Here is a 67,957-nt window from a genome sequence, read left to right on the forward strand (position 1 = left end):
ACGGTATATCGACATTTTCAGATAATCGCATTCCGTGGATTTCTCTTGAAGAGCACAGTATAAGGAGTGAGTATAAAAGCGCTCCCGGAGTAAAATAAACGTTTGCTAGTTTGAGCCTTCCCTGTATGTCGCAACAAGTAATGAGAAATCTGGCAATAAGAGAAGACGAGAATAAGGCGCAAAATAGCTACTTCGTAAGGGGCCATCCTTGAACCATGTACCAAAGTTGATCGGAAGATCTTCCAAAGATCACACTATCATAGATCATCAGATCCTCACTGATAAATCTTGGAAATATCACAAAAAGTGTCCCAATGAAGGGGACGTGATTTATGAAAAATCCCCGCTAAGTGGATGCCTGTTTCAACTAGTTCTACTTCGAACGACAAATGCAAAAACTACCCAAACAGCTGATTGAACTAGCTCACTGGCAGGGTTATCTTGGGAAATTTCCAATATCTTTGAGCCGAACCTGTTCAGTTTCTAGGTATGGAATTGTTGTTAGCTACATATAAGCAGGTTTTGCAAAGTTAAAAAAATGGGAGTAACGATTCAACTCTACTCTTCTGGGTCTAATAGTATCGTCATTAACGCCCAACATGCTACGAAATGAAGTTGTTAAAAATTTATTTGTTCGTTGCTTCTGCATTTTACCTCGATAATTGATGCTGCTCCACCTAGAAGGCGATAATACCCGCTAGTCACCACCGATCATTTTTGGCTATTCAGTCCTCCAATTGAGCATCAAAAGATCCTGTTGTATATTTTTCATCTCATTTTATTTAGGCATCGTTACCGGTCATTGGGGCATTGAAGCGTCGCACATATTCAGAATGATCGTCATCGTCACCGGTTGTTGTCCGACTGGTCTGCTGCCTGTCTACTGCACCATTGCACCTCGGCTAGGGTGAAGTTGTGCATTGCATCTCCCGGCACGTTTCGCTCCAGCATTGTTCTGTTCTGACATGCTTGCTGACTAGCTTGCTGGATAGCCTACAATTTGTCTACCTGTATGCATTTATCAACTTATAAAACTGTTTGAAGCTGGCCGGAGTCGAATCAGTTGCGATCGAGGCATTAATCGACACTCAAGTTCCATCGGGATCGGGCAAGTGCGCGTCGTGACCATTGGACGTGCATTTGCACGTGCTTGAAAAAGTGCATAGAGGGTGATCGATGCTGTTGGCTAACGATTGTTGTGAAAGCATCTTAGAAGAAAATGAAAATGAATAGTGTTCGCTTCGGATTAGTGCTACTGTTGTTGGCTGTGATAAGTGCCTCAGGGGATAGGTCGAGAGGGTCAAACGAACGGCCCAATATTGTTGTGATAGTGACGGATGATCTTGTACGTGAGAAAAGGGTTGGAGTTAAGGGTATGCGATATGTCGATACGAAACGGAACAATATAATTATTTTATATGGAATTAATTACCTTACGAAAACTTCAAGTTAAACCCCCCAAATTTGTTAATTTGGATGCCCAGAAGCTACTGTGAAAAATTGAGCGGAATCCATAATCTTAACCCGTATAGGCCTGAGTGAAAGAAGAAAAACTAAAACTCTCATCGCTCAGCGATTACTTATCGGATTTCAATTATTTTTTTTGTCAGTATACTCGTAGACATATCTAGTTTCTGAAAGTGACCATAGAATGTCAAGAATGTTCCTGTGACCGGAGTTATTCCGGTGGGTCACTGGGTCAGGTCGGGTGAAAAAGGTGCTGTGTTTTGTGCCACTGGATGTAGGCAAATGCCAAGTCACAGATATTTTCCGGAATCAGCTATAATCGACCTAACCTATTTATTCATAATGTTAAGTCTCAGATCTTATTTAATTATGCAAATTAAATTTTTTGTTATTATCAATAAATAAAGATAATTTGGCATGTCCCAAAGAATAGTCTAGCTACCGGAAGACTCCGACCACAGGAACATTCCCGAGTTCCTCTGGTCACTTTCAGAAACTTGATATATGTGCTAGTGTACTGACTAAATATTATTTGAATCCATTAAGTATTCCCTGAGCGGTGATGGTTTTAGTATTTTTGCTTCCACTCAGGCCTATACGGGTTAAAAGTGAGGCTAAACGAGCTTGAAGTGTGCATGAAGAAAATCGACCATATACAGTCACCGTCAAAATGGAGTGCCCACTTGAGTGATTACGTAAATTAGCAATAATCGTGTATTAAAAAAGGAAATAGTTTTTATAAAATGAGTCTACGTTATGTTTCCTGTGTTCTCTGTGATATAAACCAAAAAAAGCTCTTATTTTAAAACAAAGTTAAGGTTTTAAAACAAAGTGATAGTTTAGCGGAGTTATTGTTCAAAACATGTAAAGTTGTACTGTTATATGGTAAATGGTAAAGAAGCAAGAGATTCAACTACAAAGTACGGGGAAAAGGACGGGCTTGGGATTGAAACCCATGACCTTCTTCCTATAAAGCAGAAGCGGTAGCCATTAGGCCACCAACCCTGTCTCTGTTGAGAGTTTTCAGTTGGATTTTAAAAACTTAGGTGAATAAATACCAGTTTTTTATTTAATTTTTTGATTGAGTAAGACCTTCAAAAAGGTAAAAGCTAACAACAAATATACTTAGATCTTATTGCATGAATCGAGTTATTAAAAATATTTGTTTAAAATAACACACAGAAAATTACTAATTTTCATTATCGGTACAAGAACATATATTGCGAAAAAAAAAGTATCATAATTAAAGGAAGTTCTGTGAAAAAAGTAAATACAATAAACCATAAAGTTACTTGATATACCTACGAATGTTTGAAGCATTTATTTCTTGATAAAAGGTATATAAAACCACAAAATATATCTTATTAGTTCATCGGATTATTGTACCCCTGTCAATAGGTAGAAAAAATGTAGATCTGTCCTTGTTTTTGATGTCAAACACCTCAAATAACTTGACCCATGCGGAGAAATCTATATTGATTGTATGTCATCCGTTTAAATGGGTTTCAAAATATCTATCTATGGAAAAATCAATGCACATTGGTCCCAAAGCCATATCTAGGAAGACAAAAATGATTGCGCCTAAACCGTATTTTTTTTTAGCTGGACAAACTTTAGATTCCGCTTACTATGATCGATCTTATATCAATACAAGTGTACAGTTATTTCGGTTATTTCAGCTATTTTTTTCGCTTTTTTGCCGTTTACATTTCGGTTTATGGTGAATATAACGCTAACGCTAACGCTCAACGCTTAAAGATGATTTTTTATGAATTTTACAAATTATGGACAATTTTCATTTAATAACATTAATTAACTCATTACGCGTGGTAAAAATGGACAAATTATGGGTGAAATTATGAAAAAAATCCACATGCTCGGCTGGGATTTGAACCCAGGACTCTTGTATGCTAGACGAGCGCTTTACCAACTAAGCTACCGAGCCACTTGGTGACCCAACAACTGAGTTGGTTACAAGTTTAGAATTCAAATCCCTACAGACCACGCGGACCCCTTTCATAACCCATATCCATCCATCTCATGTTAACTACGCACGCGAGAAGAGTCCTGGGTTCAAATCCCAGCCGAGCACGTGGATTTTTTTCATAATTTCACCCATAATTTGTCCATCTTTACCACGCGTAATGAGTCTATTAATTTAATAACCATGCGGATTGGATTACCGAACAGCTCAATATAAGCGTCAATTTATGTTTAATAACATATTATTTTTCAAAATTGTGTTAATTTATTAAAACAAAAAACGTCCCTACAGTTTTTTCACCATTAACAGAGAAAAAATAATCTTTCTAATGGCGACAAAAGATTGAGAATCCGTTTGCGCCCTCCAGAGATATCGGCATTTCAAAAGAACCATTTTTCGAAGAAAATCTCTGACAACTCTGTAACCACTAGAGATAGAACAGTAGTTTCTTCTGCAAACAGTTGCGCAACCAAAAGTTCTAAAAGTGCTCGGAACAAAGCTTTTAAGAGAAATCATCGTATAAAAAGTTATCAAGAAAATACTTATTTTTCAGTAGCATTCTAACTTATTTGTTTAAAAAAACAAAACTCGCGAACCATAAGAGATAGAAATTTGAGTTCTTCGACAAAGTTGCTCTAAATTGGTTGTTCTAAAACATTGTAGAACATTGTGTAGGCCTAAATGCGTCAGCAAAAAAGTTTATGTTCTGATCTTGTAAACCATGCGGGACACCCTAATTTCACATCACTTAAAAAATGTCTGAAAAATATGGAGAAACTTTGCTCAAGACAACATATATCTAAAATTGATGGTTTAGGCGCAATCATTTTTGTCATCCTGATATGGCTTTGGGACCAATGTGCAATGCAACAAAGATATTAATTCACCTAAGTCATTCAAACCCGATGGAAAACTTGTTTTTAATCGGTCACGTGTGGTCGTCTTAAGGTTATTCTAAATAACAAGATTGATTTGACCAGTTTTAATCACTTATATTCTCAGTATTATTGGTTAATTCTTAAATGCCCAAGACGATCCTTGAATTTTTAAATGACCATTATTTGGAGACCAGTATATCCCTTTTTGAAATAAATTTTGAAGTAAATGCGGTTACAATCCTTGGGCGAGATATCCCTCCTGACCCCTCCCCCTTTTCTAAGAAAAACGGAAAAAGCGTGAACACGAAGGGTCCAAAATTGGCCTAAAACGGATGTCTCAACATACAAATGAGCTAGAAGGTTCGTGTCTTCAGCAATGTTATTCAGCAGATCATCTGGCGAAGTAAAATCTGATTGAGAGTTCATTCGCTAGGTGGCACTAGTGACAAATTTTCTTCAATAGTCTGTAGGTACTTCAAGCTCCTAATCAGCTAGAAGGTTGGTGTCTTCAGTAGACTTGATCTGGCGGTGGAGAGAATTGTGGTGATTGGTGATGGGAAATTCGTCTGCTAGGTGGCGTTGGTAAAAAGAAATTTTTGATCTTTCCTACCTCAAGATCCTTATTAGCTAGAAGATTGGTGTCTTTGGGAAAGATATTCAGCAGATTGAGGGAAGGCTGGTGTCCTCGGAAAAGCTATTGAGCAGATCAAGGGTTTCTGGACGGTGAAGAGTCTGATTGGGAATTCATCCGGTAAGTGGCGCTAGTAAAAATCTTCAATCCTCTCTACCTCAGGGTATCAGAAGAATAAGGAGGTGAAAAATATTGGCGCCAATTTATGGCTGATCAGAAATTACTACCAATACGTTATTCAAACAGTTATGAAGTGTGCCATAGCCTAAAGTTTACTACCAAAAAACGCTGATAAGATTTGGAATTGCTGTTCAACCCTGAATTTGCAACAGTATTGTTGCCTAAAACTCTAATTAGCAAGAAGGTTGGAATCTTCGGCAAAGACATTTAGCTCTTTGGTGTGTAGAGTCTGATTGGGAATACACCATCTAGATGGCGCTTGTAAAAATAAATTTTCAATCTTCTCTATCTCAAGACCCCTCTCAGCTAAATGATTGGTGTTTCCGCAAAGCAATTCAACAACTTAAGAGCAGTTGTATTGATTCAGTGTTTTACTATTTATGTGGCACACTTCAGAACTGTTTAAGTAACGTATTGGTAATAATTTCTGATTGGCTATACATTGATGCCATTATTTTTAACTTCTAAATAATCCCCAATCTGCTGATATCTTTGTCAAATTTACCAACCTTCTACCTGATAAGGATCTTGAGGGAAGAATAAATATTTCTTATTAATAGAGCCGCCTAGTGGATGAATTCCTAATTAAACTTTTCACCGCCCGAACAGCTCTGCCGAAGATAATAACCGTTTAGTTGATAAGAATCTTAAGGTACAGACTGTTAAAGATTTTTTTTTTACTAGCGCCGCCTATCCGATAAATTTCCAATCAAACTCTTAACCGATAGATAGCCCTTGATCAAACCTTCTAGCAGATAAGGATCTTGAGGTACAGAGATTGAAGAAAATTTGTCCTTAGCGCCACTTTGCGGAAAAATTCTCGAACATGCTTTATACTGCCTGCTAGCCCTTGATTTGCTGAATAGCTTTGCCGGAGACATCAACCTTCTAGCTGATAAGGATCTTGAGATACAGATGATTGAATAATATTTGTTACTAGCGCCACCTAGCGGATGAATTCTCAATCATATTTGTCATCATCAGATGGCACTTCACAGCAAAAAATAATGTGTAGTATCACGTCATTTTCGACTTAAACCATATGTGTCACAAATATGATGCAATATTACTTTTCATTTGTAACATTTTTAAGTGATGTATACACAAATGTTTATGGAATCAAGGGAATGTAATGTGAAAAAACGTAAAAAAGTCGATGTAATTAAAAAATACGCAAAAAGCTGTCGGCTGGGTTTCATTGATTTTATTGTTTTCTATTTCAAATATTTTTTTTTTTTAATTTGCACTTTTTTACTTATTAAATAACTTATGTTGATCTTTAAGTGACGCAGAGCCTCAAATTGTGAGACAAGATAAAAAGAAAAGGGAGGAACGATAATAGTTAGCGCCGCTATGTTTGGCAGCAGCATGCTTTTAAGCGTAGCCTTCATTATTACCAGCTCTGCTACCTTATTTTACGATCTAAAATAAAATATGAATCTTTGTAATGTGATATCTCATTAGACTGATGCAAATTTTGAAGTTTTTGCTCCCCTATTCTTAAACGGTGGCAATTATGATAAAAATCATTCTCCTAAAATTTGGAGTGATTTGGACGAAATTTGGTTGTGCACACGCCAATTGAAGTTTATATGGAAATTACTATGGAAAAGCAAAACTTTTTGTGTTCAGTCCTCTAACTGCTCGCCATAATAATGTATGGAAAAGTGAACAAACTCTTCTCAATTGAAATATTCCCAGCTACAACTTTGACGAAGACAACATTTTGATAGGACGTAAGGATACTTTGTTATTATTGATAACAAAGTCTTAATCATGCTGAGATGATCATTCAATTACTTTCAGAGCAACACTGCTTTTTGGCTGTAGAACATAGTAGCCTGGATTACTTTGATCTATTCTATCCGCCAGGAGCACCACTGTTGCCTGCCGAGCAGTTGAATAAGCATGCAAAATGCAAACCCACTTTATGATTATGAATAACAATTTATCCTGACGTCCAATCAAACTGCGGTCTTCGGCAAAGTTGTTGCTAGGAAGATTTCACAAGAGAAGAGATTGTTCACTTTTCCGTAAAATATTATGGCGAAAAGTTAGAGGGCTGAACCAAAAAGGTTGGCGTTCTCCATAGTAATCTCCATATAAACTTCAAATGGCGTGTGCACGGTCAAATTTTTACCCAAGAAAAGTGTGTGACGAAAAACTTTGAACAAGTAAGAGTATAATATTGCAAAGTGAGCACCTCATTTTGACACAGCTATTTTTAGATTTTAGATTTGTTTCGTGTTTGTTGCATTTTTTTTGAGTGTATTACAAAGATAATATGTTAAACATGCGTGATTACAAGAAAAAAAAAAGCATTCATTTTTTCTTATCTAATGATTGATGAATCTCCAAGACAAAAATATTCGATCACAGCGCCATTTTTGGACGAAAATGAAATTAAAACGGTTCTGATTACATTTCCGACCAAAAATGGCGCTGTAGTCGATAATTTTCTATTTATTTTGAATTCTCCAATCAATAGTAAAGAAACTACAACAAACCAAAATTTTTGTATTAGTCATCCTAAACGAAAAAAGAACACATTTATGCCAAATAAAAAAGTTGGGGTTAATATTCATGAATAACGACTGAACTCACATAATTTGAATGAAATCGGAGCAAATTAATGTAAAATTCCGCAATCCGCGATTATTGAGACAGGCAAAAGTTTGCCTAAACGCAAATACTCATAAGCTTTTAAAAAAAATGATGAAATTGGATGCATTCGGAAGCTTTTTGCGGCAATTTTGATTTATTTTCAGTAACATGCATGACTATGTATATTGGAAACCAGAGTTTTTTCAAGGTCATGTCCAAATCACATTTTTCCTATCGCTTGTATTTTTGTGCGATGTAAGGTTGCAGATGTTTACATTTTTCCTAAAAACTAGATCCATTTGAAAATTGAATGTCGGTTGACACATTAATATTCGTTGAAAATCTTCCGAAATATTGTCATTTCCGTAAAACTGCTTCCGGAAAATATGGTCAATCATGTTTGTATTTCCAAGCATGTATATATTATCTGAAACTACCTATATATGAATTCGGGAAATCTGGAATATCTCCGGTGTCTGATGGCCAATATACATGGCCAAGCATCTAATTTTATTTATTTTACATAAAGTTTTAAGCATTTGAATTTGGGCAAAATTTTGCCTATCTCAATCATTTTACTTATCCCTATGTACTTACAACCTCAAGATCTATTTACCGTAGTTGAACATTGTGTCGGCCTGGACGCTTTACATACAAAATACATTTTCCCCAAACGGATTCCATCATCACAAGTCGTTCCAATTTGTTTATTTTCTCAAACTAATTAAATTTGTGTGGGGAAAGTCCTTCGTAAAGTGCCTACATTTAGATGTTTTCGGCCGTGTTTTTTATATTTAAACCCTCATATTTCCTAAAAAGTTGTATTGTCGAGAATTTAGCAAGCATTATTGAATTCATGTAGCTTAAATTGAGTATGTAGAGTTGTTTTCAAAATAAGCAATTATCACATTGACAAGTAGGGGGAGATCCCCCAGTACCGGACAGCACCCAATACCGGACAAAGTCGAAACATTGAGAAATCATGGTCCAATCAAGATGGTGTATTAGTAGTATAGGAAGCTATTCTGGAGACTAATGTTTGCGTAGAATAACACATCCTTGAAATATGCATTTCTATTTAAAAAAGTACAAGAGATTGAAAATTTTAAAAAAATTGATGTATTGCCTCAATTTTGAGCCTATTTAGTAATTATTTTGAATATGAAAAAATACTTTGGATCACGCAAGTATATTCGAACATAATCCTAATTTGATAGTATGAATGTATTTTGTATTATAATTGGACTAAATATGGACAAATTACAATTTTGTTTAAGCACCTCCTGTACCCCAGTTTCGGACAGCCTGATTTGTTATATGATATCTTTGTAAATATTGCACGAGTGTCTCAAAATACATTCATTTTTCATGGATTCCGTCGATCATGGTATCAAACATGCAATAAAATTAAGAAAAATGAACATTCAGTACAACATCGTTAAATGTGCTATTTTTCATCACATAAGAAAGAGGTTTTTGATGGACATCTTGCAAACTATGATATACTCAAATTGTTCTTGTGAATGTTGCAAATGCATTAAATTGGCAATTATATACAATTTCTAAAGTAAACACATTCAATGATGTTCAAATTTACAAAATTCGATGCATTTCCAGATTGTGTCCGGTATTGGGTGCCACCTTTCAAGATCGATCAATTTGGTACTAAAATACATCATCAAAATACAATGTCAAAATTCATACTTATATTTTCAAATTTATTTTTGTACACTATAAAAATGATAATATTTATCATAAATGGGTAACACGAGCACATAAAATCAATATTTTTCGAATTATGAATTTAGTGGCTTAAGTGTCCGGTACTGGGGGATCTCCCCCTAATTTGTTTCACGCCGAGATTGGATTTCTTGATTTTTTATGATTTTTTTTATGAATAATAGAAAACAGACATGAAAAAAGACTAATTTTTCCCAAAATTACGGTATTCCGTTTCGAATAGCGTTTAACGGAATCATTAGAAATATCGCATACCCTTAGTCGCACTTCAGTGAGAGATCGTTTGATTATGGTGAATTATTGTCCTGTCTCTCGCCCAGGGATGGAACGACGTCAGCTTCCACGGATCATCCCAAATCCCAACGCCAAACATCGATGCTCTGGCATACCAGGGGATCATCCTAAATCGGCATTACACACCCCCGCTATGCACTCCCTCGAGAGCATCACTCATGTCCGGAAAGCATCCGATCAACGTTGGAATGCAGCATCATGTCATAGAATCGAACGAGCCTTGGGGACTGGGACTGGACCAGAAGCTGATGCCGGAGTACTTCCGTGAAGCTGGCTACCGTACACGATTGGTGGGCAAGTGGCATCTTGGATTCTTCCGGAAGGCTTACACGCCTACGCGGCGAGGGTTCGACAGTCACTTCGGATATATCGGACCTTATATCGATTATTGGGATCACAGTTTACAGATGAAAAACGTAAGTATGAAAGGTGTATGACCTATGAGAATTATAATTATACCATGATTAACGGAGTAGACAAAAGAAGTAAGGTAATCAAGCATGGCAATAATAATTCCGACAATTTACCTGTTTGCCGTCAGCTTATCGTAGGTACGCGCGATAGTCAATGTCCTAATTTGCATATTTGCACGCGTATCAGACGGTGCAAATATCGTATAACAATTTGGCGATCATCATTAGCGCTTCTTCTGCTGAATGGTATTCCACTTAATTTTTGCTACACACTAGTTGAGGGCAGTATATCATTTTTAAGCCTTGTAATCAAACTATAAAATGCGATTGTAAAACAAAGCAATGCTGAAATCCTGGGTTCAATTCCCGACACGATATATGATCTTTTCTTTTTGAAAATTCTATTTAGATTCGCTGGGCTTGGAGTGTTTTATAAAATTTTCCTTTCGAGCGGGGCAAAAAGTCTCGGAGTCAAATATTGAAAACATGATTTTTCATTTGACTGTATTTCATTTGAAATGGATTATCAGTTGGTGAGCTTGTTTCATGCTTCTATTTCAAACGAGTTATATAAGAAAACACACATTTTTTGTGACAACAGTTTTAATGGTACGTTTATGCATTTATTAAAAAAAAATGATTTGATGGTTTACATAACAGTATGAAATAAACATAACTATACTTTGGTTTTTGTAATTATAACAAAAATACAACAAAAGTTTACTTTGCCAAGCCATGAATTACTCATGCCATTGCACGAAACACAATCCTATATCGGTTTTGAATCGAAGTCTTTTCTCAAATAACACCCTTTCCGAAACCGGAGCCCAGCAGGCAGAGATAACGAATCACAATCATTAAACAATCAATGCCAATGTCGTCACGCAGATCCCATAAATTCACACAGCTAAATACTAACCCTTCACATTGAAGCAGCTACAGTTAGAACCTCGCCGTCTATTGCCCGAGGGATAAATCACTATACCTTCTCCAATTACTGCATCCGGATTACCGTGGACCGTGAAAATTGTGGGAAGCTAGAACCTAAGCGCCACGCTGTGAACTGAGTGCGGGAGGTGATAAGATAATGAAATTCATACGTTGCGCCGGATCTTGAAGTTGGGACCGAGGTGAACATAGGCGATCGCGCAACGGCAAAAGGTTTTTGCAACCTAGCATGAGCGCTAGATACATAACTTCATCTGACTGATTTATTGGAACCCCTCTCATCGTGGTAACATGTTTTTTTGAAGGTTTTAAACAAAGAGCTTTTGGTTTAAGTTTTGGAACATTAGGATAGTTTTGCCATTTTTGCAAGTATGAAGTATTTTTGCAATCTACGACAGATGACGCGCAGGCATCGTCCTGTGTCATCGGCAAAAAAAGATTTTTGATATACCTGAGGTAGCTTAGGTAAGTCAGATGTGAAAATATTGTATAATATTGGTCCTAAAATGCTGCCTTGTGATATTTTCAATGTCTGTTCGTTATAGTTATACGGCCAATATAATGGAGGAGTTTTTTCAGCAATTTTCCCTTCCATACAAAATTTATGAGAATCAGAAAAACAATCTTATACGAATTATATTATTTTTCTGTTGAGCGGGAAAAATCCGAAAACTGACATTTGAGGGCTCGAAAACAGTGATATTTTTTTGGTTTACCTAACTCAAATCAGAGGAAAATGTCATTTACATTCCTTTGCTTTTGGGCTCCTGAATAATTGTCGACAAATCTCATATTCAATTAACAAATGTTTGCTTGGTTATTATACAGTTTTCTTAGAACCATGTTGTTTTTACCATCTGTTACACACTGTCGTGATGCTTATAAAACACTAGGCGGAGAAGCAAGAATTTAAAGGATTCGTTAAATAAATACATATTTAAAATGTTGTATAATGTGGTAAAATTTAATGATAATTATGGTGTAATTAAAATTTTGTATGGATAAAATTAATACTTTCTATGAAGCTTTGCATCTCAAACTATGAGTACAATTTGTGTTCTGTATGGCTGAAACAGCTTAAAATGGCTAAAAGCGGCCTTAAACAGCTTAGAAATTATTAAAACAGTTTAAAACGGCTGTAAACGTCTAATATAGCTGATAATATATTAAAACAGCTTAAACGGTTAAAATGGCTTAAAACGGCCTAAAACAGCTTAAAACGGAGAAAAAGGGTTTAACACGGCCTAAAACAGCTTAAAACGGCTGAAACGGCTTTAAAACGACTTTGCACAGCTTACAATGGCTTAAAACGTCTAAAACGGCTCAAAACGGCTTAAAACAGCTCAAAACAGCTTAAAACAGTTTAAAACAGCTTAAAACAGCTTAAAACGGCTGAAAACGGCTTGAAACAGCTTAAAACAGCTAAAATTGGCCTAAATAGCTTAGAACGGCTTAAAACAGCTTAAAATGGCTAAAATGGCTTAAAACGTCTTAAAACAGCTTAAAACGGCTAAAATCAGCTTAAAACAGTTTAGAACGGCTTCAAACGTCTAAAATGGCTAAAAACAGCTTTAAAAACGGCTGAAATGGTTTAAAACAGCTTTAAACGGCTCAAAAGGGGTTAAATCGGCTTAAAACAGCTTAAAACGTTTAAAATGGCTCAAAACGTCTTAAACAGTCTTTGTTCGAGTGCTGTGTTACATTGACGGACCCCCCGGTCCAAGAATCCTAATCGAGGAAGAAATGGTACACCCGAGGACGAGAAAATCGAGTGATCGCTCAATCAACCGAAAGATCAGTGTGAAAAGGATCGGCAAATGGCTTAGACGGAGCCAGGAATTATCAATCCCAAATATGTGTATAATTGTTAGCTAGTATAATAAATGTAGTTGTTTTTAAATAAAGTGTTTTGTAATGTGTAATGGACTTGTTAATAAATTGTCAAGTGTTAAATGAGTGTGTTGAACGTACAAACCCCAAAGGAAATCCCAACGAAGTGCCCAAGAAGGTCTGCCGACGGCCTTACTCAACCGCCGATTTGTCCACTTCATCCACTCTAAGGAACGGCTACTTCAAGTCACCAAATACAGTCCACTCTGGAAGGAAGGTAAGGACCAGCTCCCAAACAGTCTTAAAACTACTAAAATGGCTTAAAACGGCCTAAAACTGCTTAAAACGGCAAAAAAACGTATTAAAACAGCTTAAAACGTCTGCAAACGCGTTAAAACAGCTTAAAACGGCTTCAATTTATTGGTGCATTTAACAGGCTGACTCGCGCAACCTTGCTCACCGAGCAAACTAGTTCACGATCATCACGTTTCCCGCTTCCCAACTGAAGGGGTGGTGGCTGGAGCAGCCAAGTTTCACTCCGTAATCAACAGGTGTGCAATCCTGCAAGTTGCACAAAGTGTACGGTAACCTTTTATTCCTACAGGTAATGAACGGGGTGCAATGGTTGCGCTTGTCAGTGTTGGTAATTACGTTTCTGGGCGGGATTTTTAGGGATGTCTGAATGACTGAAGCTGTCGAGATTGATTGTTTTGGATGGCTCGTTCTCGGAGCCGTTATCATGAACTCGCAATTACTTTAATTGGTTTGATTTGTTATCAACGTAAAATTAGACATTTAAAGTTTACGCATCGGGGATTTCTCCAGAGCTTCCCTTTATTCAGCCAACATGTCTCAAGATTAATTAGATAAATACTACTGAAACTTTGTTCCAATCATCTTTTTTTTTTTGCATTTCGAGACCGGAAATTTCCATCCTTCTAAAATCATCTAACAATGACTCAGTATTTTTTAAAGCAGCGGCCATGATTCAGAATACTGTATTTGCAGCCAAGATATCAGTTTGATGATTCGTATCTAGATTTTTTTTTATTAAGTCGTAGACGATTTATTTGAGAAGTACCTAAAGTAATTTCTGACGGAATGCATCTATATCTAATGTTTCTGTAAGAATGTTAAACGGGTTTACGAGAGAAACTCTTGGAATTGTTCTAAAACTTCAAATTGTGGTACAATTATGAACAATTCTAAAAATGTGTATAACCTTCAAGCGTTGTGCCAATTGGACTGCTCCTCGGTAAATGAGACCTCCTACCGCATCTGAGTGTTTTTGTCGAAAAGCAAAACTTAAATAGTTAAATTATAAGAATCATCTCCCGCATTCGTAAGAGCAACGCCAAAACTGGGTGCGCATTATAAATTTCCATAGATTGCTATTTAAAATTATTATTAAAACGTGCCTGAAAGATGGGAACTCTCGAACGGGATATTTAAAACATTTTAATTAAAACCTTTCCAGCTGTTTTCCAGGGTTTGAATCAGAACGGTATCAGGAAGATCAAAACTCCACTATGCAAAACATTAAATCGTGTTTTTTTTTTCATCAAATAAGGAAAGAAGGTTTTTGTATCCCAAACCATATTAGTGATCACAGGTTATGTTCTTCCAATGCCCCAAACTTCTTGAAAAACTTTTACGAGCTTCTTGGGAATTTTTTCCATGCTCTTGATAGAAGCTTTCTCAAAAATCTGAGAAAAAAATTCCCAAGCTTCGGAGGAAAGCTTTCCAAAGTTTTTTGAGAACCTTTCCCAAGCCCAAAAAAAAGCTTTTCCAAGTATGTAGAAAAAGCTTGTTTTGCTCTAGAAATAGTTATTTCAAGCGAATGGAAGAAGAACTCTCGAGCTTCTGTGAAAAGCATACCGAAACTTCTGAAAAAATCTTTCCAAAGCTTGAGAAAGAAGCTTTACCAAACTTCTGGAAGACGCTCTCTAGGCTTCTGGTATCAGCTTGTTCGAGTTTCTTGGAGCAGCATTTAAGGAATTTTATGGGATGCTTTTCCAAGCTTCCAAGAAAAAAGTTTTGCTAAAACCTGGATGAAAATTTTCAAATCTTCTCTGGGAAACAAATAAAATTAACTTCCAGAATTTTATGCAAAATTCATCATCAATTATGCTTTTAGAGAATATCATTCAAGCTTCTGAGAAAAACTTTTCCAATCTTCTTGGAGATGATGACTTGAGCTCTAAGCTTCTGAGAGCAAGTATTTTCTTTCATATTTCTAATATAAGCTTTCCCAAGCTCCTGGAATCTTTCAATCTTCTTAGAGTAGCTTTTGCAAGCATTTGAAAAGAGGTTTTCCAATTTTATCAGAAAAGGACTATTGGCTTCGTGGTCGTACGGTAGTTTCATCAAGCATTCCCGATTCTGTTACTGAAACTTATCGTCAGGAAAGTGTCTCGGTTGTGCAACAGAAGCTGTTAGTTTGTTAATACTTACGTTACATTCTGTTCATTTCAAGGTCTGATGATGTTATACATGTATTTTTATTTTAAGACTAGTGGTCCCGGCAAACTTCGTCTTGCCATCAAGTAGGCTGTTGAAAAACGCCATGGAACGCTCCGTGCAAAATGGAAGTTCCGTTCACTCCTGTTTTTTCAACTTTCCCGTTGAATATCCCTTGCTTTTTATATACACAAACACGTCGGAACACTTGAGGAACATAACTATGGAAGAATCATTCTAATCCATCGAGCCGTTCTCAAGCCATTTCGTGACATACAAACACCACTCCATTTTTATTTATATAGATAGATAGATTTACCCCTATTTTTCTAAAATCGCTAAATCCTGTTATCCAAGCTTTTCGGATAAGGATTCACAAATTTCCAAGATAATCTTTTTACCATTTTTAAAGTGTTAAGTGTAGAGATGGGCGAACCATTCGCGAACGGTTCAAAAGAACTAGTTCTTTGCGGTGAACGAATGAGTCATGGTTCTTTTTTTGAGAACGGTAGTTCACCAGGAACGGTTTACTGAACGAATGAACGAACGCAACAAACGTGGTGTAAAGAACATTTCGTTATGCATTCTTCCATCGTTCTCGCCGACCGAACAGCTTAGAAAAACGAAGCAAATGAAGAACGAAGACGAATCGGAGCGACGATTGAAATGTGCTTGTGTAAGTGATGATTTCTCGTAGCTTCGCTTCCATCATTTTATTCATTCGACGTTTGTCTGGATTAGCTGGATATGGTCAAATACGGACCGACAAGACTTGGCGCGTAAAAGAAAGCTCAATGAACGAACTTGTATTTTCATTTTATAATTCATTTCGCATTGAATCGTTTGCTTGTTTCAAAATAAAATGCATTTTATTAAATTTTATCTAATTCATATTTTCTAAGCAATAATAGATTCATAATTCAGATGACAATTTTGAGGTTCAATTAAAAGCCTTCTATGAGTTGTAATACATTAATCTTAAGGCGAAAATAAAAAGAAACTTTTAAAAGAACGAAAAACCGTTCGAACTAGTTCGTTTCCAAGAACGGAACGAACGGGAACTGTTCATTGAAAAGAACTGTTTTGCCCATCTCTAGTTAAGTGTTTCACAGTGTATAAAGAAAAGTTATTCCAAGTTTGCAAGAAATGCTTTTCTAAGCTTTCGGGAGAAGCTTTACAACTTTTTATGAGAAACTATTCCTAGACTCTGGGAGAAAATTTTCAAAGCTTCTGAGAAAAGCATTTCAAACCTCTGATAGTCTATTGAAAACCTCTAAGAGTTCAAGCATATTAGTGAACCTTTTCTTAACTCTTTGGAGAAGTTTAACAAACTCATTTTAAAAGATTTCCAAAGCTACTGAAAGAAGTTTTCGTAACCTTATATTCCGAAGGATACGTTAAGAAACGGAACCCCAAACAAGCATAGTCCCGCACTGCCTAAAACCGCATATTTGTAACATTCAACAAAATTAGGCATTGTGGAAATGGACTACTAAACAGGCCCAGATTTAGGAGGGGAGGGTGCCGAGGGAGCAAATGCCCCCCCCCCCCCCGTTGAAGGGGGCCCTCGAGAAGTGAAAAAGTGAAACAGTATCCATTGAATTATTTGAAATTTAAAATACAATTCTGATATAGAGATATTATGACATGAGATAATGTTTTTTAAGTGTTTAGCAAATTCAATACGATGTTTGTCTCAATAGGGTCCTAAAGCCCTGTCCCAATTTTAGTGCCAAACGCTTAATTTTAGGCCAAAATCACATGTTTACTTAATTCTTTAAGGTTTTCGTTTTTTTAAGTCAAAAAAATCTTTTTTAGGTTTTTTTTAGATTTTGTCACACCCCTTGGCTTAAACTCAAACTTTGGGTATATTTTGTTTCCGTGTCCCTTCCTAAATGTCAGATAGGAACAACCCCAGTATTAAAACTAAAAACCCCTGTGGTGTTTTTGTCGACTAAGCGAACGTCAAACATGATCAAAAGTGTCAAGGTTCATATTTGGAACCATTTTTGAAATTAAAGTTTAATTATGTCATAATCGTTATTTGAGATGAAAAAATTGCTAAAGTAGTTGCAAGAACATGTTCTTTCGTATTATCAAACAAAAACAAGAATTCATTTCAAATTTTAGGACCCAATTTTCCAGTTCCAATTTAAATCTTTCTATTCGCTTATGAAAATCATCAAGGTTATATCAAAAACTTTTAAACTTTTCGCAAGTTAATAACACCAAACTTTCGCAACTTTTTGTAAAGATACTGCCAAAATTATAGTGCTCTTTGTCCTGGAATGATCTTGTAAAGATACTCGATAATTCACAGATTTTCTTGATTTTACTATCACGACACTGAAGCTACTATTCTATCAAACACATCCGAAATCCTACCGGAATTTCGATATCTCCATATTCTACTGTAGTCTTTTCCATTTGTGCCAGATTTTAATAAATTTGTTTTAATATTTTCATGGTTTTGTTGTAATATAGCAGGTTTTACTAAGAGCTCAGAATTTGTTTTATTTTGATCCAAATCCACATAATTTGTTTGAATATTGCAATTTTCACTAAGAATTTAGAATTTATTATTATTTCGACCCAAATCTACAGAATTTGTATACAATTATATATTTCTTAACTCCTCAATTATTGGCTTAAATGATAAGATTATCGAGTTAATTTTGCTATGGTCTTTACCGGATTTTCGCTCGATGGACTATTTACAGATACTAGAGCCAAGATAGCCGTAGCGGTAAACGCGCGGCTATTCAGCAAGACCAAGCTGAGGGTCGTGAGTTCGAATCCCACCGGTCGAGGATCTTTTCGAGTTGGAAATTTTCTCGACTTCCCAGGGCATAGAGTATCTTCGTACCTGCCACACGATATACACATGCAAAAATGGTCAATTGCCATAGAAAGCTCTCAGTTAATAACTGTGGAAGTGCTCATAAGAACACTAATCTGTGAAGCAGGCTTTGTCCCAGTTGGGACGTAACGCCAGAAAGAAGAATAAGAGCATCATCTGCAAGTTATCGATGTGTACATAGTTCTTCCAAACTGTTGTCAATATCAGAAAGATTAAAATTATAAAGCAAGTAACTAAGACTAAGCCTAGGAGACGGCTCATATTGTTTTCTGGAAGTTGTTAGTTGACCGCGATAGTGGAGCTCATGTGCTCTTCTGAAAGCAATTGCTCCTTGTTCGCAAAGACTAGTTGAATGTCTGATTGAAGCCACGCTAGACAATGCTTTGTTCCTTTTTATCGCTTCAAAAATCAAATTGATTATTTAAAAGCATAATGTTTTATCCTGTTGCGATAGATACATTTTTTAACATTAATGGTAGGAAATTAGAAAATGTTCACAGCATAAAATAAAATACCTAACGATTTGCTTATTGCTTCAATAACGACTGTCGTTCAAGTTCATTAAATGGAAATATTGGTGCAAAATTATAAAAATAACAACATATTCTTTGCTGTTGAGTCTCGATTAATCATACAGTCTTGATTACAGCTGGAACATTTTTAACTTTGGGCTTTATTGAGGACGATTCAGTCAAAACTCAATCTTATGATCCATGACTTGATGGACAAGACTTAAAGTGATGTAAGTATAGTAAAATTAGAGTATTGTAATATTTTTTTGCTTGAGTTTTCCGAGTACCTTATTTTTATAATACTAAGCTTTCCCGGTCATTTTGTACCAAAGGTCACCGTAAAGAGATTTGACCTCCGAAGCCCAAATCCGGAACTGCTACTAAATATATATTTTTTGCCATTATGGGAAGAAACAAAATTTTCTTAAATTAATTAACTCATTAAGCGTGGTAAAGAAAGTGAAATTATGAACAAATCCACGTGCTCGGCTGGGATTCGAACTCAGGACTTTTGCTAGACAAGCGATTTACCAACTAAGCTACCGAGCCACTTGGTGACACAATTACTCAGAAGGTAACAAGTTTCGAATTCAAATCCCCAAAAATCACGAGCCTGAAGAAGGTCCATTCCCAGACCGAAACGTAGGCGAAGATAATAAAGTAATCAACGTAATCTTTTAATGACTGTTAAGCCGAAAACAAGTTACAGTTTAAAATTTTTGTATGGACAAAATACCACGAGTGGGTATGTTGATCCCGCCACGTCTAAAGATCCGTCAAGCCCCAACGTCCCCACTGCTGTGAACGCGAGCGACCAAACATGTCCACACCCAAACCGCACAAAAGGGATTGCTGGCCGTGTACAAGGTCATGGGATGAAGTTACGATCAATGGGAAGAGCGATCGAGGATAAACAAAACAGCAATCGTTAAAACCTCTGGTTCCCAAATCTTTAATCCGCTGAATTTATAAAGTTTACTTAAAATCTATCCCAATTATTATATCTAATGTTAAAATATTGAGCACCTATGCTATCTAAATCTAAACACTATTGAAAAACAGGTGAAGCAATGCTACATGAACTATGAATTAAATTAAAACTTGTTCTTAACTATATTATGCTACCTTGCAGTGAAATCTTACATTCTAGTGGAATTAGGAATCAAACTAAACTAATATTCCTAATTAAACCTTATCAAACGGTGAGAACATGCAATTAATGAGTCTTTACATACTAAATAAGCATATTAAATTAGTAGGTGTGTAGAAGAAAGAAGCAGGTTAACGGAACTCTATTCACCTATCAATCTTAAGAGACCTGCGGTAAGAAAATTGCGCTTATGTTACAACTTAAAGCCTTATAGTTACATTATCAACTAGGTAGCGAGAAACAGGAAACACCCGTAGTGTCTCGATCTTAAACGTTAATTAGTTGGAGATAACGAAACACCAAAAGTAAGTTACTTATATTAGCATAAATTCAAACATTACAACTAACTTTAAACATAAATTCACAGGAAATTTGTAACCGTTTTCCTACCCTCACTGGAATAAAGTTAACAAACTCTACCGGTTCGTTTATCTCCCAACATCTTACAAATTTCTTTTGCGGCATTGTGTGATGTCTGGAAAGGGCTCGAAGACTGGATCTGTCAGGAACGGTTCCGCTGAAATGCGTTCCAATCATCGGAAAGATGGAACGAAGGTGACGTACACATCAGCGGGAACCTCAACTAGAGGATTCGTACCAACCGATAATCTGGCAGCGGGTTTTCACGTTAATAGTCCAGTTGTCGCGGCTAGCGCAACCAGCGCAGCAGCGGTCGCGTCAAGCGAAACAGTGGGCATAACGGACCTTGAGGTAGGCGTGTTACGCAATACAGCTGCAGTAGTCAGTCATTCAACGGTTCCGGGAAATGCAGGAAACCCCCCTCCTAACACTCAGGTAAATGCTGACGTAGCCAATAAACTTTATGCTCAAGGAGCAGTGCCGAAGCAAGCGGCTTCGACTGCCGATCTGAAAAATAGATCATCTCTTTCAAATCTGCGCGGAAAGCTCGTTGTAAGACGAAATCCGGTTCGCCGCGCGCGTGCGTATCGTGGCTATAGTTGTGAGTTGTGTGCAGATAGTGACAATAGCAGAATGGTGCAGTGTGATGGTTGCAACAGATGGTTCCACTTTTCATGTGTGGAAGTTACCGAAGGGATAGCCGAAATAAGTTGGGTCTGCCCAGTGTGTCCAGCAACACAGCGCAAGGAACATCAACGATCCCCATCCGAAGATGTTCAAGCAGTAGTACAAGCTGATCATCCACCCCCAAAAGATTGCGTTGATACAAAATCATGCGGAAAGAAGAGCGGCAAAAGCAGCAAAAGCAGCGAACGTCGTAAGATAGATTTGCGGTTGCAAAAACTTGAAGAACAGAAAAAGTTGGAGCAGAAATTCTTGGAGGAGAAGTTCAAGATCTTGGAAGAGTACGATGACGAAAGTGAGACGTGTTTGGATGACGAAGATCTCGAGAAAATGTCCAACATTTCACAGTGGATCAGAGAGACGGAACGTGACGTAGCAGCTCAAGATTCCGGTGTCGTTGAAGAGGATTTGCAGGAAGAGCATGGAGTGCCATCTGGACTTACTGATCAACCAGTACCGGTCGGCCAACGGCAAGCAAGCCAACATCATCACTCGCAAGGTGGACAGCGAAACACATTTCCAAGTTTCGCTCCCGAACAACGTTCTACACCACAGATGCGACCGGCAGTTCTTCAGACGAATCAAACATCGGAATGCTTCCCTCTACGATCGGCGAGAGAACAGTTTCTCACTCAACCAGTGTCGGCCGGTCCGGCGATCGAACCTGAACGAATTCCTGCGGAGGAGACTATTTGTATCCTCAACCGGAGCCAACTGGCCGCTAGACAAGCGGTATCTAAGGATTTGCCGGAGTTTGCCGGAAACCCTGAAGATTGGCCTCTGTTCTTTTCAATGTATACCTCATCAACGCAGATGTGCGGCTTCTCCAACGAGGAAAACATGCTGCGTCTGCGTAAATGTCTGAAAGGAAAGGCACTAGATGCTGTGAAGTGCCGTCTGCTTCATCCTTCCAATGTGGCCGGAGTTCTTTCAACGTTGAAGATGCTCTACGGCAGGCCGGAGGCGATCGTCCAAGCAGCCATAAGAAAAATTCGTTCGCTTCCCTCTCCGGAGGTAGATCGACTAGAAAGTCTGGTCAATTTCGCACTCACCGTTGAAAATCTTGTGGCAACGATAGAAGTATGCGGGGTCAGAGACTTCGTGTATAATGCTTCACTCAAATTCGAACTGGTCGACCGATTACCACCATCTCTGAAGTTAGACTGGGCGAAATATACCCGAGGAAATCCAGCGCCTAATCTTCTGGACTTCAGTTCCTGGCTATATTCATTGGCCGAGGATGCTAGCGCGGTCATGCAGACGTCAGATACTGCTCCACGGGGTCGTGGCAACAAAAAAGATGCTTTCATCAACATCCACTCCGAGCTCGAGAATGTGCAAGACAAATTTCTAGCGGGTCCTGCAAAAGATACGCGATCTCAATCGCACGGAGCATCCAAGGAATGTTTCGTATGCAAAGATTCCTGTTCGTCTATTGCCAAATGTAAACGGTTTGGCGAGCTGAGTTACGAATCAAAATGGGCCGTCGTACGTGAAGCGAAGTTATGTCGTAAGTGCCTTCGTAAACATAATGGTACATGTAGGCAACAACACCACTGTGGAATAAACGGGTGTACATATTTACACCACCCTCTGCTACACAGCGAGAAGACCGCACCAATCAGAAGCGCATCTGAGACGGCAACGAATTCCAGTTGCAACGTGCATCAAACTCAGACAAACGAAGTTTTATTTCGTATAGTTCCTGTGGTGCTACATGGCCCTGCCAGGATCATTCGAACGTACGCCTTCATCGATGATGGATCTGAGCTTACGCTTATGGAACATTCTTTAGCGCAAGAACTCGGATTGGAAGGAACTCAGATGTCCCTTTGCTTGAAATGGACAGGGGATACACGAAGAATAGAGAACGAATCTCAAAAGGTTGAAGTTGCTATTTCACCCGCAAGAAATACAACGCAGAAGTATCCACTCACAGACGTTCGGACTGTTCAAGAGCTTAAACTCAGGCCGCAAACCCTGATAGCCCCGGAAATGCAAAACCGCTATAGTCATCTATCTGGAATACCCTTCGATTCCTACATCAATGTAAGTCCACGCATCCTAATCGGTCTGGACAACGCGCAGCTAGGATATGCATTTAAAAGTCGAGAAGGCAAACCGTCTGAACCGATCGCGGTCAAAACCCGGCTAGGGTGGATTGTATACGGAAGCTGCTCAGCAAAACATCACCTAGAAAGCCACGTCAACTATCACGCTGTTCAGGTATGCGACTGCAATGAAGTTTCCGATGAAAATCTCCATTTGGCGATGAAGAACTATTTCACGCTGGATAGTATGGGTATATCCAAACCTGAAAAAGTGCTACTTTCCGTAGAGGACGAGCGAGCCATGAAAATCTTAGAAGCTGTAACACATAGAAAAGACGGCCGCTACGAGTCGGGCCTGCTCTGGAAGTACGACGCGGTGCGACTTCCCGATAGTAAAGGGATGGCCTTAAGGAGATGGGAGTGCTTGGAGCGCCGAATGAAAAAGGACGAAGGATTGACGGAGATACTTCGCACGAAAATGCTAGATTACATCCAGAAAGGGTATGTCCGAAAATTGACCGAAGAAGAGCTAAAGATCCGGCAACCACGAGAGTGGTACCTGCCAGTGTTTCCGGTTTGCAATCCCAACAAACCAGGGAAGTTACGATTAGTTTGGGATGCAGCAGCTACCGTTCAAGGAATATCATTGAATTCGGTTTTGTTGAAGGGACCCGACCAGCTGACGTCCCTGCTCACAGTTTTGGTTCAGTTCCGGGAGTTTCGAGTTGCGGTATGCGGAGACATACGGGACATGTTTCACCAAGTTTTGATGAAAGAGGAGGATCAACACTGTTTGCGCTTTTTTTGGAAGGGCGATACGCAATGCAGCGCGCCAGATGTGTATGCCATGACGGTGATGACGTTCGGTGCCTGCTGTTCGCCTACGACAGCCCAATACGTTAAAAACACTAATGCGAAACGGTTCGAGCATGAGTGTCCACAAGCCGTCGATGCCATCGTTAAGAAGCATTACGTCGACGATATGCTTGCTAGCGTCGAGACAGAGGAGGAAGCAGTAAAGCTAGCTCAGGACGTGAAACGAATCCACGCCGCAGGAGGGTTTGAAATGCGCAACTGGCTTTCCAATTCTTCGGTTGTCCGTGCTTCCTTGAAGGAGGAAGCGACTACAGAGAAATACCTCGGAGCCGGAGAAGAAAACATCACCGAGAAAGTATTAGGCCTTTGGTGGAACACGACTAGTGACTGTTTCACTTTTAAGGTATCTGCACGGTATGACCAAGATCTACTTTGCGGACGTCGTCGACCCACTAAGCGCGAGGTGCTTCGTACACTAATGATGATGTTCGACCCGCTCGGCTTCATTTCGCACTTTCTCATGTACCTAAAGGTACTAATGCAAGAAATTTGGAGGACGTCGATTGAATGGGATACCCCCATAGAGGACCCACAGTTTCAGAAGTGGCTAATTTGGTTGAAGGTTCTGCCGAAAGTCATCAATGTTCAGATTCCACGGTGTTATAGAACAACAGTGTCGCTAGAAGGCAGTATTCAGATGCACACGTTTGTTGATGCGAGTGAAAGTGGATTCGCAGCGGTTGTGTACCTTAGGTTTGAGGAAGGAGACTTTGTTGAGACCGCCTTTGTTAGCGCAAAGACTAGGGTTGCCCCGCTAAAATTTCTCTCGATTCCTCGTTCAGAACTGCAAGCTAGCGTTCTTGGTGTTCGGCTAGCGAACAGCATCACTCAGTCTTTATCTGTAAAGGTGTGGAAGCGGTACTTCTGGACTGATTCAAAAGATGTGCTGTGCTGGTTGAATTCTGATCATCGACGATACAGTCAATTTGTGGCATTTCGTGTAAGTGAGATCCTTGAGACGACAGATGCCATCGAATGGCGATGGGTTCCAACCAAACTAAACGTGGCCGACGAAGGAACCAAGTGGACGCACCTACCGGATTTTAGCGCATCTAGCCGTTGGTTTCAAGGACCGGAGTTCCTGCGGAAACCACAAGTGAAGTGGCCTATGGCATCTCGGTATGGGACGACGGAAACGGAGCTACGAGCACATCTGTTAACACACGTTACTACAACGGAATCAATCATAAATCCACAGAACTTCTCCAAATGGTCCAGGATACTACATACTACAGCGTATGTGTTCCGTTTTATATGCAACTCAAAACAAGCCCTGAGAACGAAACAACGAACTGGTGGACCGCTCACGCAGCAGGAATTTACAAGGGCAGAAAACTTCCTATATCGTCTTGCCCAGAGTAACGAATACGCTGATGAAATTGCCATTCTGTATGGTAAACGCTTGAATGAAACGGAAAGACAATCTATTCCCAAAAGCAGCTCCATTGCTTATTTCTGTCCTTTTCTCGATGATTCCGATGTGCTGAGAGTTCGTGGCCGAACTAGCGCATGCCCGGCGATCGACTACGACGCAGCTAATCCTATCATCCTTCCTCGTAATCATCACGTAACCCGTTTGATAATGCTCCATTATCATCACAAATATCACCACCAAAACCACAATACCGTACTCAACGAGATTCGTCAACGGTACAGAATCCCTCGCCTCAAGTCTGCCTTCAACACAATCCGCAAGCAGTGCCAAGAATGCATGAACGCCGGAGCAACCCCACAACCGCCAGCCATGAGCGATCTTCCACCATGTCGTCTAGCTGTTTATTCTCGCCCGTTCACGCATATGGGGGTGGATTACTTCGGCCCAATCTTGGTTACAGCCAATCGAAAAACCGAGAAACGCTGGGTTCTACTAGCTACCTGCCTAACCATCCGCGCCATCCACTTGCAAATTGCACACACTCTTAGCACCGATTCCTGCATTATGGCTCTGCGGAATGTCATCGGTAGGAGGGGTACACCAGCAGTCATCTACAGTGACCAAGGTACGAATTTCCGGGGCGCAAGTAAGGAGCTGAAAACCGCTATGGACGACTTAGATAAGGAGCGGTTGAAGGGCGAGTTCACTACTCGTCACACTACATGGAGTTTCAACCCACCAGCCTCTCCGCACATGGGCGGAGCGTGGGAACGCCTAATCCGCACAGTCAAGCAAAACCTCAATAAGCTGCTGTTGAATCGTACGATGTCATATGAAGTCCTCGAAAACCTACTTATTGAAGTAGAGAACGTGGTCAACTCCCGGCCACTAACCAGTATTCCCTTGGAAGACGATGAATCTCCGGTGCTCACTCCGAACCACTTCCTACTGGGATCATCCAACGGTTTGAAGTCATGGGCACCTCTGGATGATAGCCCAGCCGCCCTCAAAAATTGTTGGCAGCTCTCTCAGAGTTTGGCTAACCAATTTTGGATACAATGGTTACGAGATTACCTGCCATCGATAACACGTCGTACGAAATGGTTTACCCCAACGAAGCCAATTGAAGTTGGTGACATAGTCATCGTCGCGGATCCAAACCTTCCTCGAAACTGCTGGCCCAAGGGGCGTATAATATCTACTAAGCCCGGAGCTGACGGCCAAGTAAGGTGGGCCACAGTCCAGACTACAAGCGGTATCTATGAGCGTCCTGCCTTGAAGCTCGCCGTACTAGACGTGGGCGTCTGTAAGGATACGCCTCAGGATGACCATCGGCGCATCCCGGGGGGGAGTGTTGATCCCGCCACGTCTAAAGATCCGTCAAGCCCCAACGTCCCCACTGCTGTGAACGCGAGCGACCAAACATGTCCACACCCAAACCGCACAAAAGGGATTGCTGGCCGTGTACAAGGTCATGGGATGAAGTTACGATCAATGGGAAGAGCGATCGAGGATAAACAAAACAGCAATCGTTAAAACCTCTGGTTCCCAAATCTTTAATCCGCTGAATTTATAAAGTTTACTTAAAATCTATCCCAATTATTATATCTAATGTTAAAATATTGAGCACCTATGCTATCTAAATCTAAACACTATTGAAAAACAGGTGAAGCAATGCTACATGAACTATGAATTAAATTAAAACTTGTTCTTAACTATATTATGCTACCTTGCAGTGAAATCTTACATTCTAGTGGAATTAGGAATCAAACTAAACTAATATTCCTAATTAAACCTTATCAAACGGTGAGAACATGCAATTAATGAGTCTTTACATACTAAATAAGCATATTAAATTAGTAGGTGTGTAGAAGAAAGAAGCAGGTTAACGGAACTCTATTCACCTATCAATCTTAAGAGACCTGCGGTAAGAAAATTGCGCTTATGTTACAACTTAAAGCCTTATAGTTACATTATCAACTAGGTAGCGAGAAACAGGAAACACCCGTAGTGTCTCGATCTTAAACGTTAATTAGTTGGAGATAACGAAACACCAAAAGTAAGTTACTTATATTAGCATAAATTCAAACATTACAACTAACTTTAAACATAAATTCACAGGAAATTTGTAACCGTTTTCCTACCCTCACTGGAATAAAGTTAACAAACTCTACCGGTTCGTTTATCTCCCAACAGGGTAGGGGGGCCTGGAAATCAAAAAAAAATCAATGACCATGGAAAATTCCTTTAGGAATATTAGAAAAAAAAAATCATGAAAAAATGCTAAAAATTGCTGAAATATTTCTGTTTTAAGTATAAGAAAAATGGTACAGAATAAAAACTATGAAGGAATATTTTACAGCAAAGCCAACATTTTTTGTCGAATAAACAAATAAATTGATGAAGAAATTAGCAATGTATTAGTCTTCGGGTAGTGAAGATCTTCACATAGAATTTTTATGAACACCTAGATTTTTTAGCAGCAAAATGATGAATCAGTTTTTAAAGTTAAACTTGTATTATTATGATTTGTTTTAGTAAGTATGCAGGAATTAAATTCTGTTGCATTTTTTGTGGAATTTTCAGAGGATTGCCATACTGGGGTTTGCTAGCATTCCTTTTGGTCAAGGATTCTTCGTATAGGAAATTTTCTCGGCTTCTCAGAGTATAAAATATCACAAGTAAACACGGTCAATTGTTGAGGAATGCTATCAGTTAATAAATGTAGAAATACTCATAGAATACTCAGCTGAGAAGCAGGCTTTATCATAGAACAAAACGCCAGACCAAAAAAGAAGAAAACTGGGTGACTGAACGTTATAGAAGACCTGACTATTAGTCATGGAAAAGTTGTCTTTGTTCATTTTGCGACATTACACCCCATGAAAAATGTGTTCAAGTACTAGACCACCCTTGGCAACAAGCACAGTGTCCCTCTCCCGAACGTTCTGCATATATTGGGCGTTCAACGACTGATCAAGAGAGCCCCATCAATAGTGCAAACAACTTTATTTCTTTTAATTGCCCTACTAACTCACTCGTTCCAAACGTCCTCGGTTCGCTCCAAGCGTCTAATGACTACCGACTTACCATTTCCCCCCATCCGTTAAAAAACCGTCACCTTGAAGTGAAGAAAAGTAACTACCATGGCACACCACGCAGCTAACCGTTTGATCCACCCAAAACTTCGAGAAAACCCCATACCAGTCATGATCGTGGTTCCGATCGGTACGCTTCAAATCCGCAAGGCACTGCAGCATATAGGCTTTAGTTCAACACGTGCAGTCTACCAAACCGAAGGCGAAGAAAAAGAAACCTCCATTCGTTCGTTCGTCCGTGGGATATCTTAGAGGCGCGAGAAGAGAGTGTCGTATATTGATGAGATCGCGGTTCGCCGAGTGGACGCGCAAAACCGTGAACCTTCTTGTTTTTCGAAAAGTTGGGTGCAGTGAATAGCGTGTCGTGCAGAAGTTGCCTAACCATCGCCATTAAGTTTCTAATTCAGCGAGTGTTGGCACAGTGTTTTGTATGAAAAGATGCATTGCATTACAAAGTTGTTGTTAATCTGGTTGTCGCTGATGATTGGGAAGATTAAAGGTGTCGACAGATCTCCTCCGAATGTGATCGTTATCGTTGCAGATGATCTCGTATGTGTGCTACCAAGTGTCTTGAGATTTAGTTGAAATAATAGCGAGAATTTCTCTACAGGGTTGGAACGATGTAAGCTTCCACAGTTCGAAGCAGATCTTCACGCCCAACATCGATGTTCTGGCGTATCACGGAGTCATCTTGAACCGGCATTATTGTGCGCCCTTCGGGACAGCATCTCAAGTCGCATTGATGACCGGAAGTCATCCGCTAAGTGTCGGTACTCAGAGCGCATCAAACGAGCCAGATCAACCATGGACTCTCGATCCAGAACTTAAACTGATGCCCGAATACTTCCGAGACGCTGGTTATGCCACTCATTTGATCGGAAAGTGGGGTCTCGGATTCTCCCGGAAGGACTACACACCAACCCAGCGAGGATTTGATAGCCACTTCGGGTTTCTTGGGCCGTACATTGACTACTGGGATCACAGTTTAAGGTTGCGTAATGTAAGTTCAAATCGCACTGTTCGATAATCGAAGATGTAACCGGGTGCCGAAGAAGGCGGACGAAAGAGGCGGTAAATGTGTAATGATGGACCTACCCAAACAATATAACACGGTGCTCTCCAGACCGAAAAAGAAAAAAAAATATGCATCGAATCTGTGTCTTCCACTCGATTTCTATTGCTGAACTACCGTTTTCTAGTTGAATTAAAAAATCTCTCGGTTACTTACTTTTGTCTACGAACAATCCTCTGAAACTTTATGGAAAATGACTGCAATATAATGAATCCAGTACAAGCTAAACTTCAGATTTTTTGTAGTTCGTTATACAAATTTAAGCCCTTGTTTTGACTTAAATTTGTATAACAATCTACAAACATTCTGAAGGCGAGACATTTAATTTTACTATGTTTCAATTTTTGTTGTTATTATTTGACATAACCTGTAAATAATGGTAGCTTTGGAATTATTCTAATAACACCTGGCTCTCCTTATGTGAAAGGTTGATAGTGTTCATTTTTTATTACACATTAAATGAGACCCAGGCATTTATATATTATAAAACAATTCAATTTTTCAAATAATAGCCAAATATAGAATTATTTGAATTCCGAGGTACGAAGAAACAAATTCCGAGAGAAGACCTGTCATAATTACATGCAAACATAATAAGGTGTCAACTTCAGTGTTATATAATTCACTTAATTGGAACGTGTAACGGATCTCTACATGATATGACATGTGGATCTCAATGATATGTCATGTAACCCAGCAGGAGTCTGTAACATTACGTGACATATTACACAAAAATACATGATTTCAAACTAAAATTTACATGACATCACGTTCACACAGCATTTATAAAGTTTACATGAAGTGTCATCTTAATTATTTTCCAGATGTTGGTTTTATTTCGTTTCTGAAATAATTTATTTTGTCGTGACATAAACGCTCTGAGGCATCGCTCATGTATATAAATCCACCGTGATTTTTGTTTGTACACATATCTAATGAGCATGTTACGCATAAAAAGCCTAATTACAGTTCAAAGAATACTTATAGACTTTTATTGTATTGTTCAAGTTTCACTAATGTGTTAAATTAACCAACTTTCTTATAACAAAGTACAGCGATTTTATTCCAAGGAACTCAATGTTCACTTCATAGCTAGTTTAATTCAAGCTCTTCAAGCTTCAGAGCTTGAATTAAACTAGCTTGAAGTAAACACTATAGGACGGTTCAGAATTAAAAAAAAATAAGTTTGAATATCTCCCATATCTTTTTAATCATCCTTAACATAAAAAAGAGTTCTGTGAAATTTTCATCTTTTTGGTAGAATTTTAAAGGTGATCTAAAGACGAGACCGGTGAGAGGAAAATTAGTATGGAGGAATTCATGAAAATGATCCAAACAAGTTTTCACTATAATATAAGTATAAACTTATCATTCCATAGAGCAATCGGCATGAAATTTCGGTAGAGAACTACAAATATCATAAAGTTTTAAAATACCAGTTAAAAAGTAAATTACCCGGTGAAATCGCTCAAAATAATAGTAGTTTTTCTTTTGTAATTTTTTGTGCATCAAAAATTTTCTAAAAAATGACTTGTTTGCACAATTATAGCTTGAATGGGAATTGTTGAAACGATGAGTAATGAATAATTTTAAAACTCAAAATACAGCAGATATTTGATTCATTAAACCTACTATTATTAAACGGTGCTGCAAAAAACATTCAAGTTTTGTGATAATGAAACTGAGGGTATTTGTAGTTCAATGCCTAAATTCCATGCCGCTTGTTCATAGGGTAGCAAAGTTACAGCATCCTAAAATTGAGCAATTTGTATGAAAATCGATTTTCACTACTATTATTCTGAACACAACTGTACATCGTCTTTGGGCCACCTCTAAATCTCAACAGAAAAAGCTGAAAAATTCACAGACCACTAACTCTATGGAATGGATTTTTTCTCTACAAACCAAATATAGATCCTACAGACACTTTTTTTTTTGCTTTTTTCATTGATTACAACTGGTATCGTTACCCATAGTGAAAAACTAGAAAGGTAGAGTACACAACCGTAACTTTAAAATGAAAGTTTGCCAAGATATCGACAGATCATGTGACGTTATTATCAGTTTTTGTTAGACCGGCATTTTAAACTACCAAACCACAGAACAAATTACGATTTTACATTGTTGAATCATTGGAGCCCAAAATACACTCCCGTGCGAAAGTTTGGGATCACCCCTCAAAAACATACAAAAGTGTCAATGTCTCTGAGATTACGCGACTTATTGGGATTCTCTATGGCTTATTTGGCTTTGCAGGTAAATTAATTTTGCTTCGTAGGTATTTCAACTACACCATATTTTTAAATTGCGTTTGCTGAAGTTTTACTTTATTTAAGTTGGGATATTTTTTCAAAAATTAAACTCAACAAAATATCAAATTTTCTCAGCATTGGATGGATTAAGATTTTAAATCAGTTCGGTATTAGAACCAAAATCTCATACTCTTTAAAGAGAAAAATCAGAAAATTTTTGCCATTTAAGTCATTGTGCTAGAAAAAAAATCGGTAACTCCTCAGTATAGTGTTCCGTGCGAAAGATTAAGGTGACTAAAACTTACTAAAAAAAACACAAATTATATACGTTTTAATGATTTTGAATAACTTTCAGAATTGCCTGCCAAAAATTTAAATGTGCTCTTCAACGTTTTTGAGATTACGGTTATAATTCTTGATCGATGCAATGGTGAGAAGAATAGTCATGTTTTCATTGTATGTTTTGTAAAATTTTGCAACTTCAAGTGAACATTTAGTAAGCATAAAGTGACCAGATTTGAGAACACTATGTAACAAACGCCATATACGGAGATAATCGACGTTACACTTCAAATTCACATTACAACTCAAACAATGAACTTTTTGGAAAATTTAAATTTAAAGGTAGTTTTTCTTAAATTAAACACAGTCATGAATGCAACAAATAATTCTCAACAAAATGTATCACTTCTTGGCAAAACCGTTTACATTGACGACATACGAGGTTTTTAAAAGTTGGTCTACATTTAACATTTATGATCATGTTAAAACTTAAAAGCAAGGGACAAAAAAAAATCATTGCAACTTCTTATAAATACAAATCATGTCTATGAAGCAACTAACTCATAGTTGATTTAACAACTTAGATAAGAAATAGCAAGCTCAAGGATTCATTATCACACAATTTGAATACCTTATTATGTAAACATGTCACAAAATTTGAATACCTTATGTGACATAAATATTCAATTCAAAGAACTCAGAGAAGGACTCATACATAAATCTCAATGAGTTTCAGACAGAAATTTGAGATGAATTTACGTGGATTGTAAATTATGCACATAAACAAAATCCTTAACAGCATTCTCAGATATTCCTTCAGGATTTTAGAGATGTGTACTGATTGAATCCTAGATCTAATATGGCAGGGTCCTGACCAAGAATATCACACTATCTTCGGATAGGTCCCTACATTATCCTCAGCAGAATTCTCAAACAATTCTATAACAGTGAAATCAGAACATGAGTGAACGCACCAGAACCATTCTCCAAAATTCAGGGGTTGAATTTTCCCGGAATAAAATTTGCAACTAATTGACAACAGAGCGGTTCCACGCCGTTTCGCAAACCCGATTATTTCTGTATTATTTGAATCGCCTGAAAATTTGCATACAGATTCTTTATGACCAAAAATGCCATTATGCACTTTCAGACCGCCATTTTGAACCTCACCTTATTTTTGAGAAGGGCGTATCGGAAAATGCATGGCAAATCTTTAAAAAACTGTAACTCGAAAACGGTTTGTCCGATCGATTTGAGATCTTCTACAAAGTTGTGGGTATTGCTTAGGACTATATGGAGAAAAATATGCACGGTAAAAAAGTTACAGATTATTTTTTATTTCAAAAACAAAATTTTAAAATCGATTTTCTCCAGAAACGCAGTTTTGATTTTTTTTTATTTTTGGATATGTTTTAGGGGACAACTTATATGATTTATCGCACAATGTTTCAAAATGGAAGAATTATGGACAAAAAAGTTATGATTTTTTAAATAAATACAGATTTTGAAAAAAAAATCGAAATAGAGGAAAACAATAATTTTTTATGTGATTATTTGAAAGAACAGAAAAATTGCAATCGAAAAGTACTTAAGTAAATTTTTTCTAGGTTGCATCAATTTCGAGATATACTCATATTTATATAAAATTTTCAAATAAAAAAATAAATATAGACCCTTTTCAAACATATTTCGTGTTTCTCCATTCCAGAAAAAAATTATTTTGATTGAGCGAATCGTAGCTAAATCGTTTATCGTTTGATCAAAACATTTATGCTTAAGTATTGAAAAAAGAGTGCACGGTAAAAAATATAAACGATATTTTCAAATGAAAATTTGAAGCTAATAGTTCTTAAAAACCGCAATTTTTTTTTTTTTTTTTTTTTTTTTTTAATTTCTTTATTAGTATCATTCCAAACATTACATTCATTTCTTATATCTAGGTGTTCTGTGTTATTTGACAACACTATCATCCTAATTTGGTAAAACAAATTTAAGATTTAATTAACATTTTGTTAACAACATATTACATTTCATTTGCCGTAGCAGTTCAGTTTTTTTTTTACAGGTGAGTTGATTTCACCTGCTTATAAGAGAAAAAAAAAATGTTTTTAATATACTTAACCTAACTTAACCTAAACATATAACGCATTAATCGTGGCAATAGAAGATTGTAACGATTTTTGCCTGAAATTATTAATGATTGTATTTGACATTTGTTCCAATGTTTCAACATTGGATATTCTATGTAACTCATTGGTACTATACCAGGGAGGAAGCCTCAGAATCATTTTCAAAATTTTATTTTGAATTCTCTGCAGAGCTTTCTTCCTGGTATTACAACAGCTAGTCCATATTGGTACAGCATACAACATGGCTGGCCTGAAAATTTGTTTGAATATCAACAGCTTGTTCTTAAGACAAAGTTTTGATTTTCTATTAATAAGGGGATAGAGACATTTTACATATTTATAACATTTGGCTTGAATGCCCCCAATGTGATTTTTGAAAGTTAAATTCTTATCTAGCATGAGCCCTAGATACTTAACTTCATCTGACCAATTTATTGGAACCCCTCTCATCGTGACAACATGTCTACATGAAGGTTTCAAATAAAGAGCTTTTGGTTTATGTGGGAATATTATTAGTTGAGTTTTGGAAGCATTAGGAGAAATCTTCCATTTTTGCAAGTATGAAGAAAAAATATCCAAACTTTTTTGCAATCGACTACAGATGACACGCAGGCTTCGTCCTTTGGCGGAGAGGCCTGTGTCATCCGCAAACAAAGATTTTTGACATCCCTGAGGTAGCTCAGGTAAGTCAGATGTGAAAATATTGTATAATATTGGTCCCAAAATGCTGCCTTGGGGAACACCAGCTCTTACAGGAAGTCTTTCAGATTTGGAGTTCTGATAATTAACCTGAAGTGTACGATTTGACAGATAACTTTGAATTATTCTAACAATGTATGTTGGAAAATTAAAGTTTTTCAATTTTACAATCAAACCTTCATGCCAAACACTGTCGAATGCTTTTTCTATGTCTAGAAGAGCAAGACCAGTAGAATAGCCTTCAGATTCGTTGGAACGGATCAAATTTGTTACAAATTTGTTGAGTGGTCGAATGTCCATGGCGGAATCCGAACTGTTCATTGGCAAAAATTGAATTTTCGTTGATGTGGGCCATCATTCTGTTCAAAATAACCTTTTCAAAAAGTTTACTGATGGAGGAAAGCAAACTGATTGGACGATAGCTAGAAGCTTCTGCAGGATTTTTGTCTGGTTTTAAAATTGGAACAACTTTAGCATTTTTCCATTTGTCAGGAAAATATGCTAATTGAAAACATTTGTTAAATATATCAACTAAAAATGATAAGCTACTTTCTGGAAGTTTCTTGATGAGGATGTAGAAAATTCCATCATCGCCAGGAGCTTTCATGTTTTTGAATTTTTTAATAATAGTTCTCACTTCTTCCAAATCAGTCTCCCAGGCATTTTCGAAAACGTTCTCTTGATTGAGAATATTTTCGAACTCCTGAGTAACTTCATTTTCAATTGGACTAGTAAGTCCTAAATTAAAATTGTGCGCACTTTCAAACTGCATAGCAAGTTTTTGAGCTTTTTCGCGATTAGTTAGTAATAATTTGTTTTCCTCTTTCAATGCCGGTATTGGCTTTTGAGGTTTTTTCAAGATTTTCGATAATTTCCAAAAGGGCTTAGAGCCAGGGTCCAATTGAGAAACTTTATTTTCAAAATTTTTGTTTCTTAATTGAGCAAAACGTTTCTTGATTTCTTTCTGCAAATCCTGCCATATAATTTTCATAGCAGGATCGTGAGTGCGTTGAAATTGCCTTCTCCTCACGTTTTTAAGACGGATCAAGAGTTTAAGATCATCGTCTATAATCACGGATTCAAATTTTACTTCACATTTTGGAATTGCAATGCTCCGGGCTTCAACAATGGAATTTGTTAAAGTTTCAAGAGCATTGTCAATATCAAGTTTAGTTTCTAAAGAAATGTTAACATCAAGATTGGAGTCAACATACGTTTTATATATATTCCAGTCGGCTCGTAAATAATTGAAAGTGGAGCTGATAGGATTGAGAATCGCTTCTTGGGATATTTGAAATGTAACAGGGACATGATCAGAATCAAAATCAGCATGAGTAATCAGTTGGCTACAAAGATGACTAGAGTCGGTTAAGACCAAATCAATCGTAGATGGATTTCTAGAAGAGGAAAAACATGTGGGGCTATCAGGGTATTGAATTGAGAAATATCCTGAAGAGCACTCATCAAATAAAATTCTGCCGTTGGAATTACTTTGAGAATTATTCCATGACCGATGTTTGGCATTAAAGTCACCAATGACAAAAAATTTTGACTTATTGCGAGTCAATTTACGCAAGTCAGTTTGGAGCAAATTAACTTGCTGCCCAGAGCATTGAAAAGGCAAATAGGCAGCTATGAAAGTATATTTACCAAACTGTGTTTCAACAGAAACACCTAAAGTTTCAAAAACTTTAGTTTCAAATGATGAAAACAGTTGATGTTTTATACGCCTATGAATGATGATTGCAACTCCCCCACATGCCCCATCAAGTCGATCATTACGATAAACAAAAAAGTTAGGATCTCTTTTGAGTTTAGATCCAGGTTTTAAATACGTTTCGGTAATAACTGCTATATGCACGTTATTAACCGTAAGAAAATTAAACAGCTCGTCCTCATTACCATTCAGAGAACGAGCATTCCAATTTAAAATATTTAAATTATTATTTGGATCCATTAGAAAAACGTAATCCAATATCAATTTGATTTGTAAATTTTACACCTACTTGGACTGCTTCAGTCATAGTGGTGGCTTTGAACATTGCATCAATCATTAGATTCAATTGTTCAGTTAGAAAATTAAAATCAGAGGCAGACATGTCATGTGATTTCCCATTGGAATTTTCGGTAGACGAAGAAGCGGAGTTACCTGTGGCGGTAGGGTTTTTTCCATTTGATTTGAAACTAGTAGAATGGGTACCCATGGATCGAGCAGGGGAGGAGTTCGAATTTCCTGCTACGATATCGGCAAAGGATTTACCGTAGGTAGATACATTCGAAATAGAAAGATTCGAACGGCTACCCGACGGATTAAAATTAGTTTGTGACTGAGCATGATTATGATCTTCCTGATGGGTATGATTCCTAATCAAGCGATCGTTAACTGAAAAATGAGCATTGTTCGATACTCTACCAGGCAAATTCCGGAAACGACCGTTATCGTAACGGATATTATCTTTCATCTGCCTGGCACGAGCCTCAATGACCCTTTTGCGTGAAGGACTTATGGTTAGCCCCGCAATTACAACATATGAATTTGGTGGTATCTTCCTTCACTGGACAGACGTCTTTGGCGTGAGAAGAACCTCCGCAAATCATGCATTTAGCATCCATGCGACAATTTTTTGTACCATGACCCCACTTTTGGCACCGACGGCACTGAGTGGGGTTCTGGTAATTTCCTCCAGGTTTCTGGAAATGTTCCCATGTCACACGGACATCAAACAAAAGTTTTGCTTTTTCTAAAGCTTTAATATTATTTAGTTCTTTTTTGTTAAAGTGAACTAAATAAAATTCTTGAGAAAGCCCTTTCCGAACAATGCCAGATTGGGTTCTCTTTTTCATAATGATTACTTGGACTGGGGAAAATCCAAGTAAATCATTTATTCCATTTTTGATCTCTTCAGGTGATTTATAGTCACTTGAGAGACCTTTCAAGACAACTTTGAACAAACGTTCAGTTTTGTCGTCATAAGTAAAAAATTTGTGCTTCTTCTCTTCAAGATGTTTGAGAAGAAGCTCACGATCTTTAAGAGTTTCCGGCAAAACGCGACAGTCTCCTTTCTTTGCGATTTGGAAGGAAACCTTGATTCCCCTAATGGAGTTCAAGATCTCCTGCCTAAATCCCCCAAATTTGGAACAACTGACCACGATAGGCGGCACTCTTTGCTTCCTCACTTGAATCAAAGAGCCTGGGCTAGAGGCTGCTTCGATTTGGTGTTCGGAAAATTTGTCTAGAGCATCGAACTGATTGCTCATTTCGATACAATTATTCATTTCACCCTTGGAAGAAACTTCGCATTCCGGGGAAGCGTCCTTTCTTCCATTCTTGCCACGTGTAGTGACAGTTTTAAAACCCACTTTTTTGGAAGGAAGTAGTGAATTCAGAGATTCACCCTTCCTTTTGTTTGTTGTTGATACCATGTTTAATTAATAAACGAAAGAAGACGTGACCTTCGAAAGGTTTTTTCCCAAGACGGTGTCCAAGAAGGATTACCACCGCTAGCTTTCGCCAACGGGTCCAACGAAAAATCGAAGGCGCGGGTTCAAACAAGGATCGTAAAGGGATCAATAGTAGAAAAAATAGTACTGAAAAGTACTGTTTTAGTAGCACTGAAAAGTACCGTTTGTAATTTTAGCACTGAAAAGTACTGTTTTTGTAGCACTGAAAAGTACTGTTTTATTGCTTTAGGTAGTTTTTAAGAAAACTTCCAAGAGCAGAGAGAATTCGTGTACGCACAGCACGAAGGTACGATGCGCACTGAAAACCTCAACATTGATGTTTTTAATTTTTGGATATATTTTGCGGTTGTTGTAGGTATTGTTATGGCTATTTGGAAAAAAATATGCACGGTAAAAAAGAATGACAGATTTTTTTAATAAAAAAAAATAAAATCGATTTTCTATGAAAATGCATCTGTGATTTTTATTATTTTTGGACATGTTTTAGGGGACAACTTATGTGATTTATTGCACAATGTTTCATAATGGAAGAATTATGGACAAAAAACTAATAATTTTATAAAACATTACAAATTTTGAAAAAAATCTAAATAGAGGAAAACAATATTTTTTCATGTGTTAATTTGATGGTAAAGAAAATGCATTGGAAGAGTACTTAAGTAAAATTTTTAAAGCTACATTTTTAAATAACACAAAAAACAATTTGATGGAAGGTAAATTTGTGGTAATTTGTGATTTTTCGGAAAACTACACATTTATTCCTCAAGATGAAGTTCAAAGCCATCATTGGAATGCTCAGCAAGCTACTTTGCATCCGTTTGTAATATATTATCGTCAAGATGGCAAAGTCAATCATTTAAGTTTTGTTGTAATTTCAGAAGATATGCGCCACGATTCTGTATCTGTCAACTTATTCATATCTAAAATGATAGATTTTTTGCGATTGGGTCACAAATTAACTGTCAACAAGATATATTTTATGTCTGACGGAGCTACATCACAGTATAAAAATAGGAAGAACTTTTCAATTCTTTGGCAATTTAAAATCAAATATGATATAGAAGTTGAATGGCATTTTTTTGCAACATCACATGGAAAAGGGCCATGCGATGCCATAGGAGGGACACTAAAACGTATGGCTACCAGAGCCAGTCTTGCAAAAGAACGTGAACACCCGATAACATGCTAAGGAATTATATAATTGGGCTCAAAATCGGAAAGAAGAGCAGCGTACACAAATCTTCTTATGTTATTCAACTACTGAGGAATATGATATCATTGCACAAGAACTTAACCAACTATTTTCAAGTGCAAAAACAGTTCAAGGCACACAGGAATATCACTCGTTTATCCCTATCTCTGAAACACAAATTGAAGTTAGACAATTTTCGAGCTGTGACGATAACAAGAAAGTAGTTGATATAATTAAGAAATAAAATTGCAGTATATATTTAAAACCCATAATGTATATATATATATATATATATATATATATATATATATATATATATATATATATATATATATATAAAAAAACAAAAAAAAAACAGGGCTTTACCCATTATCCGGGCTTAGCCTTGGGGACCAAAGGTACACCGTTGTGATAGAATCACATTTTTAATGCCACGTTTAGATTTACCGTGTATATCTCGGAAGTGATGCATCTCAGATAAATTTTACTTGAGTATTTTTCGATAGAAATTTTTCATATTTAAAAATATAGAGTTATTTTTCTGTACTCAAAAAAACGCACCAAAAATATCGTTTTATTTATTTTTTTAAACAATTTATTTTTTATCCAAAAATTTTGCGTTTTGAGGCATTGTGCAAGAAATTACAAACAATATGCTGCAAAGCATAGCCAAAAATTAAAAACATCAATTTTGCGGTTTTTAAGAACAATGAACTTCAAATTTTCATTTGAAAATTTCGTTTATATTTTTTTTACCGTGCATACTTCTTTAAATACTGTAGTATATAGGTTTTGATCAAACAATAAACAATTCAGCTACGATTCACTCAATCAAAATAAACTATTTCTGGAATGGAGAAACACGAATTATGTTTGAAAAGGGCCTATTTTACTCTTTTTATTTGAAAATTTTATATAAATATGAGTATATCTCGAAATTGATGCAACCTAGAAAAAATTTACTTAAGTACTTTTCAATTGCAATTTTTCTGTACTTTCAAATAATCACATAAAAAATTATTTTTTTCCTATATTTCGATATTTTTTCAAAATCTGTAATTTTTTAAAAAACCATAACTTTATTGTCCATAATTCTTCCATTTTGAAACATTGTGCAATAAATCACATAAGTTGTCCCCTAAAACATATCCAAAAATAAAAAAAAATCAAAACTGCGTTTCTGGAGAAAATCGATTTTAAAATTTTGTTTTTGAAATAAAAAATAATCTGTAACTTTTTTGTACCGTGTATATTTTTCTCCATATAGTCCTAAGCAATACCCACAACTTTGTAGAAGATCTCAAATCGATCGGACAAACCGTTTTCGAGTTACAGTTTTTTAAAGATTTGCTATGCATTTTCCGATACGCCCTTCTCAAAAATAAGGCGAGGTTCAAAATGGCGGTCTGAAGGTGCATAATGGCATTTTTGGTCATAAAGAATCTGTATGCAAATTTTCAGGCGATTCAAAAAATACAAAAATTAAATTTAAAAAAAAATTCGTCATGTTCGGTGAAATTGCTCAACAGTTAGACTTTATGGAAATTATTTTTGTTTCGGCTTCAGCAGGATACTAAAGCCATGAAAATATCCAGCATGATTGTTTGTGTTACAAGTTCATAATTGAAACTTGTAATTCTAAACACTGCTCTGTTGCTAAAATAACTATTTTTTTGCAATGTTTCATCGTAATAGGCTGTTTTATCATGTTAATCTGTCATGAAACGGCCTGCTTTCCTGCACTTAATTATGCATTGTGGTAATATTCATTACGCGTTCGAAATCAGTTGCGTAATGATTAAACAACTGTTTTGAATTGCGTTATGAATAATTACAAAATAATGCTTAATGCATCCCGGTATGATTTTTGATACCTCAAATAATCTAATATGAAATAGTAAAAAATGATGTACGCAAAACGAGACAACCTTCAGCGCGAAGCAAATGTTCAAAATGCCACTTTAATTAAACAAAATTCTAAAGATGTTTCTGTCAAAATATCTAAAAAGAAAGATTAAATAATTGCCGTTCGAATGAGCCTTAGAGAGATCCAATTATACTTATATTCTAAGATATATGGACAAAACACATTTGTATGTTTTTAGGGGCTTAGGGGCGGACCCAAAACTTTTGCACGGGAATGTACTTGTAAAATGCCTTATAAACGTAACTGAAAATTTTGTTGATCTTTCATTTTCAATCATCGTTTACTGCTTGGAACAGATTTGATTGATTTTTGATTCCAGTAATAACGATCTGAGGAACACCGTGTTGTAAGCTACCACTTCCCCTTCGGGTAAAAGTAGTGCTTTTTTATGTTGAATGAAGGCAATCATCAAGGCCTTGATTCAATGCAATTGTGTTCGCTCCGGTGCGGTGTGGCGATGGACTCGTGCGTGGATATTATTTATGTTTGCTCGCAAAACATTCCGAGCGGGGTGCGACGAATGTCAATAACCGATCGATTAAGATCGAACCCATAATAGGGTATCCGTCCTGTTGTGGAGGACCTATGCACGGTGTTTAAAGCTAAATCGTATTTTAGAATCCACACCCTAAATATTGACGTATTTTGCAATGTGAATTGTTGGAATCACCATTCCTTTATCTGGAGTATATTGAAGTCAACCAGTTAATTTTGAAATCAAACATACGGTCTTTGGAACTAAATCTGAAGCTCTTCCTTAGTCCTACTATTGCGGCGTTTTGCTCTATTATTGTGTGGCATTGGAAATATCTTTAAAGAAAATGAATTGATGACTTTATGTCATGATCCGAAAACAAATTTACAGAATCGAATGATTTTTTTATAGTTTCATTTTCTCGTCCGTTATAGTTGGGGAATGTTAAACTTTGTAAATGGACTAGTGTTGTCCATCCGAGATCACTGGCCGCTAAATGAGAAATTAATATGTTGCCTTCAGTATAAAATACAATTTGAAATACAATTGCCGCTAAATTGTACTGATCCGATGCAAGTTTGAAAGAATATTTCACTGATCATCCAACTTTGTTTTTTTTTTGTGTATTTGTAAAAAAGAGAAAGTAGACAGTAAAGATTTACAGAAATCTTTCGTTTGAATGAATAAGTGTATAAATGGCATAGAATAAGGCCAACTACATCAATCATGAACTAAAATATTTGCTACAAGTAGGTTCTTAAAAAATCACGCTTACGAAATTCGTTCCGTAGCTGAAGCGACTGGTTAAAAATATAGGTTCTTCTTGATGCAACATTTGAAACTGTTCTTCGAAAATCGTTTAATTTTGAGGGCAATTTTTTAATTCAGCTGCCAATAGTATAAGCTTTCATCATAATCATCATCATCATCACCGCATCGCAATAATGGGCTAACTGCCCTAGGTATTTTTCCTCCTCAATCTGCTGAAACACTGAATCACATATTTTCCACAGACCTCGACGCGTGGATTGGACATGCGACGGAACTTGGACGTTGATTACTCGGTTAATGGAAGCTACGCGACAGATTTGTTCAATGGTGAAGCCGTGCGTTTGATACGGGAGCACGATCAGAAGAAGCCGCTGCTGTTGGTGTTGACACATTTGGCACCGCACACTGGCAATGAGGACGATCCGATGCAGGCGCCGGCCGAGGAGGTGGAGAAGTTCGACTACATCCGAGACGAGAAGAGGCGCGTGCTGGCGGGTAAGTGAAGATGAAGCTAACGCCGATGGTGCGCCATTAAATTATGAAATCTGATAGGGCCACTACGAGGGCATATTCGTTTGCGCTGGGTAAAACCAATCTGGGCTCAATGCTATTGTGATTTCAATAGCTTAATTCTGGTTCAGCTTATAGAAAAGTAGCACCAAATGAATGCTAGTATGCCATTGGAATACTTCTTACGTAACTTACAATAACCGTAATATACATTGCCAACTTTAGAAATTGTCTATTTCTAATATCAGTTGTTAAAAAAGTTCTTTTTATTTTTATCATCTAAAACATTCTTTTTCTGGCATTTTGGCCACATATATTTAATATACATATACCGTTTGGACTCATATTCCGAACACATAAGGACAATAGTGACTTCAAAAGCATTTCATATACATAAATGAGGTGATAGATTTGAAAATTTCAATTTCTTCGCAAAGTAGGACTGTCAGCTTTTGGGTGTGCTGATAAAAATATTTATTTAAACTTGTTTACTATTATTTTTATGTAAAAGTATGGAACAAAATTGTGATTCAAATGCCGAACACTGTTTTTATTCTGTCTCATGTTCTGAACACTTTGATTCAAATTCCGAACAGCACGAATAAATCGTATTCAAATCAGTTTTTTCGCAAATAAATTTATCTAAGCTAGTTTAACTGATCTCGAACTAAATAATAATCACTACCCAAGAGGTCTAAAATAGATTGGAATATGTTTAAATTGAATCGCAATTAATGCCATTTCCTGGTTATCCGATGACATACTTCAGCGAAACATTTCAACCAAATCACCATACCGAGTATTCGGAATATGAGTCTGTTCGGAATTTGAGACAAATCGGTACAATCAACTCTCGCTTACTCGATAGTCCGCATCTGGATATCGAGTTAGAGAATCTTAGTAAAAGTTGGTTTTCATGGCTACCTCGATGGTCCTTTGGATCGCAGTTGCACTGGTTTTGTGTTCTGCAACTCGATACCTCTAAAACTTGATAGTCCTTTGAATGTCGAGTTATGGAGTTATGGAGAGGACGAAGCCTTTTTTGCTTAGTGATCTATGAACATTTCCACAGTCATAACCTGGAAATTTTCCTTTGCCAATTGGCCATGGTTGCATTCGATTATTGAAGTAAGCCCTAGGATTCTGTTGCATGGACAATATCTGTCTTTGGCATTTCTTGACTTTTTCAAGGGACCAGATTCCTGCTGATAGAGAAGGTTCTGGCGGTGACAAACCACACAATAACTGTCAGGTTACCCTTTTTTCTCAAACTCCGGAAAGACTCATATTCGGAACAGTAATTATTTCTAGGTTCGAAATAGCATGTCCAAAATTTTCAATTGCAAAGGACATAACATGTGAATGGATTGATCATTCTATGAATGAATTGCGGACATATACTCAGAAATTGGTTCTTAAAAGTCGAGTGTCTGGTATATGATTTATGCTCAGAATTTGAGAAAAAGTTATTTCTTCAAGCTAGAAAGTCATAAATTAAATATTAGAACTTACATAGTTCGGGGCTTTTTGGTGAGTCATCCTCAAATGCCATTTCGACAATTGCTTCCGTTTTAGTTCGAATGAAATCTTTTGGATGTATCGTTTTTCGAGAATCATTGTAATTTTTGGAAGTTTCCACCGTTTCTGAGTTATTACGTTGGGTCACTGGGTCAAGTAGGGTAAAAAAGACCCCAAATTCCTTTTCAATCAACCATTAGTATTGTTCTGACTCCAGCTCAATTTGTTTTTATGGTGTCAACTACGGACGTCATGTGAGAACTCACCAGCTCACCAGGGATCAGTTTTGACCTTGGTCTTGACCTATTATTTCGGTTGTTTATGAGACTTCCATAGGATCGGCCGAAGATAAGTCAATTGTCGATGTTTAAATTTGGGGGTTGAGCTTCAGCATTTTCAAAAGCAAACTCAGGCATGGTCAAGAAGAATCATTTAAAAGATATTGGCCACCTAGATGACAAGTCTAGTGATCTAGATGTGAACCAGTTTTTTTTTTAACCTGGAGTTCGTAGACACAAAAGTCAATTTAGACAAATTTAGATGTAAAATTGTGAAAAATAATGGAATACGCTTCCAATACGCTAGACTGGGCGCGTTAACCAACTACGCAACAGAACGGGTAATGATTCTGCAGCCAATCGGCCAACCTGAAAGCAAAGTCCGTCACGACCCCATATTCTCCATCACAACCCTACATCTCCTTCGGCTCTCTTAGGGTAAATTGGTATAATGCGCCCCAACCGGGCAATATGCCCCACTTCATTTGCAACCGATTGAGGCTTCTTTAACACGTATATATGATTACATATCTTAAATATCCGCGAAAAAAATGATGTTGCGCTTATAAGATCTTTGGGAATTATAAACAACCAATAGAAATACCAAAAATATAGAATATCAACTTTTTGGCGTAAAATTTTGGGACCGATAGCCTCGTTGTAAATGAAACCAATCCTTTACTATTGTACTTATCACAAAAACTTTTACCGGAAGACGACTGCTAATGGACCCTTTTAAGCTTAGCAAGTGGTGGAATGCTCTTTGGAAACATGTCTACAACGCTGAGGAAATTCTTCTACGGGATGGGCAATTTGCCCGGTTTGTTTTGACGTTTGCAGAAAACGTCTTGTACACTTTTTAGAAGCTACCTGGCAAGAGAAGTTGGATGCAAAGCATGACCAACTATGTAAATATCACTTTGACGCCAAAAACTATAGAAATAATGTATTTGCCACTGCGACAGAGCAGTTTTTTCTTAGGAGGGGCGTATTATACTTGTTTTACCTAGATGCAGATGCCCAATTCGACTCTCTTGCCTACGAACAATAGTAAGAGATTTTATTTTTAGCGTCGCACTGTTGCCTTGTTTGTACCACACTACTCATAAGCCAACGTTAGCTCAATGAGATGGTTAGTATGGGTCTGGCTTCCGACGTGGTCATATCTCGTCTCTCGTCAAACCGACCCCTTTTTTACAAAATGGAATAATTTCGAGCTTAGAGAATAATGTCCACTATTAGTTTATTTCTAGCTGGTCAATACCCTTATCTTCTTTTTTGATCAGGTATGAGCTGCTTTTGCGCAATTATAATATTTAATACCCAAATTTGACAGTTCAGAAGAAAAATAGAATTGTTTTTTTGGAACCGATTCCACGATGGTCTCATAAGGAATCGAAAGAATACCAAAAGCTAAAACTAGTCCAATTGTCTAATTTAATTGTTGTCCGTAGTCGAAACTATAAAAATAAATTGAAATGAAATCAGATTTACAGGGTGATCAATAATTTTATCAGTAGATGAAACGAAAATTTCAATTCTCTCAAAAAAAAAACTTAAGCAGGGGTTGCAATGAAATAAGCTGTGCGGTAAAACATACTAACCATAGTGGGTTAAGTACCTATTCGCGGTATCCGTAAAAGTCTGCGTTAGTTCTTTTATAAACATCCGTACACTTTACTCATACATATTAATTACATAAAAAATCCTATAAGGGTGTCTGCTGCAATGGAGAAAAACGCGATTCAGTAAAGTATAATTAATTGCATCCCTGGCTATATCCTGAATATTTTTTCGAATTTCATTATCTTCACTATTTACATCATGATTGAATTTACGCATCGGCTGCCGATGTATCTGGAGTATAACCTCAATCTCGCGACTGATGCTGTAATGTCGAAGGTAATAGACATTAGGAGAAGCCGCTAAAGTCTATGGAGTGCCGAAAGAAACGATTCACATCCGTCTCAGTCCATAGTGGTCAGGGAAAGTCCTTCGCGGACCTAACCCTGTCCTCACAACCGACGAGGAGCGCGAACTTGCAAGTTAAATGAATGCGGGAGTGGAACGGTCAACATTTAGCGTCAATCGCTCAACATTAGGTTAAGATAGGTTATGTATCTGTTCAACATTTGGGTATAGAACTGTCTTTTAAAATGTATTATTTTTTATTTCAAAATGGACATCACAGTGCCAAAATTGTAACAGAAATAATGTTAAACAATCGTCTACGGTGTTGGATGCTATTTTTAGCAACCTTTCTATCAAAATTTCCATAAAAATCGAATAACATAAGAACGTGTGTCTTAACCGTTCAACATTTAGCGGATTACCCTACTTTATTTTCTTACCGTGAGAGATTTTGCATAACGAGCTTGCACCTCAATTACTCGGGAGCTTTCTGCAGTGAATTTCGCGAATTTATAATGCTTAGAACAAATTCTTTGCAAATTGTGGCCTCAGTGTTTAGCTATCCATTATGAGTACACTTAGAAATATTAAATGTAAATTAACACGCATCATCCGAACATACAATGCAGCGAGCTTACGAACATAGACCAATTGTAGAAACGGGCGAAATGGACCTAAACTGAGGAAATAATTCCCTGAGAGTACGCATTTTATATTGATATTTCATACATTGTATGTAGTATGTATTGTATATGAATTTTTTTGAAAATTTCTTGTTCTGAACATCGCGAAATGCGAATAGGACCACTTTTCGTCGCAATATAATCCAGAATCTGGAGATCGTGGACCAAAATCGAGGTTCAAAAGACACACAGTGAGTTGCTCCATAGACAAAAATCAAATAATTATTTTATTCGGCGATAATAAGTATCCAGAAGTGTTTATAGATAGCATCCGTTATTGAAAATAGCATTGACAGCACAAAAACTAAAAGATGATTTTTTCCATAAGTTTCAAACTGATTATGTCGTTTATCATCCATTGTGATGTTTTTGAACGTTTTTCATTCATGAACATAATTTTGAAAATTTTATAGTTCGAACAAAATACACAAACCTATATAACACTTTGCAGCAAAATATGCTATTCGTATTTTTTTTAGTTTCTAGAATCAAACTTAATTTCACTGTCAGCTACGAATGCTTGATTGTTTAAATTGATGCAAACGAATAATGTAATTCAAGTACTACGATGATTAATTAGTCTTGTAAAAATAATGTGCTGCATTCGTTCTGATTCTTTTTTATATGATATGTAAAAGGATCTCATCAATTCCTGTAACTAACACTATTTTTTATTTGAAGTGCATTCCATGAAGTATAAAAATATCGTTTCGTTAGTTTTGAGACGGTTTATTTTTAGCAGTGAAGGAATCATGCAAAATTTGACCGAAAAAATATTGTTTTGAAGATTGAGTTTGCTGATTATACGTATTGATATATATGCGATTTAAGTTGATTCACTTTTTTGAATCTCTTGTTTTATTTTTGTTGCAAAATATGCAAATCAACACTTTATACTAAAATAAAAGTCATTAAACTAGGACCTCAGAAAATTCTCGTTATTTCCATAAGTTTCCTAATAGTTTTTTTTTTCTGAAATTCCTAGAAATAAAAATAAATCTCTATCTCTAGGAATTCCGGTAAAACTTCTTATGGGTCTTGTAAGATTCCAAAGTTTCTTATTAAACTCATTTATTTCTTGTATTTCATTCGAATCATTGAATGAATGTTGAAATTTTAAAGGGAATTTTAGTGACTCCGGTAGTAATCGTTAGTAATCGTTAGTTATCAATAGAATGAACATAATTATCTTAATGGTCAATTGTCATGAAATCTCTTAATCTCTCAATAACTGTGGAAGTACTCAAAAGAACACTAAGCTGAGAAGTAGACTCTGTCCCATTTGGGACGTAACACCAGAAAAAATAATTATAACAGAATTCACATAGAAACTCTAAATCTAACCGAAAACTCAAAATACCTTTCGAAATGTCAAAACTGACATCGTTTTCCCATGATTTTCACTAAAATCTAAATTATTCCATTCATTTCAATAATCTCAAAGCATGAGTAGCAACCTATGATGTAATGCCGGATAACGGACCACAAATTCGCATTCTACTTTCCGAAAACGCTTCAACCTCCCTTCCTCCCTGTGTTATAAATGTCCATCTATTTATTCAATAACAATCACTCCACAATCAATTACTATTCAAATAAAAGACTAATATTATAAAAATTCGTCCCAACAGCCATGATCTCTAAGGTCGACGAAGGAGTTGGTCAAATAATACAAACTCTGGCGGAACGTGACATGCTGGACAACTCGATCGTTCTGTTTTACGCTGATAACGGCGCCCCAACCGTGGGAATGCACTCGAACTCTGGGTCCAATTTCCCGTTAAGAGGAGTATGCATTGATAACTGGAGCACTCTGCACATCAGATGCACTAATGGATGTTTCTCGTTTCAGCAAAAGTACAGTCCTTGGGAGGGCGCAGTCCGAACGGTGGCCGCCATCTGGAGTCCACTGTTGAATCTTACCGCCGGACGGGTTTCCAACCAGTGGATTCACGTGAGTGACTGGTTGCCAACGTTGGCACATGCAGCCGGAATCGAAGGAATTCCCATTGGCAGTGAAATAGATGGCCGCAATCAGTGGGAAGCGCTAAAAAATCCGGCAATCACTGTTAGGAATGTGGTAATGAATAACATCGACGAGTTGCACCACTACAGTAGCTACAGCCGGAACGGGTGGAAGTACGTAAATGGGACATCGTGGGAGGGTAAGTTCGATAATTGGATGGGCGAACTGGAAGACGAAGATGAGCTGAGTGAGGAAGAGTACGTGGTGAGGTTGGCGGGATCTGTGGTTGGACGGATGATGCCTCTGGATTTGGAACATGTGGCTCGTTTGAGACGTGCTGCGACTGTGGAGTGTGAAGTGGAAGGGCAGGTGAAGGCTTGTCAACCGATGGAATCGCCATGCTTGTTCAATCTGATGGATGACCCCTGCGAGAGGAATAACGTGGCTTTGGATCAATTGGACATCTTGGAAGAACTGAGGGAAGAGGTCGAACGTTATAGACAGACTGCCGTGGAACCTCGAAATAAACCGGCTGATCCTCGCTCAGATCCTGGCTTTTACAATAATACTTGGACGTGGTGGCTGGATGAGATTGATTCTCGGTCTAATATGTATATGTTCCCTGTGATGATAATAGTGATTTCAATAGCTATTGTGGCGTTGCTTCTTTTATTTTTACGACCATTTAAGTATTAAAACGGTAGTGTAAGTATAATGTGAAAGCAGCATCATTAATCCGAAACCATTCCTTCACACCAAAAAAATCTTAGATTTACACGTAACGTTATTTTAGTTTCAATCATGTAAAGCCATCTCTCATGTATTATTTAATGATAAAACCTATAAACACATCTATTATATACAACATTGTTACCAAATTCCTTAATATTGAACGCGAAACGCCTTCTCTCAAAGAATGTTGCTTGCAAAACGGCTCGATTTACATGATTTTCCCGCTGAAAATTCAATCATAAATAATGCACATGGAATGACACGCCGTCGATCCATCCATGTGCATTATTTTTGGCAGAATATTCAACGTGGAATCATGTAAACTGAGCGATCTTGTTTTCAATTTCACTTTCAAGGTGCAAGAAAGCATACAACATTGGCGAATGTTGGATGCAAGATCATGAAATGTTTCAGTTTCACTCAAGTTTGCAAGCATTCCTGAATTTAATGAGGCGGTTTACATTATTTATCGTTTAATATCAAATGATAATTCGATTCACATGACAATCATGAAAGTTTACGTGTCATGTAAATTTAAGATTTTTTTGCTGTGTTCTAACTGCCCTCCACTATCATATTGTTAATGCTTCTACTTACCCACCACACGATATACGAATGCAAAAATGGCAACTTTCGCAAAGAAAGCTTTCAGCTATCAGTAACTAGGGAAGTTCTCATGAGAACATTAAGCTGAACAGAAGATGTGTCCCAGTGCCCAGTGGTCTAGTAAGCATTTTTACGCGGAAAGATGCATTTTGAGCTTTAAAATGAAACATTAGACGAAAACGGTCTTCTACTAAGTTGTTCGTAGTAGTTAGGCCAAGTAAGGTCCTTTGTTTGGTGTCACACATCCACATTTGATCCACATTTTCATAGAAATGTTATTACCAACTTTCTTATTTTAAGAAATTATAGTATACTTGCTTCAGTAAAGTTGTAGACCCTTTAATTTGGAAAATTGCCAAAAAAGTTGCATTGACTTTGATTTTTTGTAACACTCAAATTGACCGATTTAGAGCTATTTCCGATGATGGTCCAAGGAAAACTGTTTTTTTTTTTTTTTTTGGCTCCAGCGTTTTCTAGGGTAGGTGTACCAGTTATGGCCATAGTGGTTCCCTATTTCGCCATACGTGATATCTTGAATGCCTTCACATTTTGAAAAATCTTTTGTGTTTTAGCAGTAAAAAAAAGGATAAATCTTGATGTTAAAACATTTAAAAAGATTAAAAATGTAAAAGTTATCTAAATTTTGCATATGGCCAAATAGGGAACCACTATGGCCATAACTGGTACACTTTCCCTATTTTAATATCTTATCAAAGTAGTCTATGAACCAATTTTAGAGCTTCAAAAAATGAGAACTTTGATGGGTGAAAGAACCTATTAACTCTTTCTGTTTGGGAGTTATTGTTGTGTCTAGCAAAAACAAGCCTACTTTGATTATGAATACATCTGATTGGAGCAGACATAGAAAGAATTTTTGACGGCATTCAAAAGGCCAATTATAATTACATATTATATAAAAAAATACAGAGTGTTATTTTTGTAACTCTAATGAAATCATCACAAAAACTTCAATAACTTTTGAATCAACAATATTTTTGCATGAAATTTGCGTTTTCCTAAGTTCTAAAAGTCATGACAATTCATATAAATCATATTTTAGAATGTTGAATTATTTCCGTCATATTTATTGTAACTGGTAAGCATCATGAACTTTGAATAGAATTTTATTATTCTGCTTTGTTTAAAATGTGGACCAATCTGAGTTGCTTTGACTCAATGTCACTGCTTCGTTGAGAATGGATCGATTTTGATACGATTTCAGATCAGTGAAAACTAGTGTAGACGTACCAATAGTGGAGGCACTAAACATGATTCAAATTTATTTTACCGCTCAAAATTCAAGAAGTGCAATTATGAATTAATGAAACAATCATTGACTATATGAGAAAAATGTTTCCATCGCAGGCATCACAGTGAGAAATAATACCTCCACTATTGGTATACCGTTCTTTTAGTTGCGGTAAATTTTCAATTTGTTTTCCTATAGTTACGGGATTCGTTATGACCATAGTTGTTCCCTATTTGGACATATGTTAAATGTTGATAACTTTCACATTTTAAATCTTTTTGAATGTTTTAACATCATGATAAATCTCAAATTTAACTGCTATTAAAAACAAAAATTTTCAAAATTAGAAGACATTAAAGTAATCACGTATGGTGAAATAGGGAACCACTATGTCCATAACTGGTACACCTACCCTAGTTAAAAGTAATTTTCTACTGTTTTTTCCTCGTTTTACTTAAAAAAATCATCTTTGATTAACCATAACTTCATAAATTCTTAACCGATTCTAAATCTTTCTACATAGTTTTGAAGCTTAATTTTGATATTAAAAAAGCAAAAAAATATAACAAATGAAAAACCGAATTTAGTACTATACCATTTACTTCCGCTAGAGTTTGTATCCTTTGACAGATACGCGTATTTCAACTTCAACTGTAAGCCCGTCTTCAGTGTCGTGTACTAGACACGACTTATAAAAAAACAAATTTTTTTACTTAGCTATACAACAAAAACTTCCCAAAACATGATTTTTATTGAAAAAATAAATATTTTTTTATTGTTGAATTTTTTGCCGAATATTGCATCTTATTACCTAAGGGTTGAATAATGTATTTTTTTTAATTGTAGATATATATTTGTTATAAAATTTATAAAGCATTATTGCTGAGACTCTTTTAAAAACTTTAAAATTGGGAAAACCCAGTTTCGGATTAAGTATTAACGTTTAACAGCCAATTTCGTTAAAACTTCATGTTTTTGATAAATAAATAAATTAAAAGATTTCTAAACCCTCTTATACCACTACACTTCGGAATTTTGAGTTTTGAAGTCGAAATAAGTTTATTTTTGGCCTAAACATCGGACTATAACACGTATATAAGGAAAGTTTTTTTATGACTATTGAAACATGTTTTGTAATTTTTGAATAATTAAGTTATTTTATAACCTCCTATGCACTCACGCTGGGTCTTATTTTTAATTTTTAATTTCTACAGTCAACCTATCAATCAACATATTACAGGAGAAGAGCTTTGTGGTATCGAAATAATTTCAAACCTGTTTGTACCGTTAGTTACTACATTAGAGGCTTCAATGAAAAATGAAAAGTAATAGGGATGTTTGAAAATAATAATTGAAAAATCAAAAACCAAAATTCATCAATTTGCGAGAAATAAAAGTTAAATCGTTGCCAAAAACATGCTTAGATCAAGTTTAAATATTGAAAAATGATATTAAGATGGTAAATCAATAATTTGAGTATTAGATGATGCTGAACACACTAAACAGTTCCAAAGCAACTAAATAAGTTCAAGAATTCAAGAGTTCATGGAGTTATGGTCGAACAAAGCTGATTTTTTTTAGTAAAACGAGGAACAAATTGGAGAAAACTGCTTTGAACTAAATTTAGTTTTTATTCTAGACAAATTCGGTGTCCTACAAACTTTTCAAAAATTTAAGTCCGAAGATAATGATGCTAAGAATTTGAAAATTATATTTAGAAAATAATTATGTTATGAAGACTTTGCTGAAGGTCATATTTTATAACTTAGAAATTCACCTTCAAATCGCTTGCGCCACCTCGAAATTTAAATATTTTTGGCTCAAACTTTGTCTTTTTTATGTCATTAAAATTCATATGAGCTCACCAATTTTTGGTTGTGAGAACTACAAAGCAAAGCCATGCTGAAGGTGTCTGGGTTCGATTCCCGGTCGGTCCAGGATTTTTCCGTAATGGAAATTTCCTTGACATCCCTGGACATAGAGTATCATCATACACATACATACTTCAACACGATATACGAATGCGAAAATGGAAACTTTGGCAAAGAAAGCTCTCAGTTAATAACTGTGGAAGTGCTCATAAGAACACTACGCTGAGTTGCCGGCTCTGTCTCAGTGGAGACGTTAATGCCAAGAATAAGAAGAACTTTCGAAAAACAAGCCATACCCTACTACCGGGCCACCCTCCCCCCCCCCCCCCCAGATTTGCAATGCAATCTTGTATGAAAAGTATTTGTATGTGCACTACTAGATATGACATATCTAGTATGATATATGATGACATATGATTCTTTACCGATGATTACTTGTGGATTTTTTTAGGTGTATGTGTCCTTTAAGATCCATTTTCCCACTGTGATTCCTTCTAATTGCCATCAACCATCATACTGTAATATCTGAACTTGAATTTCCTTTTTTTCGATCAGCATGCAGGAAGCATTCAATTCAACAAGACATCGACCCTTATCAATGCGCGCCTCCGACTTGCACATATAGCGCAGACGACTTGTGAACCAAAACGGCGACAACCTGTTATTTATGGCGGTAGTGGGTGCGATTAACCGGCAACTGAATCGGTTTTTGACATGCACACATATGCACACATTTGTTTTGAATTCTTACATGTTTCATTCCGGAATTGCTGTACCGAAAAAATAGTCTCACGACCATGTGTTTGCGAAACAGCAGTTATCTGCTGCCGCGGAAACCGTCATCGGGTTGCCCGAACGAACAAAACAATACTAATTAAATGTCTTCACTCGTCACTGAAACCACCGGTTCAAAGCGGACAGCGCACACACATAATCAACCTTCTTACGGAGTTTAATTTTTTAAAGTGGTCATCGTCATCTTCGTCACCACCGCCCCGGTCAATTGCTCTGAATTCGCCCAATCGATAGCTTCCCGAGTACAATCTGGTTTTAAAAACTTATCAACGAAATTCGAAACATGAGTTCTTGGGTCTAGCCTACAAAGGTCGTGGGTTCGAATTCCACCAGAGCACGTCGGTCATTTGGTATCACATTTTGTTATAATATCTATCAGAATATTATCATTTTGAGTTATCATGTAAGATGATATCATAACATTAAAATTAGTTTTCGATAAGATCTCCTCCTCTGCACGGGTAACGTGCCGCTAGTGATACTTCTTACGTATTCTATAAGGCCAGCTTGTGACTGAGTGTAATTACTGTGACTGGAGACCAAAAACAAGAACGCCCAATCGGTTCACGTGCCGAGCATGCTTTCGTTGAACTAGGCATATGCACCTCTTCTATGGAGATAATTGTGCCTCTGCTGAAGAATGATTTATGAGATTACGTTTATGGGGGTAATCGATTTGTATGAACCGTGACAATTTCGAACGTGACAAATCATTCCCCGGGCAGAAGGCAATGAATTTGACGGAAGTTGCATGTTGGCTTTCATGGAAAACGGTTCACAATGATACAGTTCCACAACAGAGGCTTCGTTGTGGGCCTGCGTCATAAAGATTTCCATGGCAGCCGGAAAAAAGTTTGTTCTTGAAAGTCAATAAAATCGAAAGCACTCGTGCGAATTGGTGAAATAGTTTGTTACCACATGTTGCAACCAAATCGTGGGCGGCGTATAGAGAATAAGGTAAGAACGTGTGATGTTCGTTTAGAACAAGCGGAAGTAGAAAGCTAATCTAACAGCTGGCAACACTGTAACTCGATAAAAGATTCGAAGTGACAATCTCTACTATAAAATATATCTATACTCGCAATCTCTCTACAAAATAAACGTCATACATAAAATTCTTTCACTATGATGTGTCTCACAATATGAAGAGTGAATGAACGAATTAATCAAATGGCTTAAAATTGCAAGACACGGCCACCTTGACGAAGGGAATCACCCTCAACCGTGTGCTAGAATGCGCATTTGTCTCCCATCCACACGTGATAAGCGCTTGTCGGTAATCCTCATCTGAAATGACAATAAATTTACCCGCTGCGTCAAAATCATTTCACACTCGATATGCACCACAACACGTTGGGCGCCTACCGGTGGTGGATGCATTCCTGTTTACACAACTGAGTAATGGTGAAAATAATTTCATGAGATAGGTACCTTCAACCATCGGTTGTTTAATATTCGGAACCTTTTATAGTGATAAATAGGGTAATCTACCACATTGTTTCGAATGCTTCTTGAGTAGTGACGAACAGAGTAATTCGTTTACAAATTGATAAAAGTTGAAAGCATACCGTATTACAAAATATAATTATAATGCTTCTTTAAAACGTCATGGTCATGCCTAATTTCAAACATGTAATTCCTCAAATATTATAGGCTCGAATCCATCAATGAAACATTTACCTTAATGTTTGCGCGCGATCGCTACAGCAAGTGCAATCAACTCCTCAGCACTATACTGAACGTCCGGTTAATCGAGTAGATGATTATTAAGGTTGTATACGAGTGTCAACATTACCGTTGTTGTCGCAGTGCACAAATGTTAAGGCCCTCATATCTACAGGCGTAACCAAAACACCTTTCGGAGGTTTATGGATAAGGTTCATACCCATGCAGACTCAGACGAACATTTTCTAACAAGTTTGGAATCTAACGACACTCTAGGGTTATCAGAGAACTCCGTACATGACTTTAGATCAACAAACGTAACCAGAAAACTTTTAAAGATAAATCAACAAGGTTAACACTTATGTGGGCTCGTACAACTATTGTAAACCAAGATTAACAACTCCTAAGAAAAGGCCTTTAGATTTACAAGCGTAACCAGTGATCCAAATGATGTCCAAAAAATGTTTTCTTTAAAGTTTTGCCATGTATGCGGTTACCTTAAAACTTTTTTGAGTAAAGCTCTTCGTAACGAGAGGTCTTTAGGAGGTTTATGGATAAGGTTCATTGCCAAGAAGACTCATACAAACATCTTCCATCAAAATGGAGTCCATTTTTGACTTTCTTGGGTTAGCGTTGGCGTTAGCGTTATTGTTAGTGTTTGTGTAGTTACGGTATACTTCGTAGATTGGATACTAGCAATATTCATGTTTTTCCCTTTGGTCGTCTCATCTAGACTGCTTTCAGGAACAAGGCTTGGGAGCTAACCTTGATCCAATCCTGAACAAGAATATAAAATCCATGAATTTCACTATTCCCGACCACGCCCATCTTTACCGTAACTTGGGATTGGGGAAGGAAATGTTGATGTAGCACTTACTTAACGAGAGGCCTTCGACTCAGTGACATCCTCCCCAGGGCATTTGGTATTTAATTGTTTTTAGTTTAGTCTTTTTAATGCCGGCAATCAAAAGAGAAAAAACGATTTATTCAAAGTATGAAAAAATATGTTTATAACCGATTACGCGTTCAGTCATAGTGAATTGTTGCTTGTTAAATATTAAAAAGTAACACCGATCCCTCTAGGGCAGTGCTTCCCAAATTTTTTTGACTTTCGGCCCCCTGAGGTTTTTGGATTCGCCCCCTGATATGTTTTCGAAATATTTGTATTGGACGCTCTACTTTGCTAAAATTCAGGCCAATATATTATCATAAGTAATCAAAAATTGGTTAAGTTATCAAGTTTACTGATGTAAAAATTTTAAACATATGTGGTTTGGTAGCTTAAAATAAACATATCAAATTCATTGATATTATTGTATCATCAACGCTATCTGCATTATATCATCATGATAGATTTTCTTAAGTTTCAATAAACGACAGTAATTCATAACAGCAAACAACCTAAGTGTATTACATGCTACTCTCCCTCTGCGCTAAATAAATTTGACTAACTTTCTAAATTTCGAAACTTAGTAATTTGATTGATTAAATATGCTTTATTTGAAATTGTAATACAAATTTAATTTTATTAAATACATGTTTGACGATTTTAAAACTCCAAAACTTAAAAAAGAATATTTGTTAATCAAAAAACTTTCCGTTGCCTCGTTAACTGCAATTTAAGAACGTTTTTGTTTTTCAAATCCTGAAGGTTTTTTTTTTTTGAGATAATTTTCGAAATCTATTTTTAGTTACATGATTAATGTCTTCGGTAATTATTAGTTTCATCGTTAGCACCTGATTTTTGCAAACAAAATTTAAATTTTAAAATAGTTTGTGCTATAAGTAAGCAACAAGTTTTGTTGATTTTTTTTCCTGTGAAGACCTACCAATAATCGTAACACTAGCTGCCCAATTCCAAAACTTTTTTATAAATAAAACATCAATTTATTAAATTCAGCTACTTGAACCAATATCTAAAAAAAATTAAATAGTTATATTAAATTGATCACTTTAAGAACACTTCCTAACTATCTCTGACTACAAATACATAATAAAGTGTTAAATACGTTATGATTTTGGAAAATTTCAGTTGCCAATTCAGAATTCATAGCGAATTTTAACACTTATGCTCAAAAAACTGGATGCTTTACTAACATATTTTGTCTCTGAAGATGTGTGTCCAAGTTTTGTCTATCCTGATATTAAAGAAAATGTTTAAAAGTACAAACGAATAGAAGGAAAGATTCAGATGTGGAATCATCAGATTATTAGAGAATAATCTCCTAATAAATTGATTCTCTTCTTCAAATGAATCGTATTGTTTTTTTAGTTTCTCCCACTTTCGCCCTCTTTCTAGTATTTTCGACCCCCCAAATTCCATTTTACAAATTTTCTCCTACCTGTACCTGAAAATCGCCCCCAAAGGAATTATTTTTTTGAAATTAAGTGCTACTTGCACCCTCTGGGAAATAATCTGTCCTCATAAAAATCAGGTATCACGATCACTTCTCCGGAAAAACAGTCCAAATCACTAAATTCTTCATATTTTCACAACACACATCCCAAAAGAGAAAATACAAATTCAATTGCAGTTCCAGACAGAAATCTACAGTCACCCACAAAAAAACTGTCCGTGTGGCGTAGTACCGACCGAACCACCAGCGGAATCGGGAAAAATATCACGCAGAGAGCGAAAAAAAATGTGACAAGCAGATCAAAGTTTTTTTTGGCTTTCTTGGATTAAGCTAAGAAAAGTAAAAAAAAAATCCTTGACTGAATGGGTCAAGAAATTTTCTACAGAGAGCCCCCTTTGAAGTGACATTTCTTCTCAACTGCGTACTGCGATCAGAAAAATGAGATTTTCTTGACCATTTTTTAGAAGAAATTTTCCACGCATCGAGATAGGCGATTCCTTTTCTTGTCAGTAGCAAACCAGCCTTTATCCATGAACTCCGTTGAGTACAGATCAACAAACGTAATCGTTAATTTATTGAAGATAAATCAACAAGATTTACACCTGCCTTATACAAAAATGTCCAACTTAGTTTTGGTGTCAACTACACTTCAACTGAGTTCCAACAAAGTAATTACTCAAATTTAACTTGGTGTAACATAACTCAATTACCCTTTAAGAATATAAACCTTGTTAGAGGGAATGTTATGAACTTTTGAGGCGTTATAGCTCGTAGAAATCGAAATCTAATTCTTGTCCTAAACACATCGAAACGTCGAACATTTAAACAAATCGACTTTTGATTTCTACTGACCACAACACCAATATAAGGTCATACTTACAAACCGATATTATTCCCGGAAGGACCGTTCATATTGGAGCTCCAGGAAAACTTTCAATAGCCGGTGAACACAAGACTTGCCACAACCTAACTATATATCCTGTACATTATTCTAGTTTAAAAGATTCTGGAACGCCACTCATTACGCTTATAAATTTGATGACCTATACTCCGAGTAAATCTAACCTAAAATAGCCATTGAACTCAAATAATAATAGAGTATAATTATGTAATCCCGTATAGATTTTACCCTCTTCCATAATCCTCCGAAAGATGACTGGTAAGAGGTTATCCATTAACCACGTGAGAAGGTGGTGTTTTTTGCCGGATTGAAGAAAGTGTTATTTTGGCATATTAGGAGAATTCGCCAATTGTTGAACGGTCAGAATGCTTGCCAATTGATGAACACTCCATAAGGAATACACGGACTGTTCAACAATAGCCGAGGGTTTTTAGCCGTTCAACATTACGCGAATTGTCCTATTCGTTTTTTTTTTTTTTTTTGGGATTCAATACTTATGAGCTGTAATCATGGATGTTATGCGTAGGGAATTTAAATTAATATTTTTGTTTGTATTTAATAACATAATTAATTTTGATTGAATATCTTTTTGAAGTCATAAGCTTTCATCAACAACCAATAATAAGATAACTACACAGACAAACATACGTAACACTCGAGTTATTTCCATCGTATAGCAAAATTGAGCTCAATTCTAATATTTGGTAGTTGGCTAACAACACACTCGTGGCGCTCGCATCGGTTTTACTCGAGTTTGACGATTGCGCACTACCACCACCTAGTTATCGGTTGGCCACTTGTAGTATTTTTAGCATTGGGTGTAAATGTTTGCGTGACTATGATTTGAATTCATAATTGTTCTTGCATTCATGTTCGATCATATCACACGATATCTATATCAATTTTAATTCCACTAACGGAAATAAAACATTTCCCAATTTCCACATTTAAAAGTTTTGGAAAATTTGAGAGTACACTCAGAGACAAAATTGGGGTGGGTAATGTCTATTACATTACCGCGGGGTTGACGTAGAACTACGATGATTAATAATTTGATTTGTCATGTGTATGAATACACATACAAGTACTAGTTTTGTGTTGTTATTGATCGGATGAAGTTTTCAGAAGTTAACTCTTTTTGGACTCATTTTGGTAGTCCTGAAAAGAACCATTTGTCGTTCTGTGGTTTCGAGAACCAGTGTATGGTGTTCCAGGAATAATGCCAGATGATTGAATTTGTTTGTTTGGTCGTTGCTTCCTTGTGTTGCTTGGTTGGGTGATCGGTTTCTGGCTCCAGCTGTAGTTCGCCAAACTCCTCCAGTAGATTAGATGTTTGATGGCTCGGGTGCTTCGATCGTGAGAATCGATTGAATCGGTCCAGTGCTTTGGTCTGTAGCAATATCCATTGCATTAGCATTTAGGCTCTGTACATTGATACTCATCAATATGCAGGTTGGGCCACTATGATCCAGTATTTCACGTCTCAAAGCGTCACTAATCGATGATTGCCTAAGCGCTGCAGCTCATTCCTCAAGTCAACCCTTGGAATTGCTGCCTTTGGGTTGATGGAACTGGGAAGAATTGGTAGAGTTTGTCAAAAATAGTCCTTGCAGTGAAGTAACCCGCGACAAACCAATATATACCAATTGCTGATCCAGACTTTTGTCATAGTCATCCAGACTTTTGTTGCTTTCAATTCTCCGCTTCGATCGCATCTCAGCAGGCAACAGATCGTCTTGCTCTGACCGGGCCTGCTTCTCAGGCACAGACATCGATAGCGAGGGACCTCCCCGTTTGTCTTGCTTCGCTCAAATCAAACTGTCGAGCGAGCGAGAGAAGATGCCGTCCGAAGCCAAAGTCATCACCGCTGCCGCCGCCAAGAAGAAGAAGAAGAGGAAGCAGTCCACAGGAGAATTTGCGGTCGAACTGTGAACACGGTCGGGCAAGTCATTCTCGCTTTGTGGTTCACCGCTTGTTTGCGTTCACCCAGCCATCGTCATCGCCGCCATCATCAGATTTTGACTTAAGCCCGGTGATCCACTACCTGTTACTGTTGTGCGCCATCCACGTCACGAAACTTTCGGTTCGTCGTTTAAGCAAATAACTTGCTCAAATTTATACATTTGAGTTGAGGATTCCCCGTTTGACCATGGCAATCAACTGATAACATCCCGCAGTGTTATTTATCTGTAAGAGCATCAAAGCTAACAAAGCCATCGGCCCTTTTCAAGGCCATCAAATTAGTGGAAAAGAGTTAAAAGAGAAATATATCCGACTTTATACATGACTTCTTATATTCCTAAATCAATTTCACAGCTTCATACAAAATTTCATTTGTCATAAATAATTTATGACTCAACAATTTGTGACTGTATTCGCGGGCGCTGCTGCAGTGCCGTCGGGGTGAGTGCTCAACATTTCACAACAATTGTAAAATAGAGTGGCATTTCCAACAGCGTCTTTGATGTTCCATATTTTGTGGGAGCACTTTGATTAGCAAAATTATCACATGTAACAAAACTGCGACATATTAAGAATGCTTTTGAAAAGACATTCTCATTGAACAATTATAATAATTCTGGCACCCATGGATCAGAAATTTACCGTCATAATAAAGAAAACTATTGATTATCATTATCTCGTATTGAATATTTAGTTAATGTCAACCCTTCCAGCAATTCATGTTCGACCAATTTCTCACGCATTAGCATTCTCCGCAATTTTCAAGTAATTCTAAGCCCAACACATTATTGGCACATACCCATTTCCCAGATTGGTTGATCAGCGAAGAGCACAAAAGGGAGGAACATCATCTGCTATTCTGAGGTTATAAAACATGCTTCCTTCGTCGGATTCAGTTTCATTCTAATTCCGCTTTCGAGCTGGTAAGAGCTCCTCTGAACTGCTCAGCGAGAAGTACCTCGCTGCTAGAAATCTGCTGAGCTTTTATTCTTCAAGCTGCCAATCCAGCATCTGGTCTGTGAAATCGCTCAAGATTTCTAGGTTGACCGATCCGCGCTTCTAGATTTCGCCTCGTGGTAAACTCGTGGTCACAGCATCCAAGCTCAATCGGCCCTTTTCAGGGCCAACATACGTTCATAAAAGGGTTTATTGGATGATATTCACTGATTTATCTATAATGATCTAAATATCGCGGTAAACTACAATTTGGTTCACATAACTTACCCCACATAATTACATGAATTTGAGAATTTACCACTGCAGCGCCGTCGGACCGTAATAACATCATGCTACTCAGCATTGTATGGTATTTCTAACAGCATCGTTGATTTATCATATAATGGGGGAACACTTCCTAAATTCTCGAGTATTAAATTGGAAAATGTATTAAAATTGCGACAGATTTTAAATACTGTTCAATAAACTGTTTCCTGACCAATTGTAATAAGCAACTATTGATCTGAAATTTTTCTACATGTTAGTCTATTGCGTTAATCTGAGAAATAGGCTATATGAAATTGATGTCTTGGCAAGGGATGTACAAGATGAGCATTATGTATTAATTTTCCAATTTCCGTACTCGAGAATTTTGGAAGCGGGGGCCGTGATGCTCGGGATGGATTGTCCTCCATGACTGGTCCTGGCTGGAAATATTAGTGGGGAGAAACTCGACCCTTTGCTGCAGGAATTTCATTAACAACTCTTTGGTAAAGCAGAAATTTCTGATAAAAGTGAACTTTTTCAAAACAACTCTTATTGATTGGAATATTTAACAACAACTCTTTGTTAAGTAAAATCATCCTTAATAACTCTTTGCATTTCATTGAATTCATCAAGTACAAGAATATGAATGGTAAGGAGAGGCAGATGGTGTACATTTCGCTGGCGTTACTTTCCAACAGGTCGCCGGTTGGCGCTGACTACTAATCCGTCCACTGAATGATTTTCAGTTGTTGCTTTCGCTCTCTGGTTCCGTTCGCTACTCGCACACTGCTGTGGCTTTCACGCACACTTCTTTGCTGCTCCGCTGCTTGATCCGTTCGTTATGCCGTTCGATTTGTGAATGAGCTGGGAGCAGAACAACCAGTGGTTTTATTTGCTCGAGCTCCGTTCACCGATGGCGAGTGGTGGGGTTCTCGCTTGGTTGTTTCGTCACTCCGTTCGCTACTCGCACGCGATTGGTTATTGCTTTCGCGCTATTTTCGTTGATGATGTGATTCTTCGCTGAGAAATAAAAACTGAAACTCTTTTGATTTTTCATGCAAAATGACCAACTTTGATAAACTATATCTCAGTTATTTATGGACAGATTTTAATGAAATTTGACAGAATATCAGACATAACTTAAATTTTAACATATGTTTTTGAGTGATTTTTCCAATCACACGTTGAAAAGCAGTAACGGTTTGACTAAAGTGATTTTTTTGACGATTTTTTATGATTGACATAACTAAACATATTGAAGGAATAGCTTCATGGTAGCTTCAGAAAAGTTGTAGATTTTGACGAGATGAATAAGTTTGCTGAAGACAGTTTTTGTGTAAGGCTATCAGATTTTAAGATAAAAAGTTTTGAATTTTTCGTCGAAAATTACAGTTTAGTCAAACCGTTATTACTTATAAACTTGTGATTGGAAAAATTTTCAAAAATATATGTTAAAATTCGAGTAACATCTGATGTTCTGTGAATGTTTCATTCGAAAATATTTCCATAAATAACTGAGATCTAACTTACCATAGTTGGTCATTTTATATGGAAAATCGAAAAAGTTGCAAATGCATGCGAATAAGTTGGGGCCTTCCTTAGCCGAGTGGTTAGAGTCCGCGGCTACAAAGCAAAGCCATGCTGAAGGTGTCTGGGTTCGATTCCCGGTCGGTCCAGGATCTTTTCGTAATGGAAATTTTCTTGACTTCCCTGGGCATAGAGTATAATCGTACCTGCCACACGATATACGAATGCAAAAATGGAAACTTTGGCAACAAAAGCTCTCACTTAATAACTGTGGAAGTGTCATAAGAACACTAAGCTGAGAAGCAGGCTCTGTCCCAGTGAGGACGTTAATGCCAAGAAGAAGAAGAATAAGAAGATGTGAATAAGTTCTCTGTTTATTCGACAAACAAGCTTAATATTGGGTACACAACAGCAACAGAGTAGCGTACACAGGGATTTAGTTGAAATCTGGAAACGTAGCTCAATCTTGAAATCTTGAGCGATTTCACAAACCAGATTCTGGATTAACAGCTCAGCAGGCTCCTAGCAGCGAGGTACTTCTCGCTAAGCAATTTCGGAGGAGCTCTTACCAGCTCGAAAGCGGAAATGGAATGAAACTGAATCCAACGAAGGCAGCATGTTTTATAACATTGGAATAGCAGATGATGCTCCTCCCTTTTGTGCTCTTCGCTTTCTGATCGACCAATCTGGGAAATGGGTATGTGCCAATAATGTGTTTTGCTTGGAATTACTTGAAAATTGCGGAGAATACTAATACGTGAGAAATTGGTCGAACATGAATTGTTGGAATGATTGGCATTCCCTAAATATTCAATACGAGCTATTGATAATTAATAGTTTTCTTTATTATGACGGTAAATTTCTGATCCATGGGTGCCAAAATTATTACAATTGTTCAATGAGAATGTCTTTTCAAAAGCATTCTAAATATGTCGCAATTTTGTCACATGGGATAATTTTCCTAATCAAAGTGTTCCCATAAAATATGGAACACAAAAGGCGCTGTTGGAAAAGCCACTCTATTTTGCAATCGTTGTGAAATGTTGAGCACTCACCCGACGGCACTGCAGCAGCGTCCGCGAGTACAATCCCAAATGGTTGAGTCATAAATTATTCACGACAAATGAAATTTTGTATGAGGCCGTGAAATTGATTTAGGAATACTAAAAGTTATAAATAAAGTCGGAAATATTTCTCTTTTAACTCTTTTCCACAAATTTGATGGCTCTGAAAAGAACCGATGGCTTTGTTAATTTCGATGTTGTTACGGATAAATAACACTGCTCGGACCAGCAAAACTCAGGGTATTTGCTCCTAACGGGATTGCTTCTTGACCACCAATGATGATTTCATCACGAGTCGAAATTTTGAAGCGCGGGTCAACAGCTCCTTGGCCGATGAAATTTGCGGCGGCGATGACGATGGCTGGGTGAACGCAAACAAGCGGTGAACCACAAAGCGAGAAAGACTCGCCCGACTGTGTTCACAGTTCGACCGCAATTTCTCCTGTGGACTGCTTCTCTTCTTCTTCTATGCGGCGGCAGCGGCGATGGCTTTAGCTTCGGACGGCATCTTCTCTCGCTCGCTCGACAGTTTGATTTGAGCGAAGCAAGACAAACGGGGGCGTCCTTCACTATCGATGTCTGTGCCTGAGAAGCACGCCCGGTCAGAACAAGCCGATCTGTCGCCTGCTGAGATGCGAGCCAATCGGAGAGTGAAAAGCAAATGACGTCAAATTTTCTCTAGTCACCCCTATTTATAGATTTGCTTGAAATCAACGTTCTCTTTTAAAACAGTTATTAAACTATTTGGACAGGTATGTGGGATTCAGTAAGTAAACGACATGAAGCTTTGATGTCTTGGCTTTCGATTGAGATGCTAATCAAGAAATTTCGTTAAGCCAGCGAAAAGTTATAAACGTTTAAAATATTTCATGCCAACGTAACGCTCTTGGTTTTGAAATTCCAATTTCACTCCTGTATAGAGAAGAGAGACGTACTTCTACGTCAAAAAAAAGTCTTATAATTACTAAAATTTATGCATTAATGACTATTTTCTATCTGCCTCTCCTTCTTTCTGTTGTGAATTTTTACACTAACTGTTATTTCGACCGGGTCGAAGCTTAGCGATGCTTCAACCCAGGCGAATTGACAAATAGGATTATAATTCTCTGCAGAATGAAAGAGAGGCGGATGGAAAATAATCATAAATTTCTAAAATTCAATAATTCTGTGACTACTCGTGTTTCTCAGTGTATATGATGCACAATGGTTTAGTTTTTCAAAAAGCTGGCAAAATTCCAATTTCAAAAATTAGTTTTATGTTCAAAAACAAAGTGAAACAGCCATCTATAATGTCAGATAGTTAAGATTTGTGATCCTTTATAAAAGAGATACGCGGAAGCTGACATTTCTGTCAAAGTGTGAGCCAATCGAGCAGCGAGAGCTGTCGAAGCGTTAGCCAGACGAACCTGCGTTGTGTTTGTTTTAAACTTCTCTTGAGGAGTTATGTGATCCGCTTGAAATTGTTTCGGTGAATGTTTTTTTTTTCATAGAGCAAAATATATGAAATATTTACCTTTTTTGAATGTTTGTCATTGGAATATTTATTTGGTGATTTTTTTCTGCTGGTTTTTTAGTTTGGAAATGTACCTCAAAGATCTATAACGAAACAAAATACACTTTTTAGCAATGAGAAAGTCATGTCAGTGTTACAATATTATTCTCGACGCCGAGCAAACTCAGCACTGCAACACTGGTCTGTTGCCAACTCATTCTATTTTACTTCCGCTTATCTCTCATATAAAGGATCACTAGTTACGACAATTTATAAAGGAAAAATATTTTTCAACATGCTTGGACGCAAAACAGCTGCACATGCCTAAGAACCTAAATTTTTGCTTCAAAATCCGACTAATTCATGTTCACGCTTCAGACGCTATCCAGATCTACATTCCCTATTGGAGGACAGAACAGGTAGGACGGCGCAGACAATACCTGACTCTGCTGCCTCCTCTACAAATGCTGGACGAACCGATCTTAAATCAGAATCGACAGCCGGTATTGGATCCGAATTGCACGCCTCCGAAAACAGTACTGAAAAGTGCTACTTTTCAGCACTGAAAAGAGTGCTGAAAAGTAGCACTTCGCAGCTCTGATTTTTTGGTAGGAAAATCATGCCGTTAAGTTGTTCATCTTCTCGATGAAAAGTGGATTGATTTGCAACGGAATTGTAATGAAACCTTTTTGCAACTCCGTTACATATCAGCCTACTTCTTACTAACAGAATGGACCACATATAGGCCTACTTTTCCTACAACATAAAACAATGCTGAAAAGTGCTACTTTTCAGCACTGAAAACGGTGCTAAAAAGTAGCACTTTTTAGTTTTGTTTTCGGAATTGCCAAAATAATATCTGAGTGCGTCCATACACCATTCGTCAGATTACTTTGAGTTTCTCAATGACTTAATCTACTCAAACTAGCTTCTGATTCATAATCCTCCGAAAGATTAGTAATTAGGTTTGTAGATCTGAAGGCATGTACTCAAAAAAGTTCTGGTATAACC

General features: G+C 37.1%; 1 protein-coding gene across 2 annotated transcripts; it reads left to right on the forward strand.

Annotated features, from left to right (window-relative positions):
- Nucleotides 1–964: 964 nt before the first annotated feature.
- On the forward strand, nucleotides 965–50,237 carry LOC23687723 (arylsulfatase B). Of its 2 annotated transcripts, none has more exons than XM_021856089.1 (5): nucleotides 965–1,345; nucleotides 9,805–10,194; nucleotides 42,899–43,151; nucleotides 49,188–49,345; nucleotides 49,409–50,237. In XM_021856089.1, exons 1-5 carry the CDS (start codon nucleotides 1,220–1,222, stop codon nucleotides 50,216–50,218), a joined length of 1,737 nt encoding a protein of 578 aa, XP_021711781.1. In that variant the 5' UTR covers nucleotides 965–1,219; the 3' UTR covers nucleotides 50,219–50,237. The 2 variants fall into 2 exon arrangements, with proteins under 2 accessions (XP_021711781.1, XP_021711782.1); XM_021856090.1 differs by lacking the exons at nucleotides 965–1,345; nucleotides 9,805–10,194 and adding exons at nucleotides 28,507–28,944; nucleotides 29,006–29,395.
- The last annotated feature ends 17,720 nt before the right edge of the window (nucleotides 50,238–67,957 follow it).

The sequence above is a fragment of the Aedes aegypti genome, unplaced genomic scaffold (genome assembly GCF_002204515.2).
Source record: "Aedes aegypti strain LVP_AGWG unplaced genomic scaffold, AaegL5.0 Primary Assembly AGWG_AaegL5_hic_scaff_1138_PBJ_arrow, whole genome shotgun sequence".
NCBI lineage: Eukaryota > Metazoa > Arthropoda > Insecta > Diptera > Culicidae > Aedes > Aedes aegypti.

Bases quoted from the DNA above. Each gene is read 5' to 3' on its own strand.
- LOC23687723 (XM_021856089.1), top strand. From the start codon at position 1,220: ATGAAAATGAATAGTGTTCGCTTCGGATTAGTGCTACTGTTGTTGGCT. The intron at 1,346-9,804 runs GTACGTGAGAAA...TCTCTCGCCCAG, and splicing joins TGATAGTGACGGATGATCTT to GGATGGAACGACGTCAGCTT. The intron at 43,152-49,187 runs GTAAGTGAAGAT...TCGTCCCAACAG, and splicing joins GAAGAGGCGCGTGCTGGCGG to CCATGATCTCTAAGGTCGAC.